Below are 72,089 nucleotides of genomic sequence, written 5' to 3'. Positions count from 1 at the left end.
GCCTGACTTCAAACGCGGTTCCCAGTGTTAAATAACCTGCCTTGACTCTATCCCAGGCCACGTCCGAAAGAAACTCTACCTGTTGATGCATGGTCTCCAGGAGTAGAGAGCCTTCCTGTTCTACCTCAATGTGACATAGATTTCTTGAAAGTGCTGGAGCAAGAATTGAGCTGTGTATGATGCATATCTGGAGTAGCTTAGAGGCACATGTGCTCCTGAGTAGTTCTTTTGAAGGGCAGAATCCACTTTTTTGTTGGTAGGGTCGCTTACTGCCACTTCTTCAGGGTACATAGATGGGTGACACATGAGTCTGGACAGTAAGGAATCTGTTTCCAATGAAAAGGAAAAGCTTGCTCTTCTCCCTGAGGGGATGCAATTTACTCTTAAATATAGGGATGGTGATCATTGTTGCTATTAAGAGATGAAGCACACATCCCCACCAAAGGAAAGGATTTATATACTTAACATGCAGAGCCCAGAGTGTGCGATTACCCAGATTGGCTAATACCTCAGGATCAGGGGGCGTCTACCTAAACCCTGTCTTGATGAAAGCTGGGCATGCTGGAATCACAGGAGAGAGCTTCCTCTGCCCTGCGTCTTTCCCTTCGGAAGCACGCAGGCACATGGATATGCATTGCCTGTCGGCTGGTCTAGCTGGGTCCTTCCAGGGTGAAGCCCATTGGAGACAGGGCTCTGTTCCATCTCAGGGTTCATGTGCCTGCAAATAACCTGGGGTTAACACAGAACATTCTGAGGTCCACCAGCCCTAAAGCCCAAAAGTGGAGGTGACAGCACCCAACCTGGAGATGAAGACAATCCTGGCAGATCCTTAGCTTGGTGAAAAGGTTTCTTATGGGGCAGCAAATAAAACAGGACAGTTGGAGTGCAGGCAGCAATCGTATACCCTTGGGTAAGGAGGGGGAGGCGGTTGAAAGTAGTACATGCAAATGTTCAAGGTTGTGGAACAGTTTGATGGAAGGATGACAGCCTTCATTTAGTTAGGACTGGAACAAGAGGATGTAGGGGTAATGAAGCATTAGCTTAGAGAATAAAGGTGACTCACAAGCCATGATGAAGGCAAGTTGGAGACTAAGGGTCAGATTTTCAAAAATGTGGACATCACAATGAGATCACAATAGTGCAAAGATGCGTTTGTACCACTGCAAATCTTATTGCGCGGCACACCTTCACTAAGAGTGTGCTTGCCACACTGGATCGCAAAACTTTACACAAAATAAGTGCAAATAATGGCACAAAAAAGGCCACACCCACTGGCATGCACCTGTCTGGAGTACATCCAACAGATGTGCTCAAAAGTAGAACAAAGTATTTGACAGTCTGAAAAAAAGTGTGCATCATGTCATTTGCAGATAAAATGAGCTCTGTTCATCACAGACACTGGCCCAAATCAGGAAGAGGGAAGGAAGAAGCCAATTAACACCATCAGGATGACTGAAATACCAGCCACCTCAATCCAAGAAAAAAAACAGCTCTCCAAAATGTCATCCACCAACCTTGAAGGTGACCAAGAAGATGAGAAAGGATGCTGTGAGTCAAACATCACCTAGAAAGAGCTTGGAGTGATGATAACCTATATGGCACACCACGAGGCTGCACTATGCAACCTGCAAGGGCAACAGACAAGCAATGCCATACAAAATGCCCTTTGGACTGAACTCAGAAGCAATATGAATGCCTTGAGAGTGGCACTGAGAACCAAAAAAGATGTCAAGAAAAGATGTGGAGACATGAAGCTGTGAACAAAGGAGAAGCTGGCTGACCAGAATGCATATGCCAGGGGCACAGGCAGTGAACCACCAGCAGACACCACCCTGGCCCCAACAGAAGAGGCAGTGGCAGGCATGATTAGCATACTGGCAGTAGGTGGCATTGATGGACCTGACAAAGCTGCACAAGATCAAGGTGAATAAAGCAATATCATGCCAGTCTGTACTCACTGTTCTATTATGAGGCCAGATAATCCATGCATGCAGACTTACAACCCAGTACCACAGTGCCTACACATGGTCAACCCACTCCACACTGTAACATCACATGCCTTGCCATACAAAAACCTCAAGGTCAGCACCAGTGTAGTAGCTCATGTCAGTGGATTGGCATACTGCGATAGCCAGCTTGGGGAAACAAAATAAGTGACAGGAAGATGAGCAGATAATAAAGCGGGAAATACAGACAATGACCACAGGGAGTGAGGGATGCAGTGGAGAAGGGCAAGGCACTCGGGAAGCCATTGTTAAAATGTGAAACATGCATAGTCAAAACACACACATAATGGGTAAAGCTTGTCTGCCCTCTACCGGGAGCACAGCCTATTGCCTGGCAATACCTTTACATATTCTACCCAGCACCTTATCCTGTAACTAGATATCCTGTCCAAAACGCATGACACAAACTCCTCTTTTTCATAACCATTTTCCGACTAGGACATAAACAACTGGAGGTGAATTTGTGTTAATCAGACCCTGAAATGCCACCACTTGAGGGGGGTCGAAGGAGCTGCACACCACACTTGGGGAAGCTAAGCACAAAAGTGAGAAAACCATGGTCCCAACCAATGCCCGATATGCATTACAGGTACAAACTGAGAACCATAACCATTATACACAGGTTGGAAAACCAGACACACCGACCCCAGAAACAATCACACCATGGTGTGTAATCGGAACATAGAGAACCAACAGGCCCCCTCAAAACCCTGTACACCACCTGATAAGAAGAGATTCCTCAGCATACAGTGTGCAATCAACTAACATCCATTTGCAGCACACTGGGAGAAGGCCTAATTGTATTGACAAGGGAGCTTGCAGACTGAGGCAATTTAATAGCACATGGAACATGGGCTACAATTTTGTTGCATATGATATGCATTTTGTACAGTACCAACCCCCCAAACCCCAAGTGATCCAAGCACCTGAATCTTGATTTGAGAATCACCATGGTACGCTCAATGGGATTTGATCTGGTGGATCATGCCTTATTTGTGGACAGGTTGGAATCTATAGTGGGCTGTTCGAGACTAGCCACACAGTGAGTTGCCTCTTTTCTTGGCCCTCGCAATGTCAGAGTAGCCAGCGACGATGCCAGCTCTAGATCAGCACCTAAAACATGTGGAGTCCTGCAGGGATCCGGCATCTCACCATCCCTGTTCAATATTTATATTATTTCATTCCTGAGACTTCTGGATGGCCTGGGTGTCCTTTATACCAACTATGCTGATGACAACCAGGTCGTCATGAAGCTCTCGGGCCTGTATTCACAGGATTCACTGGATATAAATGCTGTTTATTCTGCCATCCAGATTGCATGGCAGTTAATTATCTGGCTCTTAACACCTACAAAACTAAGTTGTTGACAGTGACCTCTGGCCCTAAACTCCAGAAATTGTCCTCTGAGTACAATAGCTTTAGCATTGCCAACAGCATTATTCCAGTGGCAAAGAAGGTGAAGACACTTTGCGTTATATTTATGTTGGACGCAGAGCTGACAATGAACCAGCATGTTGCTCAGATTCGCTCTTCTTGTGGCCTGATTAACAAATTGCTCTATCAAGTCCGGCCGTTCTTGTTGCATAAAAATTCCTCCTTCCTGACCTCTGCTCTTGAAAACTCCCACCTGGACTATTTTAACAGTCTGCTGAGCGACTCTTCTCAGTCCAATTTAGCTGCACTGCAGGTCGTCCAGAACGGAGCAGTACGTGCTATTTCTGGCCTAGCCAGACACGCCTGTATAGCAGCCTCAAGGCAGGAACTGCATTGGTTTCCTGTGAAACATCATGTTACACATGATTCTCACGCTGGCTCATAAATACATGAACAATACAGCTCCAAAGTACCTAAGGGATCGCCAAAGGGATATGTGCCTTCTCTCAGTCTAAGATCCAAGGATCAACCAAGACTTGTGCAGCCTAGATTCAGGCTTGTGAAATCTGGAGGATCATGCTTTGATGTGCAAGGGCCCACAGCTTGGAATGTTCTTCCCATTGTCCTCAGAACAGTTCAAATGACAACTGAGTTCAATAAGAGGTTGACGACCCACCACTTCAACCTACCCCTTGATTGAGTACTCTTTTGGCGGACCCTGCTGGCTAACGTCTTTGTCTATGTGTCTGGTTTGTTCTGTGTTCACCCTGGGGCCCCTGGGCATGTGGCGCATTGTAAAAGTGAAAATAAATAAATACATTCCAGGTGTATGTGTATGTTACATTGTAGCATTGCTTGGGTCGAGCAGCAGGGTTTCTGTAAATAGTCTGAATGTTTCTTCTCAGAAGATAGCCACTATCACCTGTAGATGGAAGAGGCATCACGTGATGTCCTGATGAATGGTGTGAACGGAGGTGGTCTTTCTGAACTTATCCAGCAAATAGGTCTCTTCGTATTCCCCAGCCTCAAATTGACATGAAATGGAGGAGTGCCGGTAGATGTAGCTATCATGTGTAAACCCAGGATAGTTGGCATTCACTTTCACAATGATGTTTGCAACCTCACAATGTAACCTCACAAACCATATGTACATAAATGGAATTACAGTTTCACAGATTCCTGTATTGGTATTCTGTATCTGCCGGGGTTATGAGTGCCACATGCATACATTCAATGGCACTGCACACACGAGGAGATCCGCTATGTCATAATGTCCTCACTATGGAAGCTCTTGTTCATGCATCATGGTGCATTCTGATGTATTGTTTGGCAGATGTAAAGATCACCTGCATGACCTGGTGTATTGCCCTTGCCTGCAAGGACTATAAGATCCATGAGGTGATGCCACTGGTCCTCTGGTAAGAGCCTGTGGCAAATAAATGCAAGGCTGAGAATAACCTCACTAGTGGAGGTATGGCATGGCCTCGCATTATGGGTGTGGTAAGGGCCCCATCCCATTAACTCACTCTGACAAATTTGATTCTGCTTTGCAGGAGTACAGGGATGAGTAGAAACAAAAATTCCCACTCAGCCAGCACACTTCTACAAACCAAGAGGTATACCTCCTTTGCCATTTGTGATAATGTGGGTGGAGGGAAGGCTATCCAGTTTAGACCCAAACAACACAGTAACAGTCCAAAATAAAGGGAATGTCCAATCAAGGTTCTACCAAAATATATATCCTTGAATCAAGCATATCATCTGCAAGGAAACTAACTAGAAAACTCTGTACAAAACCCACCCATGTGGAAAGGGTATCCGATAATATTACCCCCACACAAATGGTCGCAATACATATAGTCGCCGGGAAAAGGGCATGGCGACATTATGTATGGTGACCATTTGTAAGGGGAGTGGGGCAGTCCCCCGTTACCCTTGGGGAAAAATTAAGAAATTTAAAACAGGGGTTGCGGGGGTGTCCCCGTAGGTACACAGTGATAATGTCTCTGCAAACCACATCCTTTTTGCAGTGACTTTTTTGTCACACAGCCTTTTTGCAGGGACATTATCACATGGAACCGTGGAAAGAACAGAGAAGATGCAGTAGGGAGAAACATGTAGCACTCGTATGGATTCAGGGGAGATGGACTAATTATTAACCACAAAAAGGATATGTCTTTGGATGGAAAAAAGGTGCAAAAGTGACCTAACTAGTTTCTAGTGCCCAGGTGGACCAAGGTGGAAGTTATCGGTCAACAGTACCTAATTTCGTGTCTTTGATGGGTTGGTGGCATTAAGCAGTGATGCGAGCAAATCAAGCTCAGTTTGGGTATGGTGGATCATATGGGCCAAGCAGCAAGTGGCCGTTGAGCAGGTTCAAATGCTATGTGTGACCTGAAGGCAGCTTTTGGAGATGCAGGTCGGGGTGCTTGCCAGTATCTTTTTGTGGTCGAGTTCGATTGTAACTGCCAGAAAGAGTCGATATATGAAGCTCCAGCAGTTCAGGTCTGCGGGCAGCAGTGTTTGAAATGGTGATCCCGTTGCTCCAATAAGAAGTTCAGCAAAGCAGCAGATTTGAGCGGTGAGTCAGGGCGAGTCATGATGAAATCCCTGGATCCAGTAGGCAAGTGACTCTCCAGGGTAATTGCCAGAGGTTTCAGATTAATTCTAAGCCTTCCATCTATCACCGCTTTGTGTCTTTTTGCATTGTTACCCTGAGTGGGGCCTAAAGTTGGATCCTGTGCCTGCTGGGCCTAGAGACCCAAGCTACTCCTCACTGATTACACCCTATGAGGCCAAAATGTGTCTGGGGATGCTTGTGGTCTCTTGCGGAAAAGGGATGTGACCTAGTAGTTTTGCTGGATTGGCGGTTTGGAAGTGGGACCTAGCCGTAATTGCATATGGTCTTTACTGTTTCTGTAATGGCTTGGCAGTGGAAGAACAATGGTCTGGGGGGTCGCCCAGAGCAATTGTCAGGGGTTTAAGATTAATTCTAATTCTTCCAGCCATCACCTCTTTGTTTTGCATTGACACCACAAGCGGGATGGGTGTGCCCAGATGTGTGTCACATGCCTGGTGGTACTAGAAACCGAAGCTACTCCCCACGGATGGCCTCCTATGAGGCTGAAACATGTCTGGGGATGATTGTGGTCTAGTGCAGAAGGGATGTGACCAAGCAGTTTGGACCAAGCCTGATTTGCATATGGTCGTCCCCGTTTCTGTAATGGCTTGGAGGCAAAGAACGATGGTTTAGAGGGTTGCACAGATCAATTGCCAAAGGTTTAAAATGAATTCTAAACCATCCAGTCATCACCTCTTTGTTTGGCAAATGACTCTGCAGCAGTTCGACTAGGGCCCCGGTGTCGAGCAGTCAATTGGAGCCTAGCAGGTGATGGTCAGAGAAGAGGCAGGATGTAGCATTGAGCAGGCTAAATGTGAAGTAATGGTTTGAAGGTACGGAGGAGTACCAAAAAGTATCACCAGCGGTGTCCCTCAGTGTTGATGGCATAGAGCTCAGCTTCAATGGCAGCCTGACCAGTTTTGAGGTGGTGAAATGGTAAGCCTTGGCAGATCTGGTCCTCCAGATGCTGTAAGCCCCAATTCAGGGGCTCAAGTAGGGTAGGTCCTTTCAGGGTCTGCTCTCCCAGCCCTGGGAGATTCTACTGCAGAATTGCAGGTTCTGATCCACAGCAAGTGTGTGCCCTAGGAGCGCGATAGGGGCAGAGTTCTCCTCTGCCTTCGATTGCTCCTTCTTCACCTCGTCAGTTGAGGTCTTTGGAAATTGTAACTCTCCTAAAAGAGGTCCAACCAATCCTTCTCAGGCATTGTTCCAGAGTGAATCAAAGAAGTGGTGGGAGACCCCTTCTTTTAAAGGTAAAAGTCCACAGGTGATTGGACTAAAGCTAGCCTGCCTTAGTGGTCTAATACCTGTTCTTTAAAGAAATGGTCTTTGCCCTTCTTACATCACACCCAAAGTACTTTGGCCTAGAGTAAGTGGTGGGGACAGGAAGGAGAGAGAAACAAGATGCTGGAACTCTTCTTACACTGTACAGAGCCCTCCTGACTACTATAAACTCTGCCCTTCCTTTTTCTAGGACCAAAGGCCTTTAGAAATGCAGCACCCCAGTGTGAGGCTACTCCCTTTCAATCGATGTGCTTCTTGGATATCTGGGTCCCAGCTAGCTGCTTGTGGCTGAAGGTGTTACCTACCCTCATAAAGAGATCAAAGAAGAAGCATGGCCATTCAGGTTCCTGTACTGTTATTTGGCAGGCTCAGCATGTCTGGCCAGAATACACATCCACAGCTTCAGTTTTTACACAGGAGCTGACACATGTATGGTATTAAATTGAGTGTGCCTGCACTGATCATGAGTAGTGTCATGTGCCATGCGTTAGCTCAGGCATAGTTTTATTTTAGAGTTTACCCTGCCACAATCATGGGCTACTTAAGATCATCATAGATTTGATACAGGGTGGCATATCTTAAATGCAGCTGTCAAATGGGCAACTGTGACCTCTGAACCTGCTCTGTGCTGCTGGTACAGCAGATGCTGCCAATCAGGATACTGAGGTAGCAGGACACTGATGCACACTATGCTTATGGCATGGAGTTTATGAAAGGGTAATCTCATCATTAATTAATAAAAGCCAAAAAGTCCACACCTTTCACACCCTTGCCACATGACACTTCCTCACTCTCACCTTTGCCACTATTACATGGGGTGAAAGTGGCACCCCTGTGTGACCTCACAATCAGCCAGTTGGAAGAGAGTGATCCTTCTCCTATAGATCCTCTTCCTTCTCATTCTTCTCATCCTCATCTGTCGGTGCGGCAGCATGTTACTTACTGGATCAGCCATTTTGGGGATTTGTCTCTGTGCTGGGCCTTTATACTGATTTGTTGGTTGTGATTGGTGTGACCTGTGTGCTTCTTTTGTTGGATAGTTACACTCTTTTCTGGGTCATTCCTCCACTTTGAAATGGAGCAAATGCTAAAGTGCATTTTTTGGAGAGAATTCTGTTGTCTGGTTTTGTGAATCAGGATGTTAGTGCATCTTTGCTCACTTTCCCTGGGCACTCCCTCTTTGCATGCTTAATTTTTTGTATTTATAGGCTTTGTTCCCATGTTGTGCATCTTTTGCTTCTATTCTAAAGTGGTTCACCTCTGAGAATCTTTGAATGCTGCACATCTATTTCTGGCACATTTGTGGCGCAGTAGTGCAGCATCACAGATTTGCGTAATGGGCCAGATTTTTATTTCAGCCATTAACAAATATTTTTGATGCCCTATTTATTCAAGCACACATTTAACTCATGTTGCAAGGTTTACAAGGCCTCTATACATGTACATTTTATGTAAAAAGAAATGTGGAACTACTTTTAGGTGCCAAATTAAGTTTTAGGCAGAATTTATAGAACAAATGACCTGTGTCAAAATGCATCATGCTTACAGTGCACCTGCAATCTTGATTTCCATGTTCCTGTAGTGCATGTGTGTGCTGTGCAGGTGATGCGCTTCTGTGAATTCCGGTTTATTTGTGTTCTGATCTTAGGTAATAGAGAACATGGACAGCTGCAACTTCTGTGGCATTTATTGCTAATAAGGGTCTGTTGTGACCGGTAGGTATGCTGTGCACAGCTGTGCAGTTTGTCCACAGGAGTGTGGCCTGTGTTTTCTAGATTTTTGGATATTTGTATATGCATAAATAATTAGTGCCTTATTGAAGCAAATGCAGGATTTAGCTTAGGGAATTAAGGTAAATGACCAGCCACATTACCTCCTTAAAGCCGAGGCATGATGCTGACTGTGATTTCTCTATCGTAGCTCCCACCATATGGAACACACTTTCTCTGCACATCTGCCGCACTGTGGACTACCTTTCCTCCAAAAAAGTCCTCAAAGCCTGGCTATTTTCTGCATTATCCTGAAACCCCTCCCTAAACCTTTCAATGCCTAATCTGAACATAGGAACACTCAGCACCAGGTGGCACTGGCCATATTCGCTGCGGCCTGACCCCTAAGCACCTGGTGCTGCCAGCCATTATCGCGGTGGCCCGGACCACACATACTATCATACACTAATCATGACCCTGGTTTCCCACAAGCACCACTAGCTGAAACACAGCCCTTCATATATGAAATGACACAGGATTGATTAGTCACTGAACCTGGCATGTGCCGGAAAACAGGAAAATCTCACTCAAAGTGGTTGTGATAGAATCACCACCATCGCAATCAGACAGATTGGGATGCACTGCAGGGAATTACGATGGCAGCAATTGTACCAGGCCATGTCTAGTGCCAGAAGGCCAGGCATTGTTTTTTTCATGCATTACTTCAGGAGGGCAATCAAGAACTAGCCCCGGAATCGCACTGGAAGGACTTGAGGGACGGGCAGATGTTGCGCATGCATGAACTATAGGATGGGCCACCCATGGTAAATGTAACAATTGAGAAGGTTCAGTAAGTGCACAATATCTGTGTAGGCTTGCCACACTATCCACGTAGAAGAACCTGGAAGTTAACCCATGCTCCTCTTCTTGCAAATAGTTGGAGCATAAACTGTTGCTAACTGTTTTATCACAGCCGCAAGAAACGCCAGAAGAAGCCAATACCTGATTGGGCACACAAACAACAAATCACCACTGAATCCGCTAGGTATGTACAACACACCGCGCTGGTGGACACTTGCCTTAGGCATGGCTACCAGCACACATCAGAATAAAACAAGGAATATGAAAACATGTGGTCATGCTGTTCACATAATTCTGTGCCTACTTACACCAGACTACGCATCAACACCTCTGACATCAGAATGCAGCGAAGACCTATGACAAATGTGGGCACACAGAACACATAGCGAGTCTATAGCACTCATGCCATCTCCTGACTCCTTCTCAACCTCCATCCACATGCCTGACCACATGGGTTGCTCTTTTCCACAGCCTGGCCAGCCCTGCTAAGCTTTATTTGGTCAAATGCACATATGCATTCTAATCTTACTCCCACTACCACACATTGAGACTATAATAATGGTAAAGGCCGCTATATAAATGTCAAGTGCAATACAAAATACAAGTGTTTTGTGATGCCCCATTTATTAAGGTACTTTTTTTTTTTTGCAGAGGTACCAGGTCTCTCGTTTGAGTTTGTGCCGAGAAGAAGACATGACCATACTTCCTTAAGAGTTACTTAAAGACTGATGCCCATCTAACAAATAAGTATGGGCAGTATGGGGTTGTCTTGCGAACTGTCATTTTGAAAGTGAGAAAAATACTATTTTTTCCAGCGATTCGAGCAGAATCCGTTCCTGGGTTTCTCCTCCTATAAAAAGGCAACTAGCTATAGCGACTGCGAGTAGCCACATATTCCAGATCGTCAAATCTGTCCACAACATTTCCCTTGAGCCGCACACATGTTGAGGACCATAGATGAATGCAGACTGTTGGTGCATATTTTTAATCACGGTGAAGCAGAAATATATGGGCTTTAGCTTAAGGCTACCGGTAGAGGGCACCACATACAAACGCAAAAATACTTCATGAGAGCAGAGATCACAAGGCTCAGCTGGATGTAAACTGAATGCAAGTTCAGGCGTAAAGTGAATTCCTGTGTTATTTGATAGCCAAAATAAAAAACTCCAAATGCGTGCTATTCAACCATGATTCGTATGCACATGCCACATTTGATTTAGGAAAATCCATCTCATTTACTTAATTATTGCAAGCGAACGCCCTGATTGGCATTAGAAGGCCGTAATGCTGCTGTAGTTTGTCCGAGCATATGTTTATATCCGATAAAAGAGAAGCCCTCGCCAGCAATGGATAAGCATATGTCTCGGAATCCCCCTGTTCTTACCAAATACGAGAAATGGGCCCAGTTTCATTATATTTCAAGCTAATATTGCAGCTGATTTCATGAGCCATGCCACTTACCGCATTCATAAAAGACAGGGCAAACATAGAGGAAACAGCATGTCGAAAAACATTACCCTCTGATGATTCGGACAAGTTCGGAAGCATTGGTTTGCCATGCTGATGGGCGTTGACATGTTTCTGAATGCATAAATTACGTACATACATCATCAACTTACTCACACATGAGGTCCTTCTTCTCCACCAAAAACATTTGTAAAACTTAAATTCCCTCCAACCGGTGCCTGAGCCCTTTTCTCAGTGCAATTGTTAAATCAATGTAAGTCCGGGTCTTGTCTACTGGCCCACTGACCTTATGTTAAACTGCATGGAACATCTGTTTACGAAGTAATCGTTGTTTTTCAACATATAGCCCATCTCACTATGACCGCCTAGTGGGGTTATCGCTAGGGCAATTCAGCTGGTGTCCCAATGTGGCCCTCACTGAGTAAGACTCAAGGCAATGGGGTGTGCGGCGCAAGCTGGTGTTCACAGTGCCATCTCAGAATGACTGGGCCAATAATCACCGTACTATCTCTGTGTGGTAGGGCCAATACTTATAGTGCTATCCCAATGTGGCACTTTCTAGATGTGATTTAAAGGCCTTTTTGGCAATTCTCTAATGGTGCGACATAGGCCAATAGTCACAGTGCTATGTGTAGTGCAGGCTAATAATCACAGTACTATCCCAGTGTGGGACAGGGTGATAGTCACTTTGCTATCCTCGAGAGGCACACGCTAATGATCACACTACTATTCTTATTGTGGTCCATTCTAGATGTGATTCAAATTTATATGAACAAATCTCCAAGGGTGCGGCGAAGGAATGCAAGTACCCCGACCGGTGGGAGAAAGTTGAGCATTCTGCACTGCCGGCACAGCTTCCTCAAACAACACAAGGTTTCCAAGTCCTTGATTTTCAACCAAAAAATCTTTGATTTGAGATGAGCCAATTTCAACGATAGGATCTAGGCACCTCTGGAAGAGACCTGAAACAGAGGGAGCACCAGTTAATTAGCTGCTGCTATTTCCAAAAAAAAGGGAAACAAGTTCTCTTCAGCCTCCAAGGAGCAATTCGAATCCATTTTACTCCATCCTACCTCAACTTCCTGAGGTCAAAAGAGATTTCAGCCATTGCATTGCCGTTGTAAGAGTACTTGCAGGTCTGGAGTCCTGCTGCAATAACCTGGTCACCTGAACATTACAATTTGAAGCAAACAGATCATGTTCAATTGTCTCAAAAGTGCTGCAGATCAACTGAAGTGCATTGATAGACAATCACATCTTGACTGAAGAGGTAAAAACTCAATGCTGCTTGGTCGGAGGACCCCTGAATGTGCACCACTGAGGGTGAGGGAAGATTTACTTCTGCCCAGACAATGATCTCCTCTGATATCTTGGACAACAAATGTGCCCTTGGGTCCCCCTCCTGGCCCGATAGTTGATATAAGCTTTAACCACAAACAAAAAAATGGAATGAAACACTGAGATTGAGACACGAGGCGCCTGGGTCTGGGACACACCCCCCAGTGTTCTGTTCCCAGGTATCTCCTAAGGCGCCATGGCAGTGCTATTTAGGTATCTGTTAGTGCGCTGCATGCGCGCTCTCCACTTCGTAATGCAAACCTCACCAGCCAGTGGTACGTAACGAGTCCTACACTCTCAATAGTAGGCTTTCAGCATCAGCGAACAGTCACAATTTGTGATATTTCTTTACCCATGTCCACACATTACAGACTCACTCATGAGGCACGGACTGGAGACTCATAATATTCAGACAGTGCGGTTCATACAGACACGCACGGACGCTGTAAATAAGGAACTCCATTTCATATTTAGAACCAGTCATTGATTCACTTTTTTAGTAAGACTGACACAGATTTGCACTATTTGTTTTTAGGAAATTGAAATGTAGGATTCTAAACACCAGCATGAAACACTATTTTTCGTCTTTATGAGCAGCGGGCTACGAAATAAAGGTACCTCTATGGCATACATGTAACAGACTTCTATTCTATTGGATATTGGTTTGTAGCTACATGAAAGTTAGTTTTTCTCTTTTCTTCCCTTATAATGACACGGCACTGGATACACATTGTGGAATGTACATATTGCTCTTTATTATTCTTTCCTGCTGCATATTTCTTGTCTCACACCATTGATGTTCTTTATGTTGTCTGTTCATTACTGATATATTTCCTGGCTCACATTACTGATACTGGTTATGTTGACTGTTTCACACCATTGGCTATGTGTTTTTGAACATGCTGATTTAACAACATGCTTATTTAACAACGATTATCATTGTAAACTAGAGGGCACAGCCCTGATGAAGGAGTTTATTACTCCGAAATGCGTAGGCATTAGAGCTCTCTTATTGCATTAGGCCACAGCTGGCCTCTCCTTCTGATGAAGAATTACATTATTCGTTTGATCAAGCATTTTGGAGCATTTCTGTTTACTTTCAGCACAAATCTTAGCCTAAGAACGTTGGAGAATACATTATAAGAGTTGATTTCTACCATCACAAAGACTCCAGTAACACCAATTGGGGAACAGCATGAGAGCGACTGTTTAACTGAGTTTTTTTGTTTGTGGTCATTGTTAAATCCAGGTGTCTCTGGACTTCATACAGTCTGCTCCTTGGAATCTATCTACATTATTACAACACAGAACTGTATTTACCCTTTTCTAATTTCAGTTGTGCCCACCCCTTCCTTTTGATATAAGCTTTGGCCATTATGCTGTCTATCTAAACTAATCTCGCCTTGTAATGAAGCTATGGAGCAAACTCCAACAAGGCCTTGTGAATCAGTGTTAACTCCCTCCAGATGGATGACTGCTCCCTCTGTGGCTGGAGTGACATGGCGGTGGCATGAAAGCACCATATAATGTACACTTTGTGTGAGAAAATTATTATATGTGGAATGAAAGTCTTGTTTGTTTATGGACTATCACACCATATATCAGATACCTGAATCACCTGTAAAACATTATATAACTCTGAGTGTTTAATATTTTTCTTTCCTTTATAGCGGACATTAATGGGCTATGGACTTTGGACAAAGCTTGCACCCAACAGCTCTCTGAGGGGCATACGCTGTGGGACTGCTGAGACAGCACTTTAGGAGGCTCTCAGGTGCACTGTGTGAAGGCCTCGCGGCTGATATTTTTTTGAATTGCTCCAGTTCTTAATGACTAGGACAATGTAGCCTTATTCCTCACAGGAAGCGCATCAGGAGGTGGTGGCTCAACGCCCCTGGCCTGAGGAAGTGGAATACGTATGTCGCCATACTGCACGTAAGGAGAACACCACGTGATTCGTTGTGAGGAGCAGAACATGGAGAAAAGACTCAGACGGTATACAAAGATGCCTATTGTTTTATAATTGGGGTGAGGCAGCTCAAACGGAAGTGACCCATTCTCGCGCAGGTCCGACAGTGAGGTTAATAAAGGCCAAGTGAGTTGAAGGCGAGTTGGGTTGGCTCGGGTGATTGGGCATGGTGGAATGCTGTCCGTTTGTTATATTGTATTGTATTGAATTGTTTATTTTATATAGCGCCTATACACATGAAAGTGTTTCAAAGCGCTCAAGGACAGTGGGAACAAGGGGAAAAACCACAGTTGCTCATAGTCCTTGAAGTTCTGAGACGATAATAGCATGTACAAGCAAAGTAAGTGCATACATACAATGAACAAATTGAGACACAGCAAATAGGCCTAACACTGATTCTGCAGTTTTACAAGTGCAATTCAGGGGGAAGACAAGGGAGTACAGACAGACGATCATCGGGCACATTGCATTTGGGTCATGCAAGTGCATAGAGGGTCACAGGGTGGGGGAGGTCCAAGTGCACCCAGTTAGTGGAGACTGATTAAGTGCAGAGAGGGCCATTCTCTAGTGTTATTCTAAGTGCAGTGAAGGTGGGTAGGAGTAGGGCCATGAGGCAAGTGTGAGAGGACTGGAGGGGGTGCCTGGGACCGGTGAGACTCTGAGGTACACCAGGCGGCCAGTCAGTGAGCTGTAAGGAAGAGGAGGGAGGGATGGAGAGAGCAGAGGGCTAGGTAAGCAGGAAATACAAGAAGAGGAAGGTCTTGAGGAGTTTCTGGAATTTAAGAAGCTCAGGCTCAAGACAGAGGGCAGCAGGTAGGATATTCCTCAAAATCTCTGCTTGGAGAACTGGCTCACTCACAGAAGGTTGGAGGTAGATGAGCGGAGGGCTCATGAGGGACAATATTTAGGTAGGCAGTGTTGCAGGTAGGTAGGACGCAGGCCCCAGAAAGCTTTGTGGACAATGCAGAGGGTCTTGAATTTAATCTTTGCAGCCACAGGGAGCCAATGCAAAGATTTCAGCGCCAGAGAGATGTGGTCCCTGGGCTTGAGACCAAGGATCAGTCTTGTGGTTCTGTTGTAGATGACTTGCAAGTCTCAATAAATGGAACCGATTTTGTTAATTTTCTACCTGGCTCCTTAGTCTTGTTTTTTCTTTACTTCTAGAGATGGTGACAATGACCAGGACATTTGCTTCAACGCGGTGAGCCACCGGATCCCTGAAAGATTAAAAGAATATCGAGGCTGAATACCACATAATAGAAATATGCCAGTCACGAGTACTATGGTACAAGTACACTTTACTTTAGCAGAACAGCTGTCTGGCTCTCAACACCCCACATGTGTGCAAGCAGACACTGTGAGATGAGAGAGTGCTGGACATTTCAAAAACATGAGTATTTATACATTTTTCTCACAATCCTGGACACATCGTCCAGACCCTCTTCGTGTAACACATTTACCTAGGGTACATAGCCTTTCCACAAAACTAATACCGGTTAAAACATTCTTGAATAGCTGGTTGTTTTCTGTTAAACACTTCATATGTTTTCCAAACATTGGACACAAAGGTAACAGTCCTTATTTCATTTACTTAAATTTGTCTGCATAATGGCAGATGACCGAAGTTTCTCGTCCCACAAAACCCACCCGCTAATCCCTAGAAATACTATATAGGTGTGGGAGTGCCTGGGGAGCATATTGTCTGCATTATCAGGCACATAGAAGGCTGCCCGTGCTCCTGGACCTTGTTCTCCTCATTAGACGGAGAGCAGCAGGAGTGTCATGCAGCTGGCTACGAGGTGAAGGCCTTGTGTGTGGTCGGCAGCGAGCCCCCAGCACGAGGAAGGTGTGGAAGTGGAGTGACCGAGGCCATGGACCATGGCAGCGGCAACAGAAGCAGCAAGGGAGGAGAGCCCGAAGCAGGGAGCATCGTGAATGGATGCCCGAGGACGCAACATTGGGTCCTGATATGCCATGGAGCTGAGGCAGAGTCAGAGAAGCAGGAAGTCCCTGGAAGGTCCCAGGCTTGCTAATCCATACTCCTTGCACAAGGAGAAGGTGGATGCCACAATGGAACGTTGTAGGGTGGCATGACCCCTTGCATTCCTGGAATCACTTTGGAGGTGGTATTGTTGTGGTGGGTGCACAGTGGAAGGCCGGGGGCCAGGCTGACAGTGAGATGGTGTGGAGAGAGGAGGACAAGCATCAAGAACATAAGCTGATGGGGTGCTCAGGTGGCAACTAGCATGTGCTTGAGGTCTGTGGTTGTGGGAGTACCTGGGCAGTCTCCTGAATACTGTGGGTACATTTATGAGATAGACATGCCTTCCAAAGAAGATGTCTTAAACATCCTTCAAGAAATAAAGTCACTGTGGACTGACATACATAATTCTATGAAGGAGTTAAACGGTAGAGTGGATAAGGTGGAGGAGAGCATGAAATACCTGGGGAACAATTATGTGTCTTCTGATATACTGGAATCAAGGCTCTTTGAAATTTGAAGAGCTGGAAAAGAGGGATAGGGAAACATTTGGAAAGATTTGGAAAACAGGGAGAAGCATGATCATGCCTGTCTTTTGTGACTTCCACAAGCAGATGGAGAATCCCTCGGGATCTCAAACGCAAAGTCAACCTTGTACGGCAAGTACTAGTCAGTGAAGAACAGCAAAAGCCATGGAAGCAGGTATGGTGACAATTGAGGGCACTGAGCTTCATATCTTCCAGGATCTTTTGCATTCAACTTCGGAACGTAGGAGACAGTGCAGACTCATGACAACCTCGCTTATAGAGAAAGGCTGCAGGTACTATTGGCGTTACCCATTTTCCCTATCCTTTGAAATTGGCAGCACTTCATACTCAGTGAGGGATGGGGTGGAAGCTATACAGACCTTAGAGGAGCTCCAAGGAGAGCAACCAGTGAGTGAAGACCCCCAAAATAAAACTAAGCAAGGGCATTTTTTGAAACTTTCTCAGAAGGTGGAGCTCAGAGGAAGATGTCCAGGCCCAGAAATCTCGGAATGTGATCCCAACAACAGGCAGAAAACCGAGATGAATGGGGATGACCCGTGGAGAACTTTTAAATGACTCTACAACACGGCAGGTGGATGTGCCTGGGGTATGGTGGGGGGATATGACTTGGGACACTTGTGTCTCAGTGAGGAACAGAACTCATGATCTTAAGGGGGGACCATTTGAAGAGGTGATTATTATCTAGTTAAAGGACAGGAGTGCTGGGCTGTGGGTAGGCACCCTTTGCTTCCCTGGTGGCCTGGACTATTCCAGGTGTCTCTACTCGGTTTCAGGGGTAGGAGATGAGTATGGGGGGATTGTTGTTATTTTTTTCTGTTGTTGGAGCAGGCATTCTTTAGGTAGTGGGGGAATTGTAGAGGGTTATGGGGTGAGCAGCCTTAAGGAACAGGGGAACGCTGATTTGTGCGAAGACCTTGATGTTGTCATTATAAGGAAGCTGAAAACACACCTGAACATAATGATGTGTGATGGTGGGGATAGGGGATTGATATTTTCATCCCTGAATTAGAGGGGGCTGAATTCACCCTCAAACCTGTCATTAATATCTAGGGAGTTTTTAAGGAGTAAGCTTTCAGCATTATTTCTTCAAGAAACACACTTGAAAAAGGGTGAGGAACGAAGGAGTTGGGGTAAAGGTATCTTGCAAACATACTGGTCCTCTGTGTAGAGTGCAGGGCCATATGTTGACTCTAATGTCGCTTTACGTTCCAATGTGCAGCAGTTGAACTATACTACAGGGGCGCTACAGCATATACAGAACTTGGTAGAGGGTACCATGATTATTTGGGGAGATTGGAATGTTATTATGGAACCACACATGGACAGGCTGGCAGTGGACACAAGCTGGAACAGCAGAGGAATTGGGGGGGTCTCTCATTTTCAAGAATATTTACAGGATTACTTTTGGTTCGATGCATGAAGGGAACTTCATGAAGGCGGAAAGGGGATATATATTTTTCTCTCAGGTACATAAAACTCACACAAGAATTCATTACATCTTTGTGGAGGAAGGAAAGGAACATCTCCTGAGTAATGCTGACCTAGTCCCAGTGTCATGGTCGGACCATGACATGGTGGCAGTTACAATGGAACGCGAGATTAGCAAGTGGGGTAGAGCGAACTGGAGATGTAATGATACGCTATTCCAAGATAAGCTATTTAGGGAAGAACTGATGGCAGAGATACTACTTTTCTTCAAAAAGAATGTCACTGCAGAGGTGTGGTTGGAAATGGTGTTGGAGACTGCTAAGGCTACAGTGAGAAGCTCCTCATAGCGGAAGCATCCAAGAAGAGAAAGGCTAGTGGAGCTCTTATAGCCCAGCTCCAAGGAGAAGTCAGATCTCTAGAAAAGAGGCTCAGGGAGGGAATGGAGGATAAAGTTGGGATCCTGAGGGATCTATGCAAGGAGAGAGAAGTGCTACAAGAACACAGCATGGCTAAGGTATTTCAGGCATTGAAGGCTGTTTAACAACACTTTTTTTTATTGTTGTTTTGATCGTAACAAAAAGTTTGATCTTTCAACAAACACATTTAACAAGAAAGATAAAATTACAAAAATTATTTCAATAAATATATATCATTTCATATAAAAGGAAATAGTAATCATATGGTATACAATTAGAAGAAAACAATAAAAAATACTTAACATGTTAACTTTGTTGTATATCCCATGCTTAAATAGCAACTCCGCTGTGCAGCCAAAGTTAGTATAAAATTTAATAGCTACGGCATGCTAATTTCTTGCATACTATATGCTTACATTTATATCAAGGGATTCTTTAAAGTCAAACTATTTAAAAACTCCATTATTGCATATCTTACACATCTCCTGTTCGTATGGAATAGTTCACACCACAATGTTTCTTCAGTCATATACCTATTATCCATAAAATAACGTTTCAAATAAAAAATTCCCTTTGTCAGAAGCTTAGTACATGCAACCAGTAAATGTTTCAACGTCTCAGGGGATTGATTGCAAAATCGACAATTTAGGGGTTGCATAGGTATTTGATGCCATTTTAACAACATTTCCTTAGTAGGCCAAATGTTCAGTCTGAATCGCAAATAATCTGTCCGTTGTTTTGTGGAAGGTGATCGTTGTAGGTGTGCTTCTACTGGACCATATGATTTTAAACAAAAGGGATTTGTTTGAAATTTCTGAAGTTGCATACACTTAGCTCGCGTCTTGATCCGATCAGTCCTCCATAATTTTTGTTTGGCTTTATCTGGGTTTTGGATTAGCATGTTTTCTGTTATCCCAGTGCCCTGGAGGGACTTGGAGACAACTGTGCGCCAACTCTTTGCAAAAACCTCGTTTCCCTGTATTAGATGCTTAGAAATTATTTTTAACAAACCATTGTCATTCCCCTGAACAATGAATTTCCTGTATAATTGACAAAGCTTCCATTTATACATAGCATACAGAGATACTAAACCCAGTTCATGCCGAATTATAGCCATGGATTCGGATTTTGGAAGTTTTAAAGCTCTTTTCCAAAAGGACCCTTCGAAATGTTGCCAATGTTCGTATGTTTGGCATTTTCTGGTCTCAACACCATATAGCATAATTGGGACACATTTTTGTTTGTAGTATATTATTAATGGGGATATAGAAAATGTGCAATATTTGGCACTTATATGCATTTCAGAAATGGCAGTCTGTTGCTTGGTTTTCATATAAACCTCATATGGCTTATCACTATACCTATTATGAACACATACCCCTAGACATATGTAGGTCTTAACTGATAGCAAGGTGGTGTTTTGTAATTGCCACTGGTATTGTTTATGGTTCACTTTACTGAACTGTATTGTTTCAGATTTGGTAGTGTTAATAATAATGCAGTTTGCTTTGGCGTAATTATCCAGGGCCGATAATAGGCTTCTAAGGCCAGATGGTGTTTTGGATATGAGGATCATATCTTCAGCGTATAAGAGCCAATTTATTGCAAAGCCCTGCAACTTCGGAGGATCTGTTATCAGGTCTTTAATACAATGGCCAATATCAGCTAGAATAAAACTAAACAATGCAGAAGCTAGCAAACAGCCTTGTTTAAGGCCTCTAGATGTTTCAATGGGATTTGACAGCCACCCATCATTCCTCAATCACACTTGGATAGATATAATCCATTTCATTATAAACCATGGACATTTCTGATCACATCATTTCTTAAACAATAATTCCCTGGGTACTAGATCAAAAGCTGAACGAAAATCAATAAAAGCAAGATATAAGGGTTGGTTGCTCTCCCTATGTTGTGATATAATAGCGATTAAAGTTATCAAGTTTATTGCGGTCCTTAGGCCAAGATAAAGCCTGTTTGATATGGATCATGCAATTTTCTTGTATCTAACCATATATTAAATTCATTCAGTACTAGGCGAGCAAATAACTTGCCCTGACAGTCCAGAAGGGCTGTGGGCCTATATGAGGCTGGATTGCTTCGTGAACCCTTTTTAAAGATCAGGAGTATTATTAATGTTTTCCATGAGTCAGGTACAAGGCCTGTTTTCACCACATTTTTTAATATTATTTGTAATATTTCAGCCCACAGACTTGGATTTGTTTTAAGCATATAATTATGAAGCCCATCAGGGCCAGTTGCTCCAGAGTTACTCAAATTGCCTATATGGTGTTGAATGTCTACTGAATCAAATTCCATTTTACAATGGTGCATCGGTGCATTAATTTCAATATTAAGGCAACTGAAGGGTGTTCGAAAAGCATTACCATAATAATTACGCCATGCTTCTTCAGTAATTGGTATAATTTGTATTACAGATTGAGGCTGTTGAGATAAACCATTTAATAACGCCCATATGCCTCCCGTTGTTTTGAGCATAAGCTGTTTCAACATAGACTCACCATTATGTTGATGTTGAATGGCACGTCTGCCTCTTTGCCAATTTGTACAGGCAGTCTTGAGTTTTTTTATCTGGTAAAAACTAATCCCGCCTTTCTAGCGTCCCGTATGTTTTTTCTTAGTTCTCATTTTTTGTCTTTAACCTCGATGTCAAATGCATGTACGTGCTTATTGCTGGTTTGCCGATTCGTCACCTTCTTGGCCTTAAATACATGCATACAATCAACGTAGTTTTTATGACTATTAGTATTATTAGATTGAAATGAGGTATACAACATTTCTCCATATTTAAGTAGCTTTGCATTGTTCCATGAGACTCGGGTTCTGGCATTGTTGACAGTTAATTCAGACATAGAGGGATTAATCAAAGCCTCTTTATGCACTGCTGGCCACTCACACACTACACATAATTGGTTGTGATCACTTTTAGATGGAATTTTAATATTCAATGATCTTACTTTGTCTAGGAACTGATTATTCACATATATATAGTCCAGAATTGAATTCTGCACATTTCTATGCCATGTCATACTAGGTGGAACGTCGCCATGGACTGAGCCATTTAACATGACGAAATTACGTTCGTTCATGGATTTTAGCCATTTGTATTTCGCCATGGTTTTAATGGATGTTACCATGGGCATCAAATGCATGTTTAGATCACCCATAATTAGAGTATGCATAATTGTTTGATCTATTATTAAATTGTCAAGGATAAAATCTAATTCCTTAAAGAAAGCATCTACAGAAAGATGTTTTGTGCCCCAGTAGATATTGACAATAGCAATCATATATGTCCCTCATTGAACTTTTATAGCTTGAAAGCATGGGGTTACGGTAGTTAAATTGACTAACTTGAACTGTTTGTCCTTTTTAAATGCCATAAGCAAACCCACCATCGGACGCCCTTGAGGAGCTTCTATAGCGGGTATTGTATGAATATAATATGAGTCCCAAATAGGGGTAGTAGAGAGCCAAGTCTCCTGGAATACTATGTCAGAGCTATAAAGATCTTCAATTTTGGTATTAATGAAATGTCGATGACCTCTTGCGTTCCAGGAGATGATATTAATCATATTACATGACTGGGGTTGTTACGAATTCATTTCCTGGTTAAGTTTGCCCACACACCAGCTCCACTAAATTGAGTGGCCTGACCTCCTTGATTTTTATTGACACCGTATATGTGAAGACTTGGCTGTACTGGGGTCTTGCACATAGATAAATTATGGGGCGCCTCTTGAGTGATGACAAACCCTAGGTTGTAGAACTCAGTACGCGCTGCCCATAGAGTGTTCCAGACTAGTCCAGATCTTACTTCACCTGAACCTTGCGGTTTTGTAAATTCAACTAGGCTAATATCAGAAGATCTCAAATTTGGCAACATGGGTATTTCAGTACAAATATTCAAGACACTTGTTCGATTTAAATCATATTGCGGAAAGGAGGGGAGAGGCCTGCGTGATATTATTAGACAGTGGTGATGTTTGTAGGGGGCCCATCGCTTATCTGTGAATTTCTCTGAGACCATCTTTATTTGGTGCACATCATTCATACCCAGTTGGTGCACCACAGGTTCCTGTTCATGATTTTTGCCCCCATAGTTGGCCCGATCGTGTATTACCCCCGGACCTCTTAAGAGTCGAGTAACCTCAGGGAATGTATTCAGCATAGGATGTTTACCAATGGTCTCATGTATACTGGTTTGATTAAAACTTTGCTTATCACTATTGTAAGCCGCAAATGAGGCGCATATTTCTTCTCATAAATCATTAATAGAATTTTATAGAGGTTGTAAAAGCACAGGCTGTGATTTATTCAATATGGTGCTTGTCACCAATGTTTCTTTTGGGGCCTCATTGGTGGGCAGGTTCTCTGATTGAGGTGTGCACAAATCTTTGGACGCAAGTCCCAGGTCTATAACTAGCCTAGGTTGTGTTATCAGATTTTTCTCTAAATGAGTCGATGCTGGACAAGATTGACTAGCCATCGATTCGGCCATAAGATCATCCAAAGGTTGATAATTCTTTGGGTGGTCTTTCAGCCGATTTGAAACAGCTATGGCCTTGATCAATCTCCTTTTTCTTGCTGCAAACGCTGCAAGTGTAGATTTCCTTGAAATATTTCTAACTTGGGGTGTAACAACACTTTCCCTATCATTGGGACTTCGGTGGCAAGTTTGGCGGTTAGCCAATTTTTAATATTATTAGTTAAGATGGTCACTGGGGTGGTTGATAAGTCCTGAGTGCTGAATTCTGGTAGTATTGGGTCTTGTCCCAGAATATCAGGCTTGTCGCCAGTGATCAAAAGGGTAGTACCTTTATTTGTCAAGTCATTTTGGGCTTTGGCTGAGGGCAAGAACTAATTTTCTACGGGAGACTCCTCTGTCACCCTGTCATAACCCTTCTTTGAGTCCTTAATTTCTAATTGTATTTGATCCTTGCCAATGCATGGATTATTTACCAGATTAACTAACTCAGAATCATTATTTACAGACTTATTTACAGGCTAATTATTCATTAATGGCATTTGGTCATTCAGTTTTGTCATAATTTGTTGGAGCATGGATGTATGATTATTTATTTTTTCATCCAAGGCTTCATACAATTTAGCCATTGAAAAGAGGGCCGTGTTCATGGCTCCAAGAGTATTATTTAGTGCCGGAGCTTCGGGGAACTAGAACCTGGGCCCAGTGGTCAAGGTAGTTTGTTGGTTTCTAATAAAAAATGGTTCTGTAGGGGCATCAAATTGCGTTCGCCTCGGGTAGGGGCAACAAAAGATAATGATCTACAAGAGTCACTCCTATCTGATTTATCAAACATAATGGGCGACTTTGACAGATCATGCTTCTTTGTAAGCGAAGAAGTTAAGATTGTATTCATCTCTGCCTTGTCCTTACTATTTTCACCTATGGCAGTGAAAACTTGATCAAATTGTATCAAGTCCCCTGTATTGGAACAGATGTATTTTAGCTCGTGGGAAGTTTCATTTTGATCAGTAGAACTATTCATAAAGTCCATGATATCATCGTTAATTTCACCAGCTATAGTTAACCTGTCATACTCTTTTCTCAAATCATGTTCAGCTTGTACTGAGCATATATGCAGATTTTGAGGAGATGAATTACAGTCATGTGGTGTACGCTGAGATTTAACAAGATTCATTTGGGTTACGCATATCTCACCAGGTAATTGGGTTGAACATACTTCCCCTGTCTCACACACACATTCAAGCGTTCTGTCTGTTAATTCAATCCTCAAGGGCAAATCAACATTCTTTACAATCGTACTAAATTTGCTTATGATATTTACCGATTGATTGGGCAAGGCCTCTTGATTAGGCATGTTCTTTGCTACATTTTGATGAGCCACAGGAATGACCGTGCCCTTTGTTCTAGTTGATTCCAACGAACAAAAGGATCGAATGTCAGTGGTTAGTGAAATCGACCGTTGAGCGGTTGCCATTTTCTTTTCCTTACGTTTGAGGGCTATGGTGTTCTTTCTTAGCTGCAATAGGTCCGCTGTAGCAGACCTCTCCGCTAAACTTTGCGGCATACCAGTTTTTAAAGTAAACATATTGAGGCTGTAATAAGAGAATTCATTTCCAAAAGGAAACCACAAACCTTGAGAAGTGCTAGTTCCAGGTAAGGCACTGACTTTCAATCCTACCGCCCCGGGCCGCGCTATCCTGCTAGACAGCAAGACAGCCACACACTTGCAGCCACGCACTTCAGCTCACGCGCACGCTCACGCGCGTGCAAAGTACTTTTGAAGGCGTTTGGCTTTGGCAGGGGGCGGATCCAAAATTTGGGTGAAATTAAACACAAGGGAAGGAGTATTAGGAGCTCTGAATGGAAAAGTCCTCAGCGTTCTCAGTGATTATCAGCCAGATGCTGGCAATAAGTCAGTGCCAGAATGGCTTCTTACCATGCGCTCCAATCAGTGCAGACACAAGCGTTCAAGGCAGAAGTTGTGAAACACACAGGAAGGCAGAAGCAGCGTTCCACGACAGCAAGACAGCCACACACTTGCAGCCACGCACTTCAGCTCACACGCACTCTCACGCAAACTCTCATCTCAGAACAGGTTATCATGCCATGTTCTTTCTGGAGAGGAGCGCCTGCTACCTTCTTTGAAACGTTTGCAAGGAACTTGGGGTTGGTCACCCTGAGTTACCTGGGGGCAACCAGACATGGAATCCCTGCTCACTGTGCTCAGAGAGACAAAGCTTCACCTCACTCATGAGGCCCAACAAGGCTGAAACACCTGTATGGGGTTGTTTTTGGCACTCTTGTTCAGAGAGGAATTGCCATAGCATTTTGGTGCTGGACTGCCCATGTGGGCGGGACAAAGACTGATATGCAAATGGATATTTCCCATCTGTGAAAGGTACAGTGAGCAAAAAGCGTGTGCTGCAAATTCTCATCTCAGAACAGGCTACCTTCTTTGAAGCACGTGCACAGTACTTTTGAAGGCGTTTGGCTTTGGCAGGGGGCGGATCCAAAATCTGGGTGAAATGAAACACAAGGGAAGGAGTATTACGATCTCTGAATGGAAAAGTCCTCAGCGTTCTCAGTGATTATCAGCCAGATGCCGGCAGTAAGTCTGTGCCAGAATGTCTTCTTACCATGCGCTCCAATCAGCGCAGACACACGCATTCGAGGCAGAAGTTGTGAAACACACAGGAAGGCAGAAGCAGTGTTCCACGACAACAAGACAGCCACACATTTGCAGCCACGCACTTCAGCTCACGCTCGTGCAGAGTACTTTTGAAGGCGTTTGGCAGGGGGCGGATCCAGAATCATGCGCTCCAATCAGCGCAGACACAAACGTTCGAGGCAGAAGTTGTGAAACACACAGGAAGGCAGAAGCAGCGTTCCACGACAGCAAGACAGCCACACACTTGCAGCCACGCACTTCAGCTCACTTAACAACATTTTATTAAAAAGGGGATAGGATAGCATTGTTGCTGGCTAATAGACACAAGGCAATTAGATTGGAAAGGAGGGTGCGCAAAACACGAGATGCGGAAGGTAAGGAATTAAGTAGCCCGGAAGAAGTGGCAGAGTGCTTTACCGGTTATTACCAGACTTTCTGTGGTAGGGACTCGAAGTTGGACCCCCTTGAGGCAGGAGAATATCTTGAGAGAACTGTTTTTTTTTTAAATGTAAAGAGGGGCATGCTTTGGTGCTTGACATCACCTAAGCTGAGGTTAGAATAACAATTCACTGGCTCAAGGTGGGGAAAGCGCCTGGGGAAGATGGGTTCATTGCATGTTTTTATGAGATGTATAGTGATGTTTTAGCACTTTTCCTGGTTAAATATTTAGTGAGGTGGGTATGGCTAATGACCCACGACGTTCATTTTTAAAGGCGATTATATTGGTGATACCGAAGGAGGGGAACAATGGGACGTCGTGCTTCTCTTATAGGCCAATTTGGCTGTGCCTCAGATCTTATCCTATGAAGACCAAGTAGGGTTTGTTCAGGAGAAGCTGGGGGCAGACAATTTGCAAAAAGACCCTCAATTTTTTGGTTCTTCCGGGAAAGAGACCTACATGGACTCTTGTTGGTGCCACTGGGTGCTGAAACAGCATTCAATAGGGTCAGTTGGTACTTCCTGAAAAGTGCATTCCAGTGGTTTAGTTTTGGGCTGCATTATATCACGTGGGTTACTATATTTCACCCCCATGGAAAAGGTGTCGGTCAATGGAGTTTGCTTCAATGGCATACCACTGGAGAAGGGTACTTAACAGGGTTGCCTCCTGTCACTGTTGCTATACGCATTGGTAATGGCGCCTTTAACAATAAGGCTTCGACAGGATGTGGTGGTTCAGGAGTTTTACTTTCAGGGGTAGGTGTACAAGAGGGCTTTCTTTATTCACGGTTATGTGTTTCTATACATACAAAAAAACATTGCAATCCCTGCCTCATGTGTTTGACTTATTTACCTTAAACCCTGAGTGTTTCCTGTAGTCCCCAAAAACCACAAAGTCCTCGTACATGCCAATGAGCAAGCTTATACAGAGAACTGAGACCTTCCTGGACATGTAAGGCTTAGTTAAAGCAGACAGGAGTCTCAGGAACTCAGGAATAAACGTGTTTAAGAACCTCAAGGAGATTTCTGGGGAGAGTTATGAGGTGTAAGGGTTTACGATCAAATCAGACATGGAGAGGTGGGTTAAGAAGATCTATCACAGATCGCTTGTCTAAACACGATAACAATTAATATACTCTTGAGGCTTCTTTACCTATTTCAGATGTTGCCGGTGGCTGTGCTGTTGGCTTTACTGCGGGACATAAAAAAGGAAGTACTAGCATTTCTGTAGGAGAAGGCAAAACATAGGATCAGTTATGTGAGTGTACTTCTACCTAAGGAAAAAGGAGGGGTGAACTAACCATACTTTGAGTCATATTATAGTCAGCGCAGTTATGGGTCATAACTGACCACCTGGAACCTAGCCTCCATGAAACAGTGGGTGGAGCTAGAAAATTTGGTATTGCATTTGGTCATGGTTGCGGATTGGATGTGGGTCCCAAGAAGTAAGTTATCAAGGACAATACAAGATCATCCCGTATTGGCTATATTGTGGGATTTGTGGAGGGAAAGGGCAGATATTAGGTGGCTGTCTATGTGGCCTTCCCCACTAAGTTGTATATGGGCACCTCCTCTAAGAGGTGTCATGGGTGGCAGGAAGGGGGACTTGAGAAAGCGGGACAACTATGGTCACAGGCAGTGTTCCTCTAAGCTGTGCGCATGTGCGCCTGCCCAGCTTCCTTCTGGGTGCCGCTCAGAAGATTTTTAGCAGCACACACAGACAATTCTCACCTATTCAAATATATTTAATAAAGCACAAGCCACAGTATTTAATTGAAATGTGCGTTCTCTTAAAATAAGCAACTAGTCTTGATGTTCTGCTAATTTGCCTTACACTGCTATGCAAGGGTGACTGTAAACACCTAAAATCCTTAACAGCAAAATACACACAAGAGGTTAAAAACTAAGATGAAAAACTGGCTCCATGAACTGAAGACTATAACCAAGATATGCCTGCACACATTAACCAAATAATGTACCCTCCCCACCTACGACTCCTAAGCTTGATTCCACCACACTTTGACCGTGTGACTAACTTCTGCACCAGAGCACATTAAGATAGTACCGGACAACCTTGACTCCTCCTCTCTTGGCTCTGCGAAAGGTTAGCAGACGAGTACCTACATCCACTTTTATGATTTTGTAATATGAATGTGAATAATATGAATAACGTTCACGTGCCAGAACTTCTGTTACTTATTGTGCCTTACTAAAAGCGTCACCCACACGATACATTCAAACTACCAGCTAAAATATTGGATACTGACTGTAAGTAAGCAGGCTACCTGGATGTGTATCTTTATCCCATACTTCCTCTTCGTACATTACTTAGTTCGTCAGACAAGTGCTTTGAATCGGCTCCCTTGCAAGTTAACACATTATAAAACTCAAATATTAATTTGCCCTGTAAGGATTTTGAGAAGACAAATGTGATGCTCAGCATCTCCTACTTCAGCATTACTAACATTAAGTAGAGACCAACATTGCCATATCATTTACTTTGCCTACAAGGGATAATGGGTATGGACTATGCCTGGCATTACTTGTCCATAGTATCAGGACACTGGATATTCAGACAGGACAATGCTTTTTACACAATCTGCCTCGTTTTCCAAGTGTTCAGAGTTCCTTCTGGCATAGACCGTCACCCATTATGTGGTAAATCGCTGCTATGCAAAAACAGTTTCACTGACCCCTGTGTAATCCTACACAATGATATAAGGGTGGGGTACGTTGCAAATAATCTTGTATGCACTGCAAAAGCATTGCATACATGCAGAGTCATGACATTCTTAAAATGCACATAATTTATTGAGGCATTAAATATGCCTTGCTTGCAAAGTATTGTGGGTCTGCAAATATTCCAGTGAGTGTTTACTATTACAATCCTTCACTTTTCTTTACAATTCTCTATCAACTAGCATTGGATGCAAGCACAGGGATCGGGGAAGGGTATGGGCAGAAGAGCACCTGTCATCACTCCTTGCGGGTGATGAACAAAGCATCAAATTTTAAAAACCAAGTCAGAGGTTTCGGCAGTACACCAAAGGAAATGTGTTGCTTGTTTGCTAAAGTAAAGGACATTCTAGTACCCGTCTAGACAACAGCACCTTCTTTTTCTTTCCATGCTCAGCTTCTGAGGCCTTTTCAATATAACCAGGTGCTCTGTATCGTCTCTAGCATCTCCCTGCATCTTACTTAACTCATAACAAAGAATTACAGAAGAGGGATCCATAGTTACACACAAAGGGACTCATTCTGTTCTAGCTCTTGAGATCTGATGCCATTAACTTAAAAGGCATATTAATGTGATTTTCTTACATAGTGATCCACAATAAAACTCAGTAAAGCTCTTGTTTAATTTGTCTGGTGCGGAATGGTGGGCAAAACTATAGACTACATTATGTTCCCTGTCATATCACTTTCTATGTCAGGGTTACAAGCAAGGCTCTAATCAGATTTTGCTCCCTACTTGGATTCACATGATTTTTCAGGGGGTAAAAAAGTAATTAGCGTTGCCAATATGGATACTTTCTGCTTATTAAAAGTGGCTCTTTCCCTTCAAATTCCTTTGGAGTTCAGGCATTAATATTATTAGAGTTCCTTCCTATGCCACTGCTCTAATGGTCTTTAATTTGAAAAAATATCAGTGGAGCTTTGTGGGTTGAAGCAACAAAATGTTCATTGTTTTTTGTTGGGCACATTTTCATATCAAGGGAGTACAAATGGATGGTGTTTGTGTCTCCTAGCTGTAAGCTGGTGTTATCACTACCCAAAGGACAACCTAATGTGGATAGTAAGCAGAGGCACAGGAATATTTGATCATCATATTCTGAGGTGCAGTTATTCTGATGCAATTATCATCCTTACACACATAATTAGAAGCATGTTCTCCTGGCCCTTGAATTACTTAATTAAAGTGGCACTTGAATTCCTATCATTATGTTTTTGACACCTTGGGCCTCATTATAAATGTGGTGGTCACAGTGTGAACAGTGCCGGTAAGACACATGCTCAGAAAGTGGCATACATCATTAGTCAGTTGCACACATGGAAAATAATGTGCGCACAACAGCAAACCAGTTCCGCAAATAGAGAAAAATTTTTAGAGGGAACATTGGTCACAGGGGGCCTTCTTTTCTATCGCTCGCTTGAAGGCGTTACTAAATATAGGTCCATTGTCAGTATTTCAATATTTTCAAATTAAAGGGGTGATGCTGGATAGTAAATTGGGAACAGTTTGCAAAGGGATCTAACACCCTTTGAACAAGCCTTGATGATGCTAGGGGGCATAAACGGAGAATCTTGAGGTTGTATGATTTATTGATAACAGCAGTGCCAAAGGAGCCTTTGAAGGTAGAGGAACATTGATAGTTAGATTTGGAACAGGAGATTTATGAAGGGCTTTGGAGGGAAATATGTTGGGGGGGTGACTAAGAGGTCAGTGATGTCCCAATATCAGTTGTACTCATTTAAATCTTTTTTTAATGTATTTATTTGTGTCTATGGTCCATACAAACCTTTACACAATTTAATAAGAAAACACATTATCATCAGGGACGTCATTTGGGGGTCGCCAGAGGTCGTGGGAGCGACCTCTGCTGATTGGCTACCGACCTCTGCCAATCTCTTGCGACCCCTGAGGGGGCGTGGCCAAAGCACAGTGCCGCATGTGGGTTCCTATATTTTTCGGCTCGCCTCGCACAGCAGCAGCACATGTTGTGTGCTTCATTGCTGGTTCTCTCTCGGAAGCAGCTACTGCCGTTTCAAAACTGGAGATGACAACTGACAACAACAAAGCCCACGCTGCTTGCACAGCCCACGCAGGCCGCTCTGCCAATCGGTGAGTGCGCATTTGCATTGGCTGCTGTCAGGGGGGGTCGGTTTTTATTCAAGCCACCCTAGGCCGTTTTTTTTTTGCTGTTGTTCTTGAAAATATTAAAAATGTGCAGCCTGCAGGCAGCATAAAAGCAAGGTAACAACGTGTGTTTTCACGTTGTTACCTTGCTTTGATTGAATTATTTTTCAAATGTCAACATATGCTTCTTCAGCTTCATTCATTCGGGCCGTGGCCACTGTTTGGGGGGGGGCAGCTCCCTGCCGCAGCGCAGGCTCTGCCCCTCGAAAATAATTGCAGGGCATTTGGGGGCCTGGGCCGACGTGGCGCCAGTCAGCCTGGGCCAGGCGGCCGTGCGTGTTAGCGGGCAGTTAGGTAGCACTTTTGTCAATTGTCTCGAGACAATTGACAAAAAGTGTCTACCTTTGCTATCTATGCTTATGCTGCCTGCATTGTAGCTTGCTGCTAAATGCTAATGTTGTGTTGCTAAATGTAACACAGACACCGCCGGGCCGGCCTGGGGCGGGCTGCTGCTGGGTGGCCTGGGGCCGGGGGGGGGGGGTGGGGGGACTGGTTGGGCCGTATTGCTTAACAATTCATCAAAGACTCGTCACTCGAGTCGGAAAGAAGGTTCGGAGGGGGAGGAGGAGGGAGGGGTATGAGGAAATGGAGGGAGAGAAAGGTAGTTTTTGCTTTCAACTTTGCAAGAAGTACAACAAATGTGTTGCACTTGCATGCAAAGTTGAAAGCAACTTGTTACCTGGTCCGGCCCCTGCCGCTGGGTGGGGGTCGGGGTCCGCCTAAGAAGGGAGGGATAACCAATAAAAATAATTATGCAGGCATCAGCGCCCCCCACAGACCCACTCCACAGAGCCAGCCACCAAGAGGTCAGAGCAGGGACATCAATTGGGGGTCGACCTCTGGTATAATTTTGCGACCTCAGGCCTGGAGCCTGGAGCTTGCATTTTTTTATAAATAGTTTGGTGAAAACTATTTATAAAAAAAACGAGCAAGCTCCTGATGCCACTGACCCCAGGCCTGGCCAGAGGAGGCAGAGAGCCGTGCGGCAGGCCTGGATGAGGTTTGGTTGCTAAGCAACCAGCTCGAGTAGTAGACCTGAAGGCACCGGCGCGGCGCGCCAGTGCCTTCAGGTCTATTACTGAAGCTCTGGTTGCTTAGCAACCAAACCTCGTCCGGGCCCGAGGCAGGGAAGCAGAGCAGAAGAGCAGAAAGATGAGTGCAGCAGCAGGCCAGCCAGCCAGCCACACTGAGGACCGTGCGGCTTGCGCAGGCAACGGAGGATATTGCAGCAGGATTGGTGCAGGTAAGGTTTAAACTATACCTGTCATCTCTTGAATCATGCCATGTGATGTAATTGGCAAGTGATTTGAGTTCTTTCAACCCACTCTAAACACACTCACGTGCCCACACAGGCACACGCGATATTAAGAGTGCAGGCAGCACGTGTTGCTCAGGAGTCTAGTCAGTCAGGGTCACAGCGACCTGCCAGTCTTGCGGCCACAAGGACTGTACCCCAAAATAACAGGGGGGCACCTAAACACACAACCACACAGGCAGGCAAGCGTTCTATCCAGAGTCTGCAGGTTGCCTGTTGTGTTACGTGCGTGGGGGACTTTGTATAGCGCCTCTCTCGAACTAGTGACTCTAGACTCTTCCAGAAGACCAAAATGTTTCACTTTTTTGTACAGCGCTTATTGTGTGGCGTGAGCTCATTTCTAAGCGCTTCAAATGTTTGCGGATTGTGGGACTGGGACGGGAAAGTAATGCGATTTGCCGACGATCACAGCCATGGGTGAGTGAGAAGTACAAGCCAATGGCTTCGTGTTCCAATGTAGACCGCGTGAGTTGATTGCCTCTAGGCACCTGTAAGAGGTGTACAGCATCAGAGCAGCCTCTGGCCACGGGGCTCGACAGCCATTCTCATCGCCTTCTCCAAACTATAGTAAAATATTATTGATATGACTCGAAACTCTCCCCAGACCCCAAGCGAGATACAGCAACACGCGCGAGAATTATATACTTTCTAATTTAAGAGCTGCCCTTCTAGTATGAAAATACCACTTCATGTCCAAAATACCCCCAGCTCTTTAATTGTTCGCAGAGAAGTTCAAGCGCAGACAGGCCATTCATGGATTTTGCAGAATGTGCAATTTAAGCCATTACAGTCCCTAAAAACTGTTACACTCCTCCACACACATGCTCCTTCTACCAAGAAGTGCCACGAAGCATTCAGTTCGTGGAATCGAACTATATCAGATAATTAATTCGTACATTCATGTATCCGCCCATCAGCCTAAGAAACATACATGTAAATGAAAATTGAATAACAGCGGAATGGGTAGTTATTATCATAAAGAAAAGTAAACTGTTTTGAGGACCAAATCATACAACATGGTCCCTGCAGTAAGCTAGGAGGGAGTGAAGCTTCCTAGGGGGCTTACCTCTCGATAGGGGCGGGGGGCACCTTTTCTCTCCTCAGTGCGCTATGCGGCCCTGATGAAATGAGCGACTGTGGAACATGCAGTTAATATCTCACCAGGAACCCACGTGCCAGCCTTTTCAGTACAATTGCCACTTTAAGTTTCTTTTACTCAGTGCTTAGTGATGCAGCTTCCTAGTACTGTACATGACAGGTATTACAGTTATACAGTTTAATGGGCTTCACAATATCAATGCCACAAGGATAAAGTATGAGGCAGCCACCCTCGCCTGGATTTGGACATCTGACTGGGATTTCAGCAGCATTTGCTCACACCCACTGAGCTATGTGGCACATGCTTTTTTGTTAATTTGATGTCTTTTTATTGTTTATGCTATTGGTCGTGTTTGCTTCTCCAGCCTGCACAATGGCTCCCTTCAGAGTGCTTGGGGTGAGGAGGGGTACCATGGAATGTGGGGGGTAGTTCTAAGCAGGAGTGGGTCGCACAGGACCTGTAAAAGGGATCATATACCGGGAACAGCAAGCAGTGAATCGGCACCGATGCCTGCATTTGGCGAGTCTTTATCACCTACAGCTTGACCGGGCTTGGCCAGGGCTAACACGGTAGGGTGGAGGTCACCCGCTCTTGCCAGTGGAGTTCAGGAGCTTATTTCTTCCCACCCTCTTCACTTGCCTCCTAAACTGACGGGAAGGAGCAGGCTGTGTAGTCCAGGGGATGGATGCAGTGTGGTGTTGCCCCTGGCTGCCTGTGCCATGGTAGGGTGGTCCACTCACTCTATTAGGAATGTAAGACTCCTTCCATTGACGCTGGGGAACTGGGTTACACGCAGAGTGGTGCTGGCTTCCACTAGCAGCCAATGTAGAGGTTTTAGGGCAGGGGTTTGAGCCCCACCATTAGTTTTACCATTTGCTTCATAGTCAAGGGCAGCGTATTGTATCTCAATATTTTCTGCAGATTTCTTTCATAGCAATCAATTTCAGAAGCACCCTTACCTGATTTTTACTTGTCCCTGTAGGTTACGTGACTGGACTCTGGTTCAACTCAGCCTTTCATCCTGCTTCGGTTGATAAATGAGTACCAACACAGGTTCTGCCATATTGTATGTATAGATGTTCTAAATTAAGTGCTTAACGTTAGGTGCTATATATTAAAACATCATTATCGTTTGGCCTTGCACGTCTGCTTGCATTCACAGTGATTTGGTAATATGGGCCAATACACACTGATATTAATGATACATATGGTGATCCATTCTTGTATGAAATGTACATCAATTTACAGGGTTATCGTGGGTCATCATGACCATATTATTCGTAGTGTACTTAGAAACAATGCTATGGGATGCCCCTTCCTGTGATGTCACATGGGGGCGTGGTCAAATGACATCACTTCCTGTGATGTCACTCATGGGGGCGTTACATTGTGATGTCACTTCCGCGACCCCTGGTATTTTGGTGAAATGACGTCCCTGATGATCATTATTAAATACAATCACAATAAAATATACAAAATCTAGAAATCAATTTGAAATATAATTGAGTGCATTGAGCAAAAAGTCAGTAAATTTGCACATTTGTCACATTCCACCTATCCATGATCAATAAGTCAAGTCGGTGCCCCCAAAAGCACAAGGGAAAGGCAATTTTCTGAAATCAAAACAACCTACACATCTCTTCTAAGAGGAAATACAGGAATGTACCTTCTTCCACACATAATAGGCATCTCCTGAAATGACAATGGATTCTGCCACAATAATGGTAGCCCGCATTGGTTATCTTCAATGTGTACAATATTAGATACAAAATTACAATAGCTATTGGTATATTCCCTCTCCAATTCACTACATTGAGTGGGGACATGCCAGGAGGTTTCAACTTCGGCCCCTCAGAGTCAACATAGCCTTTCTTCCCTGGGAGTCATTGTCCAGAGCCCTGTATGTTCATATGTTGACAATATATTATAGCGAAGATATATTATGTACCTTCTAATATTCCCAGAACATATTTTTGTAAAATATGAGCAGGGCGCCAACTGCCTAAAAGCTTGTGTACTATATTCCACATACATTTTTAGGCTAGACAGGTAGTCAATATTGACACATCGATCATAATCTCTTGCTTTTTTTTAGGATCATCATTCTTTTAGGGTTAAGCAATATTTCATCCAAGTTAACATTTAGCTGCACGATATATCCACTAACAGCTTCTTTCATGGTCGTTTAGAAAGAGTTATTACTATCTTTGCTGTATTGTCCCGCCAAGAGGCTATATATTGAGCTGTCATCCAGCAGGGTCAGCATGATCGTAAAGTATTATGTGCATTCTTGTAGCATACGCAATGATCTAATAGATGGAATACCAAGCTCCATACGGAGGGCCGCCACTGGTACACTTTGTGGTACTCCCAGTATTCATTGCAACATTTTTGCTTCAAGTTTTCAATGCCCTCCAGCTTGCTTTGTGGTACGCCGGCCAAACCATATAAGATACTTGGAGTGAGAATTTTGGTGTAGACCTTTATAAGTCCCTCGATGTTATTGCCCCTCTCTAGTGCATGAAATTTCTAAGAAGTAGACACTTTTTCAAAACCTTTCATCAAAGATTGATACTGTAAAAATCTTTACAAGGAGAGTTTTTTATCGGGATGCCAAAATAATTGTAGGTATCAATCACTTCCAATTTAATGCCGTAAATATACCAAGAGGGTGGCAATTCTTTACTTTTATTGCCCAAATGTAATTACTTTTGTTTTCATACCATTTATTTTTAAATGGCTTTTTAGATCTTACTCAGCAAATGCATGCAAGGATCTCTGTGACCCTATTGGGGTGCAGCCCATAATGATAGTATCATCTACATAACTGACCCATGGAACCACAGTTGTCCCAATAACTGGGGGAAAGTTACGCACTGCTTTTATGGTCTGGTCCATAGCAGATACATACAGATTGTATAGTGTGTGGGCCAGAACACATCCCTACTTTATACCCATGTTGGTGTAGATATCTGGAGTAAGGGAACCTTCTCCATTAACTTTGAACCTAGAAGTTGTATTGCTATATAATGCGATATTGAAATATAGCAAGCTAGCGTCAATCCCCCAATTCCTGAGTTTATCCTTAGTACCATGTAAAAAGCTTTACTGAAATCAATAAAACACACATACAAGCAATCTTATTCTTTTTGCTTACAAGCACTAATGAAATCATTTAATAAGCTAATGTTGGTAAGGGTACCCATGCCTTTGCGGAAACCTGTTTGAAAAGGGGCTAAAATTGCTTTTTCACTAATCCATTTATAAAAAAATGTAAGGAGTAAGGTAGCAAATACCTTTTGGCTGCCATCAATCATCACCAATAATCTGTAATTGGTTCTTTTAGTTTGATCACCATCTTTAAAGATGGGGACCATGATGGATTGCTGCCAACTGCGAGTAATAGTGCCTTCTCTTAGGATTTTTTCAAATAGTTATTCCAGAATTGAAGCCCAGAAGGGTGGGTTATCCTTAAATATTTTATTGAGTATCATGTCTGTGCCAGGAGCTCGGGAATTATGAATAGATCTTATGACCACCATAATGTCACAGACATCAAATCATCCTTCTAAAAAATATTGAACACTACCATTGTCCATCAGGTGACTTAACCCATTACAGTTATGCTGGGACCTATCACAGGCTACTATGCTTTTCTTTTAAGTCCCAGGTTATCTATACATTTTTTAGGGAGGGACCTGTTATGTAATGAGGTGCACTATATATTGCACCCCAGATGTTTTTTTTTTAGTGTAACCTCTAATAATGCAGTAACGCTGAGAGAAGATCAAGAAGGGAAAGATGAAAAGCAAGAGGGACAGTGGTTGGAAGAATTTCATGAACTAATTTATTCTGCACCAGATTGTTTGTGGGCTATCCATGATACCGAGGTGGGATACATACACACTGTTGAACCAGTATAGATAAAGGTAGCTCTGTGTAAGTGGTTGCCCTGCACTCCCCAATACTCTTCAAACCCTGAGGCAGAGGCAGGCATCACCACAGTCATTGAATCTTTGCTGACCCAAGGGATTGTAGTTCCAACCAGTAGACTGTGTAACACTCTTATTTTTGAAGAGGAAAAGCCAGGAGAAAAGGTTTATAATTTTGTTTAAGACTTGAGGGCTGTCAATGCAGTGGTGTTCCCTTCATTCCAAACTGCTTCCATATTGTCCTGCATTCCACCGGAAGCCACACATTTCACAGTGGTTGATCTGAGTTCAGCTTTTTTCTCAGACCCCATACACAAAGACAGTCAATATCTATTCACATTTTCTCGTAGTGGGGCCAATACAAGTGGACTTGGCAGCCCCAGTGGTATAGAGAATCCCCAAACGCCTTTTCACATCAGCTAAAGATCATATAAAGATCATGATAAAGTTGCCATTGAAATCGGTACTGGTACAATATGTTAATTATTTGCTGATTGCCTCACCTCTGTATGAGGCTTGTAAGGAAGACAATAAAGTTCTGTTCAAAGCAATGGCGGAGAAAGGGCACAAGGCATCAAAGAAAAGGGTACCGTTGTGTGCCCACAAGGCACATTATTTGGGCCATGATATTAACTATGGATATTGGCTGAGATCCTCTTCATGGAAAGAAACAGTTTCCAAGATCCCCAAGCCCCAGACAGTGACACAAATGCAAGCTTTTTGAATGGCAGTCAATTACTGCTGGGCAATGGATCACGGCATAGGCAGAAATAGTTAAGCCACTTCAGGCATATATACGTCCGAATACTGTAGAACCATTGCAATGGACTCCAATTGCAATTACCAGAAGTGCCTGCTTTAGAGCTGCCATATTGTTAGAAAGGATTCACTTTGTATTGTCATAACTGAAATGGGTTCCCCCTGGCTGCTCTCATTAAGAGACACAGGATTCATCATAGACCCGTAGCCTATTACAGCAAGGAATTGGATCCTGTTGCAGCTGGGATGCTGCTCTTATTGTGATCAGTAGCAGCTGCTGCAGTGGTGGTGGAAAAGAGTGAGAATATCGTACTGTGTTCTGCCCTGGAGAGGGCTGCTCTACACGCCATAGTATCATTACTATTGAAGACAAAAACAGAGCATATGTCTGTATCAAGAGCAAGTACACATGAGATGCTTCTATTGAACTCGTCAAACATTACTCTGACAAGATGTTCTGTTTTGAATCCAGCATCCCTGTTGCGTTCCCCGTAGGAGGGAGAGCCACATGACTCCAGCCCTCATGAATTTGTGTCAATGACTGGCTGGTGATGCCCCAAACAGATCTTGCTGATATGCTTGCCTGATTAATATCTCAAGTATTTAATGGATGGGTCATGTATTAAAAATCAAGATGGCCAGGTGGTTGCAGGGTATGTGGTACGTACCCGAGGGGAGATGGTGGAAAGTGGAAAATTACACCAAGTGACATCAGCGCAAGTAGTCGAATTAGTGGCCCTCATGAGGGCTTGTCGATTGGCAGCTCACTGGTCAGTTGATATTCATACAGATTTGTGGTATGCATTTGGTATAGCCCACAACACTGACCAGCTCAGGAAGCAGAGAGGCTTAGCGATATCAACTGGCATACCTATAAAAAAGTCATTGTGTGTTAGCTTATTTGGACACTATAATGTTGCCTGAGCAGATTCTGATTGTTAAATGTGCAGCACATCAGGCGTTGGATGACCCTATTGGCTGAGGTAATTATTTTGCTGATAGAACAGCCACGCTGGTGGCTACATTGGAAGAAAGTGATATATATATATATATATATATATATATATATATATATATATATATATATATATATATATATATATTCTACCAGTCAAGACAGTACAGGAAGCAACTCTGTATAAAAATCTGGAAGATATTATGTATTTACAGGAGAATGCCCCACCCAATCCAATAAAAAAGGACAATTTGTTTAAAAAGGGATGCCGGTTGCATGAGGACTCTCTGTGGCAAGATCTGCAGGGTCGGTTAGTGGCTCAGAAAATACTAGTGACACACCTTGTCTAGATGTATTATGGGCAGGCATGTGTAGGAAAAGATCGGATGACCATGTTAGTGGGACATTCATGGTCCCTACATGAATTCACCACTATAGCACAAAAATATTGTTGAAGATGTGTTACTATCTCCAGAATAGTGTGGGGGAAAAGTGTTCCAATCAGACCTAGGGTGTGCCTTCCCCCTTATGGCACATCCATAGGGTTGCAAATAGATTTCCTTCAATTGCCAAAGTATAATCAGTGACGGTTTTTACTTGTGGTGGTGGATGTATTCTTTGGGTGGGTGGGGGCCAGCCCTGTAGGAAAGCAAATGCAGTAACGCTTGCCAAAATATTGATCTGTGAGTTTTTACCTTGGTTTGGAATACCTGTGTGTATTAACAGCGACGAGGGCACTCATTTTGTTAGTAACATCATGAAAACATTGTTATCAACACTGGAAATTCATCTTAATTTACAATTTCGTCACCATCTGCAGTTTGCAGGAGCAGTGGAAAGACAAAATGGGGCCTTAAAGAATAAGCTGGCAAAACAATGTCAGGAACCTGGGTTGAAGTGGCCTGAGACCCTCTCTGTAGTTTAGTTTAATATGAGAAGTACCCTGAACAGGAAAACTGGGCTCAGCCCTTATGAAGGTCTTTATGAATAAGCCAGGAGATTACCTGTATCCTCAACATTGAAAACTGCACCTGCTAATTTGCAGCTGTCGGATTCCTGAATATTAGACCATGTCAAGATGTTAATATCTTCTGTCAGTCTCATTCATAATCAGGTTCAAGCTGCTATGCCATGGGAACCAGGCACTCCAGTTCATTTGTTGCAATGTCCTTATAAAGGTTCATCACAGAAAGATAGCTCTTCCCCTGGGTGAAAGGGGCTGTGCCTGGTGTTGCTCACTTCTAACTCGGCTGTAAAGATTCAGGGGCACCCGACATGGGTGCACGTGAGCTACTGCAAATGGGCGGTAGTGCCCACAGGTAGTTTCTGGGACTTTTTTGATCTGTCTATCTGGACTGCCTTAGACTGATGTAGTTAGGGGAGAACATGACTCTATTGTGCAGACTATTTTAGCTATGAAGAGCTTAAGTAACAATATAACATCTCCCAAAGTCAGAGATTGGCCGTGGTATAAGAAACATTGGCTGGTGCCCTGGCAAGGAGGAACCTGTGACTTGAATAGGGCCTTGGAATGATGGGTGGATCTTTGGTTGGGATTTATACTATGGGCAGCTGAATGTCCAGTCAGGGTAGCACCTTATTCATGTGAGGCACTTCCAAATTGGATGACTCATGAGAATTATCTCAAAATGCTTAACGCCGATTTGGAGGAACCCAACCTAACTTGACAGATAGGGGTTTACTTAATACTACCACTGGATGATTAACTATTGAGTATCCGGAGCCTGCCCACATTTCTGATTTGATTTACTGTTGTTGCTCTGTCCTTTTTAGCAGGAAGAGGAACAAGATAGGATATGATAGGGTATTTATTACGCGCTTAATACCCAGAAGTTTCTAAGCATGGACTCGGGGATCAAACCTGTGTTGCTCTGTGTTGTCTTTCTTCCAAGGCGAGCATGTTGCAGCTGAGCTATCCTCCCGAGACGAGATGATCTCCAAACTGACATACTGATATAAGCAATGGCCAGAACCACAGTGATGAAAGTCCATCGAGGACTTGGTGGCAATGTTAGCATGGTGTCTAGTACAGTGAACTTACCCATGACAGGGTTGTGGTGCCAGGGTATTGTGAATAAGAAGATCCTTGCACTGTTCTAGGCAGAAGTAGGGATAAGCCGATTCATTTGAAATGTTATTTGCTGACTATCCTAGCTGGAATAAATGGTACTACAATAGTGAAAGAGTGTTCAAATTCATCAGAGGTTCAGTGTCAATTTTCAGGGAATTGTCAGCTGTTTAGAAGAGACAGAAAAAGGCAGTAATTGATAAAATGTGGAATGATATGATATGATATGATATGGCATTTGTAACGCGCCTATACACAAGTGTTTCAATTGCTAATACTGCAGGGTCAAATCTAGAAGGTTGAGTCGACTGACTTCAAAAGACCAACAGGCTCATATCTGGGGCAGGGCTTTCCAGTAGTGAGTAACTACATGCCATTCATAGCCTTAGCTAGCTAACTAAAGAAACTCTTCCATGATTGAAGAGCGGTGTGCTAGAAGCAGGCAAGAATCTGGAATGGGATATGGCATGCAAGAAGATGCAAAACTACCTGAAGACGCAGCTGCTATCGATCAGACAACAGCTGGCCCAGACAGTTGAACAACGACTCGGCAGTGCCTGAGCACTTATTACCGTGGAGATATTTCTATTTTTGGAAATACAGTGGCTGGTACTGTGAAGTAAACAAGTGCACATTTACAGCAGAAGGTCCAATCAAATGATGGTGGGTTTTGGCAAGCCAGATGCTGCCCGGTCTGTGGGCAGTATATAACAGGGAATGGGTCACCCACCACGAAGTGTGGGAGATTAAGCCTCTTGATACTTTATCTCCACTACAGAGATGTCCCCTTATTTATGGTTTAGCATTGGCCCAAACTGGAAACTGGGTCTCATTCGGAGTTGGGTGGTCTGGTAGAAAAGTGATGGATATCAGCACTTTACCAGACCGTCTGACTATGGGTTTGCTGGTGGGGCACCTGGGTTACCTCCAGCTAAATGCTGGAGGTAAGCCAGGTACCCTCCCTGGCACGAAAGCCCTCATTACCGCCACTGGCATTGCCGGTGGCAGTAATGATGGACATTAGGACTCCATGAATGGGGATTTACACTGTACCGCCGACACTCAATTTCTGGCGTCAATGCTGCCGGTCTGAGTGCCGGTAAAGGTAAGTACCAAATGCGGGTATCCTGGCGGCTCTACTGCCAGGATACCGGCATACTCCGAATTAGGCCATATGGCCTTTGCAGCCCCCACAGTTGCAATGCTTACATAAACTGGATAAGCACAGATAGTGATGGTAGGAAATACAGTGTGCTGGGAAGGGGAAGGTGCTGGGTACAGTCTGGTGGGAAGATGGCTCTTCAGGTGAAAAGATTGGTTTGTGGAATTGGTAGTTACACCAGAATCAGATATTCATGTCATGATTCATATCCGAGAGATTGATGGTAAATGATGGTAAAGGTGAATGTTAGTTTTTGAAATGGTGGCCTAAGTTGGTGCCACAAAGGTTTGAAGGTTTGTAGGAAGTAGAGAACGTGATTAATAAACTGACTGAAAAATGTACAGGTCCTGGAGAAACATGCATTTGAAGTGTCTCACAGTGCCACTACGATATGAGCTCCAGGAGATGTTTTATGTGCTCTGAATCAAGAAGTGTCTAAACAACCTTATATTACCACTAATGTCCTCACTGCATTTTCTCTTCTTTTGGCAGTGGTAATATGGTGCTGGACACGGTGCTGTCACCGACAAAGACCCATGATAGTTAATAATGGACCCTCCAGCTCATCTCTCCTTAAGTCGGCCCCTGACAAATGTGCATTGTTCGCTCTTCTAGAAATCCAGCAGGAACCACAAAAGTTACAGCAAGCATTGGGGCAATTTCTAGAGCATAATAAAGATGTGTGTTTATAGTATGAAAAATGAAAACTTTAACCACTGAATAAGGTAGAGGTATATGGTTCACCGACAAAATGGAACACTTGCATTGAGCCATAGAGGAGTGACTAGGGGTAGAATTCCCTGTGGAAAGGAAAAACAGGTGAATTGGAATATATAGAGAAAAGAAGGTCAGGAAAGTAAGTGCCAGTTTAGTTGCGCAGTAAGCACAGAAGGGGGTCTGTTAATGTCTGTAAGCCCCCTATGAGGTGGATGGATTAGTGATGTGGTGTTGGGATGGAAAGTCTTGTTCGATACCTGAATCGTCCGCAAAACATTATATATACTCATGTGATTATTATTTTTCTTTCCTTTCTAGCGGGCATTGATAGGGTAATCCCCACCTATGGACTTTGGACAATACTTGCACCCGAGGGTGCTTGGAGGGCCATGGAATGTCAGACTGCTGACGTAGCAATTTAGGAGACTCTTGGGTGCAGTTGGTGAATACCACTCGGCCGTCATTTTTGGATTGCATCAGTTCATTCTGGGTAGGACAATGGAGCCTTATTCCTCACAGGAAGCACATCAGGAGGTGGTGGCTCCATACCCCTCAGCTGAGGAAATGGAAACCAAATGTTGTCATATCGAGGCAGCTGACCCGGAAGCAGAATGCCATGTGATTCATTGTCAGGAGCAGAACATGGACTCAGGCAGGGTACAAAGATGTCTATTGTTTTATAACTGGACCCAACCATAGGTCAATCGGAAGTGACCCATTCTAGAGGAGGTTCGAATGTGAGGGTAATACAGGCCAGGTAAGTTGGAGGCGGATTGGGCTGGCTTGGGTGGTTAGGCATAGTGGGATGCTGTCCTTTTGTTGACTTGCAAGTCTGAATAAATGGAACCCGATTCGTACATTCTCTACCTGGCTCCTTAGTCTTGTTTTGTCTTCACTTTGATAATTGACCATGTGCATGAGGTAATATAGACCCCAGTGTACCAAGGAAATGGGGATGCCTTCAACCACATAACCTCTAGTCCATGTCTTGCTACAACATGGGGCAATCTAGGAGACCCTGACGTCTAAACTGAAGAACTGCAGCCTTTCTAGGTGGACAACACAGACTTTATTTAATTTAACATTTATTAAGAGGACAAAACCCTTGGGCATTAGGGCACTGGTTACAAGCAAGTGTTACATCAAATATACAAAAAGAGGCAGTGTCAGGTGCCTGGTGATACGGGTGTCTTATAGTAGTACTTCTGTGGGTAAGGCATCCTGGATATGTCTGTTATGAGGTTCGCTCCAAGGAATTTCAAGCACTGGACTGGAGTCAATCAAGACTTGTGATTAATGTAATTACTGCAGGGTGCTAATCCTTTGGCAGAGTCTGCTGACATTTGATATTGCCTCTAATCATATGGATCCTAGAATCAACTAGTCATTGAGATAAGGATGAATTCATATTCTCCAGTGATGTAACAGTGCCATGATATAATCAGCTATGTTTGTGAATATTCTTGGTGCTGTTTTCTTGGCAAAAGACAGGAATGTGTTCTGAAAATGGAATTCCAAAATGGTGAACCGGGAAAACAAAAAGTGGCGAAGAGGAGCTAGTAAAGCATGATGATATTTGTCCTAATCCTGTGACACAAGGAACAGGCCTCTGCTCAGCAGCATAAATATCTTCTGAAAGGATTGCATCAAAAAATGAATATCCTGCATCCATATGTTTAGATTATTCATATTCAACACTAGCCAGTACCAGCCCAAGCTCTTTGGAAGAAGAAACACTGCAACCTGTCTCAGTCTATCGAACTGGAGCTATTGCCCTCTTGTGAAGCAGATCTTGGAACTTCTTGTTTATGGATAGTCATTTTGAACGGTCCTTTCGAATATTTGTCTGCATTGTCTTAATCTTATTAGACTGTTATGAGAATTGAATCTTCTAACCTCTTGAGACAATTGAGTGGGCCAATGGATCTGATGCACATTTCCCATTCTGGCCTGAAAGTGCAGAGATGTCCCTAACTGGTACTTTGTCCCTCAGATAGTCAGGATGGCTGTTGTTAAGGAGGATATCTAGTCTATCCATCGAAATTAGTTTCATGAAATTACTATCCAACAAATTTTATTCAATGAAAACCCTTTCCATCAATATGCATTTTCATTGAATACATTTTGTTGGATTTCGATGGATTTTAGTTGTTAACACTAGGGTTAGGGTTATGATTGGGTTAGGGTTAGGGGTGTGCCCTTGGGGGATGAGGGAGGCTTGGGGGGCATCCCTCCAATAAACAATAAACACTAACACGTTACATGAAGCTGGCAAGTGCTGAAATACGCACTGGACAGCTCCATGTAACGTTTTAACGTTAAGCATGTTTCATCGAATTTCATAGAAAAAATGTAAGTTTATTCAACAAAACCCTTTTCGGTGAAAGGGTTTCGATGCATAAACACTTTGCATTGTATGTATGGTAATTCGATGGAACAGTTTTCGTTGAATAGGTTTCGATGCATTCCATATTCGATGGAATGCATTTGATGCAAAGACCATAAATTGTTAAGGAGCAGCTGTAGATGTCTGTAGTTTACCACTTCTGTTGATTCTGGGCTCTACGAAACCCTCTTCTCTGTCTCTGTGGAGGTCTCTTCTCTTGAGTCCTACTTTGAGTGGACTGGGAATAGGTGCAATCCTCATGTGATTTCTTATTTATTGCATCCACCCCCAGGTCAAATTGGATGTTATCCAGAAAAGGCATATACAGCAGTTTTTTTTTGGCTTTAATCAGCCATCCAGTCCCTACGTTTATGATGAGACAGTTGTGTTGCAATGCCAGTTTCAACTATTACACATGGCTCACATGGACGTGCATGCCCCCTTCACCCTCAAAAGGTTCTCCGACCAGTAACTTTGCCAGTATCTGTTTCAATGCGCCTGCACATCTCAACCCCATTTCATTGAGGAATAATGAACACAGAGAAACATCTTATTGGCCAAGGAAGGGAAGGACCATAAAAGGCAGAAGCACTGTTTGGAGAGAATGTATGTCTTAAAAAAGGTTTCTGGCAAGGAGGAAGATCCTTGTGTGTGAGGAAGGTAATGAGGAAGCAGAGCTTGGGGTTATGAGTCTACAGTATACAAATGTTTGTAAAGGGACTTTGAACAGCTTTCATGTGCCTATTTAGTTTTAGGTACACGTTTTACAACAAATACTATACTATATGTCAAGATTCACTGCGCCTGCAGTATGCTTGCAAATTTGATTTTCATGTTCATTTAGTGCATATGGTACCCTTGTATGAATTATTTTGTCCTCATTTGGTCATAGAGAACACTGCAAGCTACAATGTTTTGCATTTCTGATGTTTGGCATGTTTTTTCTAGTTATTGCATATTTTTGAAGGACTTAACTTTTGCAGGTTAGAAAATGACTTTCAGAAAACAGAAGGATGTATTTTTTAACATGGGCTACATGACTAGTGGATGAGGCAAAACTAGTAGCCTCAACTGTTTGGGGCATGAGCACATAACACTCTGTTATGTTTTAGGAATAACCTCTGTGTTAGACCCAATGGCTAAATCAGAAGTGATGGCTTGACACGTCGTGAAACAATATCGTCTTTCTGACAATATACCCCTCAAGAGTACAAAGGGACAGATTGAGGTGAGTATTGCCCGAAAATGAGTTACATCCTGGTACAGAGCTGGCTGCAAAGGAAAGCAAATTATTTAGTATAATGTCAGTGAAACAAATGAAGACTTAAACAAGAATATGACAAAGTACTCACTATAAGGTTGTTAGCTTTGTCTAGTGTTCCCAGCAAGGTTGTGATGGGTAACCCTGGGAAACAGAACAGACTATTACACAGGCAATAGGTCTAATCACACAGGCATGAATGCTGACGTGCACTCTGCTTACCAATAAGAAAGTTATCAAGAGTTGAGGAGTGGCCCACGTAGAAATAGCAGCAGTACAAGAAGAACCAAGTTCCGGGATATTCATAGCCCCCCTATTCCCGCCGGCACGAGGACACCTGTGAAGGTGATCCAAACACAACAGGATCCCTGACACCGCCGGAACGAGGACGACTAAATCAATTACTTTATCCTTGCGCAGATTCGCCAATGTCCTCAAAAGTGTCTGTTGAAAATCCCAACGCCGATGCGTGCAGTCCCAAACACCACTGAAGTGAAGAGGCGGGTGAGTATGAAAGAGGAATCCGAAAGGGAAATCCGAGGAAGTCCAGTATTGCGGTCCGAAGTCAGCAACAGATGAGAGACGAAGTACAGAGGAGAACCGGAGCAGTCCATTAAACGTTCTGAGTCAAATACCATAAACAAACGTAGAGCCAAAACAGGAGATAGGACAGATAATCCAATATTCAGGCCAAGGAATCAAGATACCAGGAGTTCAATCGTAGAGCAGTTCACAGAAACAAATTCAGAAGCAGCGCTGTGCAGGATGGGCGGGGCTTAAATCATGAACAGCTGATAGCACGCACGGCACTTCGCCGTAATCCAGGAGGTATACGTCTGTGCATTGGTAGCCAGCATTTCCATGACAGCCCATAGCGTTTTCTGAAAGAACGAACAAACGCGCGTAGACGAAGCCATAGCATGAGGCTTTTGTATGCACTGTTTAACTCCAAAAGGTCAGGACAGGAAAGCAGACATACTGGAGGCATGGGGTTGTTTGCTTCTTTCTGTGCGCCGAATGTCCAACACGTGGGAAAGGAGATCTGAAGCCATGGTGTGGCACTTGGGACGGAACCCTGACAGTTTCCTCCCCCAAAGACACCTCCCCGGCACGGGAAGCAAGAAACCGGGACAAAAGAACTGGGGCATGTATATTTGACTCAGGCTCCCAGGTACCATCCTCTGGACTGTAACCCTTCCAATCAACAAGGTAATGGCGAACCCCATGCACCATCTTAGTGTCCAAAATGGCCTCGACCTCATACTCCTCAACCCCTTGGACTAGAACAGGAGCTGGATGCGCAGCAAGACGTGTCCCCATAGGGCATAGTTTCAAAAGAGAAATGTGAAAGACCGGATGTACCTACCACTGGGAGGTAAATAAATGTTGTGAGCACACAGGTTTCCTCAATTTTTTGTAAAGGGGGCTGTGGTATATGAGGAGGAATACATCAAACAAGTGAGTACATTAACCACTAGCTACCCACCTCTAACACACCCAAGGGGAAGGCTACTTATCAGAAATTATCCTCACAGTGGAATTTTAATACAATTCTGTCTACCACCACGGTCAAAAAGTTATCTTAAACATATTTTAATCAATATTTACTCCAAACATAACAGTAAAAACAACATAAAAAGCCATATACAGTGTTCATCATTTACGAAAGCCGTAATGGACAAGATGGAGAGAAAACAACACTTCACACTTATGGCTGTAGTTCACATCACAATGTTTACAATCTATCAACGTTGGTTATTTAGCGTGATGTTAGTAATAGTGTGACTGAATCAAATAACTATTATACACAAATATGGTATAATGGCGTCTACAATCTGATGTGTTTCTGGGGCAAAGGGCAGCACTGTTGCAGTCAAAGGCTTGTCAGTAGTGTCCCAGGACCCGTCTTCAGGACGCAGTGAGTTAAGAGGGCGGTTACACTGTCACCATGACGCATATGTAGCAGTGTAGTCACCTTATGGTGATTTCTTTTGGTGTGATGAGTGAGGCGATTGCACTCGTCAATCTTATAATGGTGGTCAACAAGTCCGTCCAAATAGTAACAGCGTTTGGCATGGACCTCTATTAAATTATAAGTTCCCGGACGGCGTGTTGATCGTGAGCATAGGTTATGTAATCATTTGGGCACTACATGTCCCATAATGCATCATGGAATTTGACAAAGAATGTCCCAAACGCTATCTTGCTTTTTTTCTCCTATTTTCGTTATTTTTAAGTGTCAGCTCGCATTGTCAACCAGACCATGGAATCAAGTCCTTATGTGTCAGTTCACGCGGTGAAAAACTACCGCTGCAGGGCACAGCTTCAATAACATGTACCTCTACCACTGGGATAGCAACTCCAAATGAACCACCAAAGGATTGAGTACCTCTTTCACAGGAAATGGCCCCACAAAATGAGGCAACAAACACCTGCGACCTGGAATGCGAAGATTTTTTGACGCCACCCACTCCAGCATCCCAGGTTGATATTCAGGTGCTGAGACACAATGTCGATCTGCGTAGAGCTTGGCTTGCTGTTCAGCCGTCTCCAGGTGCTCACCAATCTGTTCCCTCATGGTAACAAACTCATGTAAGCACCCCTGAACTGCAGGACTATCCACTGCAGGCACCTAATCCAAAGGAAGCATCCTAGGGTGTTGGCCATAAAGAGCAAAGAAAGGAGTGGTGCTTGTGGAGCTGTGGATTGAGTTATTATAAGCAAATTCTGCTGCCCCTAACACTTTCAACTATGATTCTTGATGTTGAGTGATTAGGCAGAGTATATATTGTTCCATAGTGGCATTCGCCCTCTCTGTCTGCCCGTCAGTTTCAGGATGGTAAGCTGTGGAATAGCATCTGTCAATACCCAAAGCAGTGACAAGATGGCGCCAGAAGTACGAGGTGAACCTCGATCTGTAATAATGACTTCTGGTAACCCAAAGCGTCGAAATACATTATACAGGAACAGGTCCGCTAGAACCTGAGCAGTCAAGGAAGACAATGACAGGGATTGAACAGAGCAATTTTAGAAAAGTAATCTATAATGACCCAAATGGTATCGAAACCTCTGATAAGAGGCAATTCTACCACACAATCCATTGGAGTTATTGTCCAAGGTTTTTTCGGGATAGGCATGAGTTACATCAGTCCCATAGGTTTTGAAGTGAAACCTTTACACTGGGCACAAATGGAACATTTGCTGATGTAGTCTGCCACATCCCTACTCATAGAAGGGCAGAAGGACCATTGCTTTAATTGCTCAAGGGTTTTGTGCCTGCCAGGTTGTGCCACCATTAAGGCATCATGACTCCACTGAAGGGCTGTTAATCGATTCTCGGTGGTAGAGAGATAGAGCCACCCTTGCATGTATGGTAAAGAGTGCACTACATCCATATCGTAATCATGAAATTCGGCAGGGTTGGTAGCCACCCATTCTTGAATCTTGATCTTCAGAGATGTATCTAGCGTACACGAACAAACAACATGAGAGGGTTGTAAAACAATCCCTTCCCAGGAATGTGAGAAACTCCCCCCATTCAGTGTGGACAAAGCGTCCGCATTAGAATGCAGAACGCCTGGATGGTAGGTAATCAGAAAATTGCACATGGAAAAGAATTCATGCCAGCGTGCATGACGAGCTGTAGTACAGCGTACAGACTTGAGAGCAAGGAGATTACAATGGTTGGTATATACCTGTACTGGAACTTCAGTTCCCAGAAGATGATGTCTCCAAACCATGAAAGCATCACGTACCGCTAGCAACTCACGTTCCATGATGGTGTCATTCATTTAGAATTTTGTGAGCTTTCTGGAGTGATAGGCCACCGGATGAAGGAAACCCGTATCCACACATAACTGAGATAGAACAGCCCCGATTGCTTGATCGGAAGCATCTGCTTCAACAATGAACGGACGTGCTGGATCTGGATGTTGGAGCACCGGAGCTGACGTAAAAGCGGCGTTTAGGGTGTCAAAAGCAACTTGGGCTTGGTCAGTCCAGATGAACCGACTCTTAGAGCTAGTAAGAGCCATCAATGGGGCTGCTGTAGCCGATAAGGAATGGATAAACCTCCTATAAAAGTTTGCAAACCCTAAAAAGGTTTGAAGAGACTTCACGGACATAGGGACAGGCCAGTCCATTATCGCCCTAACCTTAGTGTTCACACAGACATGAACGCTGGCATGCACTCTGCTTACCAATAAGAAAGTTGTCAAGAGTTGAGGAGTGGCCCACGTAGAAATAGCAGCAGTAGAAGAAGAACCAAGTTCCAGGATATTCGTAGCCCCCCTATTCCCGCTGGCACAAGGACGCCTGTGAAGGAGGTCCAAACACAAAAGGATCCCTGACACCGCCGGAACGAGGACGCCTAAATCAATTACTTTATCCTTGCGCAGATTAGCCAACGTCCTCAAAAGTGTCTGTTGAAAATCACAACACTGATGCGTGCAGTCCCAAACACCACTGAAGTGAAGAGGCGGGTGAGTATGAAAGAGGAATCCGAAAGGGAAATCCGAGGAAGTCCAGTATTGCGGTCCGAAGTCAGCAACAGACGAGAGCAGAAGTACAGAGGAGAACCGGAGCAGTCCAGTAAACGTTCTGAGTCAAATACCATAAACAAACGTAGAGCCAAAACAGGAGATAGGACAGGGAATCCAATATTCAGGCCAAGGAGTCAAGATACCAGGAGTTCAATCGTAGAGCAGTTTACAGAAACAAATTCAGAAGCAGCGCCGTGCAGGATGGGCGGTGCTTAAATCATCAACAGCTGATAGCACGCACGGTGCTTTGCCATAATCCAGGAGGTATACGTCTGTGCATTGGTATCCAGCATTTCCATGACAACCAATAGCGTTTTCTGAAAGAACGAACACGCGTAGACTAAGCCATAGCGTGAGGCTTTTGTATGCGCCGTTTAACTCCAAAAGATCGGGACAGGAAAGCAAAATTACTGGAGGCATGGGGTTGTTTACTTCTGTGCCCTGAATGTCCAACACGTGGGAAAGGAGATCTAAAGGCAGGGTGTGCCACTTGGGACGGAACCCCGACACTCTGAAAACATTCTATGTAAAATAAGTGCTGCTGCAGATGATAAAGGTGGTGAAGGAATGTAAAGCAATGCTAAGACTTCATTGTCCTATACAAAATAAGATCATAGTACAATGCCAGAAGGGCCAAACCAACATACTAATGTGGACTAGTAGGTCAAAGTGGGTCCATTTGATTAGTTACTATACTGTGCAGCTGGTAGTTTTCACAAGCATTACAAACCAAACGTGCTTAAGAAGGTGCTGTCTGCAACACTTCCCATCAAATGCTCACCTTTAGATAGTACTCAGTTTGTCACAAAAGGTACTAGTTGCAGTTTTCAACAATAAGAGTAACACCATTGCAGCAAAAAGGTGGTGGCTCAACACCATACGATAACCAAGAAAGAATGAGCTATTTAGAATGTATTCAACCAAAAAGCTAGTCTGATAGTGGAAGCCTTCAAAACTAGTAGTGTTTGGGAGTGTTCTTTGTCACCGCTGACACCCTCTATTGATTGCAGTTTCATCATAAGTCATCTATTGAGGGAGTGGAAAATTATACTAATGCTCATTAGTAACAGATATGGGGGGTTGCAACCTCTCAGTTAATGAGGAGGCTCGGAACAGGGGCATTCCCAGACGGTAATCCCCCCACTCCGAGACTCCTCACAGCTAGAGGCCGCCATCTTCCCCCACCGGGGAATGAGGTAAGTGGTCCCTCTCTCTCCTGCCCCATTCACAGAATTCCCTCCCTGCCGCACCACCCACACTTACCTTCTTTTCTGTCCATTTCGGGAGCGGGCGGGCTGGGAACACGTCTGTCCCAGTGCGTCCAAATTTACAAAAGCATGCTTTCGGGACCAAGCTGCCGCACCTGCCACAAATTTGGTGAAAATCCGTCTAGCGATTTGGGCTGTAGACGTGAGAACCCTTTGTTTCCTTTGCGCCTATGGGTAAAACCACACATTTTGGGACCCCCCTGCCCGATAACTCCCCGCCTTGCAGGATCAATCTGACAGGGTCATATACTTTTTTTGCAAAGTTTCGTGAGGATTCATTCAGGGGGGATGAATTATAAGCCACCCAAAAAATGCTCTTCCTGTGAGTTGAGCAACCTAACCATAACTAAAGGGCTGCCATGTAACAAAACCTAATGACAGACCCTACTCTAATGTAACAAAATGTTTGTTGGGAAAATGTGTATGCAAAAGGAATAATGTGCAAAACTATAAAGAATCAATGTGGCTGTGTCAGCTCTCCTCCCCACGTTGGACAACATGGGGAAAGTCAGCTCTCGTAGACAGGATGACACACTCTGGCTCAGGTTCTTCAAAATTAAAGGCAGTTCAAAATGTGGATTGAGGACTGTGTGGCCTTCCACACTAAAATCTCCTTCCAGCTTCAATATATACTTCAAGAAAAGTTCACACCAGTCTCCCTCAGTCAGGCTCGGACTGTTTCCAAACACAAAGTTCATGCTGGTCTCCCTCGGTCAGGTTAGGACCTTTCAAAGTACAAAAGTTTACATTGGTCCCCCTCTGTCAGGCTCAGATCATTCACAGCAAAGTACACATAGGTCCCCCTCTGTCGGGCTCAGACCTCTTCAGCACAGAGTTCAACAGAACTTGCAAAGGGGCTTTCAACACTGCAGCCTCTCCTGTACTCTTATGCCCAGCAATCAGATAGTCCTTCTTTCTTCAGGCTTTCCAGGGTTTCTCCAGCTCGAGTTTTCTCCCTCTGGCTTCCTTGCACCATCCATAATCCCCAGCTCGCTCAGAGTGTGCCTGTGTTCTTTGCCTTTTATGGTGACGGTGATGCTTAATAGGTCTCAGGTGAGTGATTGTCAAGGGAGGCTTGACCTTGCCTGTCCTTATTAAGGGGACACTCTGTTGTTAAAAGGGAAGAGTCTGTCTTTTGTGTCTGAGTGTGTTTCTTCTCAGTGATCTTCATTCTCTCAATCCCTCTCTTCTTAGTTTGTGTTTGTATGGAAAAAGTGGGGGGGGGAGTTGGGAAGTCATACTGTTTTCTGGTAATTATGGGAACATTGGGTTTAACATATCGTATGTAGACTGAGGCGCTGTCAGGTAGGTGTGTATGGGAAATGGGGGAATACTGTGTCTCTCCCAAGGGCATTCCTCCCTCAGTCCTCAAGGACTATCTGTCCAGGTGATCCTTCCGCATTGGTCCACCCCCCAGGTTTTCCATGAAGACATAGTGGCTCTTGAAATGTCACTGGAGTTTCGTAAGTGAAAAATAATATACATTGCTTTTGTCAACCCACACATAATGTTTTGTTTTCCTGACATTTTTCTGAGAGCAGTGATATTTTTTTCGACTTTGGCTTTTTAAATCCGTTTTTATTTTCACACACATATGTAGGCCGTTTTTGCTTAAAATGTTTAAAAATCAAGTTTTCTATGTCACAGGGATCTTTGATTCCTCCTTTTGTAAATTAAACCTCTGTTGGTCCATTGGTAATGACAGGTAGGCCCCTTTCCACATGGCTCTTTAACTTTACTTGAAAAACAAAAGCAAAAGCCAGGCCGTTTTTGTTTCAGTTTTTAAAATCTTGCTATTCATGTGAAAGGGACTTCTGTTTGGGGCCTTTAAATGCCCCCCACACGTGTTTTCACCTGTCCAGCCAATTTAGCTGCGTCTAGTTGCCGCATGTGTTTTCACCTCTCCAGCCAAAAGTCGATTTAGCTGTGTCTAGCTGCTGCATGTGTTCTTACCTGTCCAGCCAAAAGTCGAATTTGGCTGTGGCTAGCGGCTGCATCTGCTTTCACCTGTCCAGACAAAAATTGAATTTTGTGAGGGGCATGGCTAGCCAGAGTCGCTGCAAGATGCGACTCTGCTGAGCTCCTGATCGATGGTCCTGTCTGGGAGATTTTAATCCCCCTTCTGGAGGCGTGGGAATCCCAGGAATGCAGGAGTGGGTTCTGCAAGTGAGGGAGACATTGCAGACCGAAATGTGATTATTTTGAATATCGGTGAGGGAGCAGACGGCGAACCAAAGCCCCACAGTGAATCGGAGGAGGCAAGATGGTGGGCGTGACCCCACGGGCAAATGAGGAGCACATCCACTGAGATCGGGACGTAGGCAGGGAAGAAAAAGGTGTGCTGCACTGGCGGCGCCCCTGATGAGGAGCCGCAGAGAAAAGTGTGCTGTGCGAAAAGTATGCAGCCCACCGTCAGGGAATTGCTGGGTCGGAGAGGCCACGGACCCCCAGGCACCGGAATATGAGCCACGGCACTTCGGGAGGAACCCAGAGAGCAACGTCAGACTGCGCATGGCGGGACACCCCAAAGGAACAGTGCGGTGAGGCGGTTGGAGTGCAGCTCTCTCGCTGATGCGGTGGGGAACTTATTAAACTCATTATCATGATGCAAGGCAATGACCCACCCCTAGGCACAGGCATCTTCTATGGAGGCCCACTAAAAACATGACAGTGGGAAGGTTGCGGCGGCGAGGAAGCCCTCACGAACAGAAAAGACCTCAGTAACAGGCCACATTGAAGGGCATATTACCAACTTTTAAGCTAGGGCCGGAACGTGGGAGAGGGAGAGCAGCTGGAGAAGACATGAAAGTGAGGTGAGGTGTGGTGGAAGAGGCCCCCAGGCTCTACCTGAGGAGGGCTGGGGGGTGGTGAAGCCCCCTAACCACTGGAGCACACGACAAGAGCAACTAGAATTAAGAGTCTTACCGGAAGGTGAAACCTGAAGGCGGTAAATGGTGGGGACTCCCTCTCCCTGCCACAGAAAACAAAGGGGGAATAAAAGGGACTGCCCCCCTGCCAACAAGTCCGGGAAGCAGTGAAGGCAAGCGCAATACACAAAAGAAAGGACATGGAGGTGGTGGGGTCAGAGGAGAGACACCCAGGTGACAGGAAAATAGTAGATTGCACCCATCGGGTGTATTCATCATGGAAACTCAGTAGAAACCTCACACTGGATGTCCTGACCAGGGTACACTTTTACCAAGTGAAGGAAGATATCATGAGGGAGGCATGTAAGCAGGAACTGGTGCAGTTCAGAAACACAGCTTTGACTCTGTTTCAGACTTGGCGCAGGCAACGTTGGCCAAACGGAAAAGGCTCAGAGTGGTTATGGACTGGCTTCGCTCCAACAAAGTCTGATACCAATGGAGTTTCCCATGTGCCTTAAGATTTGAATGGCAAGGACACCCATTTGTGATTTCCAAGGAGGAAGAAATGGCCGCTCTCATGGAAGAGGGAGAGATGGGACAGCCATGGGAACCGAACAGAGTTCAGGAGGATGACGAGCGGATTCCACCGTCAGAAAGAAAGGGGAAAAGGGGAAATCGACGCAGTCCGTGCTGAAAGGGAAAAGTAAACAGAAGACAGTCGGGAGGGCAACATGAATACGGTTCGGCAGTTAATATGGCTGAGAATTAGCAAGAGGAGGTTAAAGGACAAAGTAGGTCTGTAAAGTTGGAGTTCAATAATGTTGATTGAGACATACTAGAAGGAAAAGGGGGAGGAGAGAGATGGGACCAAGGGATCGGATAAGCCCTCATCATCCTGGTTGGGGATTTGACCCAGTGGCCGATGATGATATGGTTTTGGAGTTGGGGCTGGGGGAGGGGAAGGGGGAAGGGAGGGAGGGAGGGGGGGAGCTTCTCACAAGTTAGGTGTGGGAGATTCTCACAAGTTAGGGGTGGGAAGGAGGTGGGTACTGGTGGTATACCATGAGCAGATTGGTAATCGAGGGATCGTGGGGAAGGAGGTATTCTTAAAAGGGTTCCGAAAGGGGAGAGGACGACAGCGGATATACATATGATGTCCCTGAACGTCCAAGGACTTAACTCCCCAATCAAAAGGCATTTGATTCTGCGTCGCCTGGTGGAGCTATAGGCCTCAGTGGCCTGGTTACAAGCAACCCACCTACTGGTGAAATGTGAGATACCTCTCGAACACAACATTTTTTCTAATCAATTCTTTGCCGCCAGTGTGGAAAAGAAAAGAGGCGTGGAAATTCTAATAGCAAAAGATGCAGCATTTGTTAAGCGGTGTTTTCATAAAGATCCAGAAGGGAGATACCTAGTGGTGGGGGGATTAATAAGAAACCAATTGGTGACATTGGTGAGCGTCTATGACCCGAATGAGCATCAGGACCAGTTTTTAACTATGGTGTGGAGGAAAACCGCAGGCTGGTGTGTGGGGAAGGTAATAGTGGGAGGGGATTTTAACTGCGTGATGGATCCACACAAGGACAAAACTCTCCCACCAAAACAGGCTGATGGTAGGAATAGATTGGCGCTGGCACAATTCCTCAGGGAATTGCACTTGATAGAAGCTTGGTGTTTTTTGCAACAACAATTCAGGGAATACACTCACTACTCAACGGTTTACAGGGGTTCTCTTGTATAGACATGATTTAGTTTCGGACTCGCTTATTCCCCAGGTAACGGGGGAGGTTCCTTTCAGACCATGCTCTGGTAGTGCTACATCTGGAACCTCTGGGGGACACTCCAGAAGGGCGGAAAGCATGGCGGTTAAACCCCTTTATTCTAAAAGATCTGGGGGTGAGGGCGCATATGGAGGACGCTTTAAGGAATTATTTTAAAGAGAATGACACTGTAGGGGTGGACTGGGGAGTGGTGTGGGACGCAAGAAAGGCAGTTATGAGGGGGGAATTTATAGCACAAATGGTGGCACATGTGAAAGGGAAATAGAGGGTAAGAGTGGCTCTGGAAAATGAGGTTAAGGAGGCGGAGGCTCTACACAAAGAAACAGGATCTAGGAGGGCATGGAGAGCGTCAATGGAAGTCAGGGTTAAACTAGAAGCACATTTGTCGGAAAGATCAGCACAAATACTGATCCGCGCAAAACAAACATATAATACTAATAGGGATAAGGCCAATAGATTCTTAGCAGAGAAACTTAGGAAACGATAGCCAGATAAATTCTAATTTGAAGCCTTAGTGGAGGAGGGTGTCAGGGAGGAGGATCAAAAGACATTTCTGGAAGGCTGTGACATGCCAAAACTGACAGAGAAAGATAGAAGGGCATTGGAGGCTCCTTTTACAGAGGAGGAGGCTGGGAGGGCAATAACTATGCTGGCAGGGAACAAAGCTCAGGGCCCAGATGGGTTTGGTAATGAATATTATAAAACATTTCAATCAATCTTAATAGGCCCATTGACAAGACTTTTCAATCTCATAAGGGAAACTGGGAAGGTATTGGGGGATATGGGGCCTTCTACGATTATCCTTCGATCAAAACCGGACAGGGACCCTACCCTCTTTTCTATTTATCGCCCAATTTCACTACTCAATGGCAACGCCAAAAAATAATCGAAAATGATCGCGCTTAGACAGATGAGGCACCTAGCTAAAATCATAAACCCAGATCAGGCGTGATTTATAGTGGACAGGCACACCCAGAATAACACTCGCTGGACAGTGAACGTGATAGAATGGGGGAGGAGGACTGGGCAGAAATTCTCTGTGGTGGCACTAGACGCCTCACGTGCATTTGATATCATGGATTAGAACTACCTGAAGCTCACCCTGACTCATTTGGGGTGTGGGGAAATTTTTACACGCATGATCCTGGCGAATTTTCCGATCCCGTCCATGAAACTATATATGAACGGGAAGAAATCAGAGTCCATACCTATATGCAGAGGCACGAGACAAGGGTGTCCGCTCTCCCCACTAGTTTTTGCCATTGCTATGGAGCCGCAGGCGCACGCGATAAGATCGGATCCAGCAATAAAGGGAGTGGTAGGGGAAGGGACGAAGCATAAAGTGCCACTATATGCCGATGATGTACTGTTGTTTCTGAGGGACACAGGGGAGACACTGCCGAAGGTGCTGGAGCCCATGGGAAGGTTTACGGAGGCTTCGGGCTTCCGAGTAAACTTCCCAAAATCAAGGGCGCTTAATATTTCAGAAGAGCAGGGGAGGTACCAGGGTGGGAGCCGAGAGAGCCCATTAGTGTGGGAAAAAGAACACTTGGAATATCTGGGAGTAACATTGACCCCAACACAGAAAGGGAACTTTGAGGTCAATATTCCAGGGCTTATGAAAAGCCTTAAGGAGGATTTAAAATACTATCCTGGTTTGCAAGAATAACGGCAGTCAAGATGATGCTCCTCCCTAGATTCTTATATGTGATAAGTGTGCTTCCATTCAGGATTCCCCCAAAACTTATAGTAAGGCTCCAGAAGGAGATATCACAATTCATCTGGGGGGAGGTAGGAGACCACGGGGGGCCAGAAAGATTATTCTTAGAAACCCGGGAATGGGTTGGCTAGGGATCCCAGAGATATCCCATTACCTCGCTGCAGCCCAGCTGGCGCCTATGTTTCATTGGTCCTCGCAGGGTTCGGAGAGAGAGGGAAGTGAGCTGGAACAACAGGCTACGAGTATTCCACTGTGGTATCTGGGGAAGTCTGCTCACGTCCACAAGAAACACACTACGGTATTGAGACAAAGCACTGGGAGTAAGGAAGATTAGCCCTGGGAAAGGTCCCCTCACCTCAATGAGTCACAAAAGCGAGTTCTCCCCGGGTTACTGGGCGAATTGGGAGGGGGAAACTACCTTAACACTAAGGGATTTTTTCAAGATGGGGCCCCCATGCAGTTTGTGGCATGTGCAGCGAAAGTGAAAGATTCCATTACGTGCAAATTAGACACTGGATCACCTATAAAGAATGCTGCGAGGCGGCTAGTAGAGAACCGTGGGTTTGGAACTCACAGTGAAGGAGGGTGCTCCAAGAAAGGGTATCTCGAGACTATATCACTTATTGGACAAGGCGGTAATGGATGATAAACTATCGTTCATGAGAAGTTGGGAACAAGACCTGGGCATGTCTATATCAGAGGTTGAATGGGAGAAAATTTGGGGGATGGCTCAGGAAAGCTTGAGGTGCGCCACAATTAAAGAATTAGCATGCACAATATATATGAGATGGTATATGACTCCACTGAGGCTACATAGGCTAACCCGGATTACCCTAGAGAGTGCTGCAGGTCATGCAAGCAAGAGGGGGACATGGGACACATGTGGTGGACCTGCCCTAAAGCCCAAAGGTTTTGGAAAGAAATATTAGAGCGCATTAAAGAAATTGTGGGTGTACAGTTACCAATGTGCCCAAATGTTTTGCTCTTAGGGGCGACAGTGGAAGGTCTATATGGGGCAACGGGAGCGAGAGCAATGTTGACCACTCATATGTTATGTGCAGCGTGAATCACGTTGGCACATAATTGGAATTCGGGAACAAGGACCAATACTGGCAATGTGGTGGGTTCGAATGTGGAACATGACGGCAATGGAAAAAGTGTGTGCGTTAGCAATGAACAAATATCAGAACTATGTGAAGGTGTAGCTTCCATTTCACAAATTTATAGCGGAAAGAGACAACCAATTCCATAAAACAGCCATCCTCAAGAACGTTTCGGTGCTGTAATTCTGTAGGGAGTGGACCTTGGGTGACGGATGGGACACACAGAGCTCTTATTCACTAAGTTTGACCCTGAATCCCGAACTATATTATTGGGTATTTTTGGAGAGTTAAAACTGGGCACCTGAAGATATCACCAAGGTTAAGTTATGGGAGTTGGGTGGGGGTAGCGGGGAAAAAGGGGGACGAGTTGGGGAGATAAGTTGTCATCAAGTATTTACGGCCTGTTTTGCTCTATTAAATGTCTGTACTGGTTGATGCTGAAAAATAATCAAATAAAGATTGATTAAAAAAAAGAATTGAATTTTGCAGTGTCTGGCTGCCGCTTGTTTTTCACCGTGTCCTGCCAACATTTAATTTAGCTTTGTCACCTCAGCTTCTACTTCCCAACCCCTGTTTTTCCTCCTCCCCTCCCCACCCTACCCATCCCTCTCTGCTAGCACTCTCCTCCTCTTTCTCTTCTATCCTCCTTGTATTGTCAGTGTATTCTTCCCCCTTCAGTTCTCAACCCCCACCCCATCCTCTTCTCCCCTCCACCCAACTTGCCCATTCCCTTATACCTTAAAACTGCATAACTACTCAGAGCATTCTAATGCCCACTAGTCTACCTTTCCTACTATACTCTTCCCACGCTCTCACCCACCCCCTCATTGTATTTGTCACGCTGCTATATAATTGTATGATCCACTTAAACATAGCATTTTATAGTAGCCTCTCTCATCTGCCCTGCCCCCCACCTACCGTTACCCTATTTTGCGTAAGGCACTTTGAAAAACTAAGGATTGTTGTCAGACATGAAAGAGTTATCTTCACTGTTATATGTATTGTACGCACTTATTCCTGCACTTGCCTGATCTGTGCAGGCCGGTATCATTCCGAAAGTCAAGGGCTTTGAATAACTGTTGTTTTTTCCCACTGATCCCCCCCATCACCCTCCATGAGTGCTTTGAAACACTACTGTGTATAGGCACGAATACAAATAAACAATAAATAAAATAGAGAAAACATTTTTTCTAGAGGAAAATTATTTGTATCTATTTATGGGATTTGCCCCATTCCCAAAACCGCCATTAAATCTAATTCCTGTTTGTGTTATTCTTAGCTTAATTAAACGTTTCTTGGCTTTAATTTGTCTGTTGATCTCCCGTCTGTGACAATACCTACAGTGCAAAATGAGCTGCCAAGCAGCCAATTAGTGATGGTACTAAGAATTTTGAAGATAATGTGTGTACATCTGTGCTACTTTCCCTAAAAATATGTATGGGTTCCGTTTTAGTTGCTGATTGTATGACCTGTCAACACACTGCAACATGATGAATGATCATTATTACATTGTTGGAAACAATTTTGGAGTATGAGACAATAAGCAAGTTCAAAATACTAGTGCATATTGTTTTGCTGTTGTTACTGTGTTCCATATAATTGGCCACATGGGTTTCACTCACGCCTTTGTACTTCTCCAATTAATCTTATTTGACAGAAATCAGTTGTATCTGGCAGCTTGTAGCCAAAGGTTTAGTAAAGGTTCCCTTTGCAACAGCGATTTTGGCTATGTTACTGTGTCAAAGAGAGCAGGATGTTCCCGGAACCCCGAAAGGGCCTTGCTTCCTGAAATGGATGACGGCACAAACAAAACTCAAATTTGAGAGGTCGTGAGTCCAAAGGGGGAGCATGAGGAGTGGCCTGAGTAGAACAGTTGGAACATCCGGATTGGAGAAAGTTGTGCTTTTTTAGTGAGAGGTCAAGAAGAGGAAGTAGCAAAGTAATTCACGGTAAAGCTTAGGGTTGGATGGTGCTGTGCGAATTATTGTTTATTAACCCTTCTTTTAGACATTATTTTGTGCATTTGGATATAGCTTCCAATAAAAACAGAAGTCTATTATTTTGAATTACATACCCACATCTTTTCATCACAGGGCCCTGGGGAAATGGAGGCTGCTCTGCTGTTGGGAACGTCTAATGTCGAGCCATCAGAAGCATTTTATAATGGTGCAATCCCACTGGAAAACGCTCTGTAAATCAGGCTCTAAGACTTCACAGTCGTATGATGGGCCAGCCAGGAACAAGTCGACTTGGAGTGCTCACATTTTGGGTGAAAGTTTAATGGTAGTCCCCGGCATATGGTAGTTTCATTGACTGGATAGGCAACAGCTTAGTTTTGTATAATTGGAATGTTTAAAATATAGACAGTATAATTGATAAAGGTCTAAAGGGATGTATGGGTAAGTGTATTATTTAGAAATGGAATATATATTTCATTATAGTGACAACATATGTTTAAATTTGGGGTTGGATTTGGTAGGTCTGTTCTAAAATGGGATCTGGTTTGGCCAACTTGAGGAATATGAGAAAAAATAGACGGTCAGAAGGAAAAGGTGACAGAGAGCCATAATGGGAAAACCTTATGTTCGAGATCAGCGGGGGCCATAAATCAATTAGGGTGGGCTGATTTAATTAGGGTTGAAGAAGGTACAGGAATAATGATGAATATTTTCACTGTTTAGCAACACTTTTAATGCATGTCACAATATGACCAAGAACAATTATGTGGCACTGTGCGTTCAGATCTGCATTTGAATAAAAATACTCCTTTTTTCAACTTAAATATTGACTCAGCTGTTCTTTTTGTCGCTGCTGAATCAGAAGGCAAGTTATCAACTGACATGACATTGTTACACACTGTGCTAACACTCTAATGTGTTGGTACACACACACACACACACTGATATAAGAGTATTGTATGATAAATGGAACAAGGTGTGTAGATGTGAAAGTCTTTACTGGCTGTTTATGAACATCTATATTAGGTTCAATCCACTGTTTGTTTCACTTACTGAATAACTGTGTATTTAAATGTAATTGGAACAAGTGATATAACTGATTCAATTGCTATAATTGACATCACTGTGTCAGTAATTAATGTGTTCAAGCAATTTAGTAATGCAGCATGTATTTCCTGTTTATAATCAGCTTTCTATCCTATTAAGGAGTCATCAACAGTCACTGAGTCTAATATGTGCCTCTATTAAATCCTGTAAGGGGCACACACTCCTTTAAATTAATGCATCCTGGAGATTTGGGCCATTGCCAAAAGGCAAAAAAGAGAATTTAACTACCGGTAATTTGCAGATGCATGATTTTACCATGACTAAAAATGTTATATGGCAGTTAAAATAAATGGTGATTGGTCATAGAGGGAAAATGCAACCTATGAATATGATACAAGGCTAATATAAAAGAACTAAACTCACCAATGATAAGAGGCCAAATACGGTACTGGTGGTTAGTACAAGTTTGGCCTGCATAGGTTATCAAAGTACATTAGAATTGGAAATGTGTTTCAAAGTGTTTATAGATGATGAACAATTGAATGCCATTCACAGCAAAACCTATGTGATGCAGGACAGGGGTGCTTTCTTGCCCTTTTCAATACTTTTCCACTTGCTTATTCTTCTTCCTTCTGCCCTGAACTCAGATGTCAGCTGGGGCTAAAGTGGTGGCAACGGAGAGCCCCCTCTGACTACCACAGCTGGTTGTTATGTTTTATTTTGGCCATAATGGGGTGGTAACTACCTGAGTTCATAGGCCTTAGAGAAGCAAGGGGCTTTAATGGGGACCCGGCCTGTTACCACCCAGTATGGCCCAGATAACTCCTCATTATAGCCATTCCTGGGGTGCTAATAGGCCTTTATTTCTTTGAAAGACGGGTCAAGATGAGCGTGCAACCCATTCTTTCAAATGAGTAGTTTCTAGCATGGCCGCCCTGGAAATAGAAGTGAGGCTCCAATTGGGAGTCCCTCTTCCATTTCCATGGCAGCCAGCGGACATAAGAGGATCAGCACCACAGCGCTACAGCGCTGCTCCTCTAATGTCCAACCTATTTAGGTAAGTGGGAAGGGGGAGTGGGGGTGAGAAGTGGAGATGCTGGGGAAGGGAGGGAAAATGGAGGTGGGGGCCCAGCAGCTCCTAGGTTGCTCAGATTGCAGGCTTATGCCGTGGGGTTCAGCATGTACTCCAAGCAGCCTAATTGGCTAAGGCTCCTGACCGGGTTGTTAATGATTGAATATTGCTGTAGTTGCATGGTGTGTTAAGCAAGAACCTCTTGCATGGAACTTTGAGAGGAATGTAAACGAATTTTTTGAAATTACTGTTGATAGAGCTGGGGGAAATGGTGGCTCATCCATAATGGGCGGGGGGCACCAACATACTACCCATCAGAGCCGAGCCATAAATAATGTTGACAGTCCAATGAAAAGTCTTAGGCTGCAGCGAGCATCTGAGTATGCACTGCTGAGCTAAAGTAGTGAAAAGAGATTTCCATGTGGCTATGCAGCACCCCAGAGATATATAATGGGTAATGCAAGGTTGCAGGTGTTTTGCTTCCCCAGCCTGGTATGAACCATTGGGGATATATGCTGGGGAACTGTAGGCCCAAATGTGTGCATTGAAATGTTGCCCAAATGTGCCTCTCTTTGTATTGAGAGGGCTTGAGCCGGCAAATTGCGGTGCTCCTGCTCCACTGTGCATGTCAGGATCAAGGAAAAGAGACACGTTTGATTGACATCTCCCCTGTTTCCTGGTTCCAGTGTGTGGGTTGTGTGGGAGATGGAGAGCTATCTGGAGCAGCATGTGTTGCCATCCCGGCGGTGGCAAAGGTGTGTTTCGCCTGGTTAAATTAAATTTTTCTCCCAAATTTTATTTTTGTGTGTGTTTCGGATGACAAAAAAGTTTACGCCACACAAAAAATGCCAGAAATTTGGCAGAAAAGGAGGAAAATTGCCCAGCAGGCAGAATGGAATTGTTGGCTAATTAAACCAATTCTGTTTCGCCAGTTGGATTTTCACCCATCTTTAGGACCTCATCACAAGTCTGGTGGTAACCTTTAAAAGTGCTGGTAATGGAATTAGCGCTGCCAATCCCGCTCTCTCGGATCATGAGCCGGCACGAATACCGCCGACTGGAAAATCAGCCGGCACTATTACAGCCGGTGCTATTAAAGCTGGTGGTAACTGAGCAGGCCACACGAAACACAAACACAGCAGCATCACAAGTCCATGTACGGCGGTATCAGCACTGAAAACTGGCACTAATACTGCCCAAAACACTGCGCAGTTACCTCTAACTTCTGGCTGGAGGTAAATGATATGATATGATAGTTTATTTATATAGCGCCTATACATAATGTGTTTCAAAGCGCTTCAAGGCAAGAGAGGGAGCAAGGGAAAATACAATGACATTCTTACAGACCATGAACAGTAAGGATGTGAAATTAACTATCATACTCAGCCTGACGACATTTCAGATAGTGGAAGAGCTAAAACATAGATGAGGAAGGGAGCGGGAGAGTGGGAAGGAAATGGAAACAGGCAGGCAACTACCGTACTTGGCCTGACAACATTTCTGGTAGACCCAGAGAAACACAAAAGGTGAGAGAGAGGGGTGCAGAAAGGGATGGGAGGAACAAAACAAGCAACTATCATACTAGGCCTGATGACATTTCAGATAGTGCCGGGGGGGGGGGGGGCAAGTAAGGGGAAGGGGAGGAGACAGACAAGGTTGCTGTCATACTAGGTCCAGGGAGAATTCTGATAGAGTAAGTGCATAGAAGAAAGTAAGGGGAGGAGGGGAGGAGATAGGAAAAGGGAGAAAGGGAGAGGAGGAGAGAACAGAGAGCATGCAGCCAAAAAGAGTGGAGAAGTAAGAGGGGAGACCGAATACAATTGCAGATGTCAGTAATAACACATAATATTGCAAGCCAGCATACAAGAGAAAGATGGGAACAGAATGATTCAGGGCCACCATGAGTACAAGATGCAAAGGAAGTCCAGCATGACAGTTGAGAAAGGTTGACGCACCGTGCATCAATGAAGTCCATAAAAGTCAAATCCAGCATTGTCCACAAGACGGTGGTGGTGAAACCAGAATGTATCAGAACAGACTCCTGCAGAAGTAGGCTGGAGGGGGGTGCGAGAGCAGGGTAGAAGAATCAAGTAAAACAGGCAACACCTGTGTGCGAGAAGGGAGGAGGCACAAGGGAACATCACAGGGGGACTAGAAGGGGTGGGGATATCCTGTGGGGACAGAGGCAGTAAACACATGTTGGTGCATGCTTACCTGCTGTGTCAGCAGGGGGTCGGGCCTTGGGTCCTCCTGGTCCAAACAGGAATTGCCCTTTTCTTCGTCAGCCCTTTGCTTCGGACGCCAGGGCGAGAAACATCCTTGATCTAAGAGTCAAGAGCAGGAAGGAAGAGGCAGGGCTAAGAAGGTGGGTGGGGCTTAGGCCAGGTGGCATAGATCCACTTGCACCTGCTCCCCATCTACAAAAGAAAAGAGGCTGGAGGGCTCCTTAAGTAGGGAAAAAGAGTGGCAACCAAGAAAGCGCCAGGTGGATGGGGCTTGCTAAGTGGGGAAAAAGAGTGACAACCTGGAAGGCACCAAGTGGGTGGGGCTATGAACACAGGTGTCAGAAATGAAGCCACAGGCGAACCCAATGCACTCCAGAGGGATACATAAGGCACACCACTACCCCAAACACTGTTTCTAATACCATGCTGCCACTAGCCACTATGAGCTGGGACAGGAAGCTGCTCATGCTGCACCTGCAAGTCGCGATGCAGTACAACCAGGCCAGAGCACAGGGAGTACAGGGTGGCATTTGGGGGAGAAGGCAGCCCAGGCAACACGTGCAACGATCCTCAGGGTTAGGCCCTCACCCTGGACCTTCACTGACAGCCAGTTGGTTACCCTGCACCGCATCAACAAGGAGACCATAAATGAGCTGCTCACCACAATAAAGGATGACATAGGGAGCAGGATCAACATCTGGACAGCTCTGCCCCCATTGCTGAAGCTAGTGTCGGTCCTATAATTCCATGGAACTGGCACCTTTCAGAACTCAGTGGCCATGATGCACGGCATGGCACAGCCCACGTTCTGTGCAGTGTGCTTGAAGCCCTCCTGCGGCAAGTGTAATGCCACATCTCACTGCCTACCACCCCAGCCCAGGTCAGTGACATTAAGGCACAGTTATATGCCATTGCCCAAATGCCAAATGTGATTGCTGCCCTGGACTGTACCCATGTTACACTGGTGGCCCCCCAGGCCCACAAAACAGTAGAACGTAACTGCCGCACTACCACTCCCTGAATGTGCAATGACGTGCGACCCCAACCTGTACTTCACCCACTGCTGTGCCCGCTACTCTGGTTCCACCCACACTGCCAGGATACATGGAGAGGCACAGAGGACAACGGACCTGGATAGTGAAGGAGTAGAAAAGCCAGCACACATGTGCTGTGAAGCACATGCCCAAATGGGAGCCAGGAGTCTAGGGGTGCGAACAACTACACAAACATGACAAGTGAATGCGAAATCCGTACTTAAGCACCTCCTGCACCCACGCCACAGTATAGGTCAAGGAGCATCCAGATGTCAGACTTACCTGCATGGAGAAGCGGATGTACACAGACAGTAGCAACTATAAACCCCAACATGACTAGAGGTACCACAATGCAACATGCGCTTACCAAAGCAATGCTGACAAATGGCCACATCACGTCACACAACAACAACCCTACCAGTACCAGAGCCATGCACCCATGTGCGTCCAACCCACAATGGTGATCCAGTGGCCCCAGATGCTCAGAGAGGGCTCATGGGGAACCCAGAATGCCACATGCACATTTGAAATACACTGCCACATGACAGCCACCATGTCAGATGCACTTGTCACAGACATACACCTTCTCCAGCATGGGGTCTGGCATGGATTCACATGCTCATGAATATTCCCCGTCGTCAGGCTGGGAATCCTCGGTAAAGAAAAAACCAGTATCAGTTTCGTTTCTGATCTGTCTTTCGTAGTAATAACCAATCACTGGTCTCTGCGTCATACTGACCACAGCCAATGACTGCCCTCTACCTAAGCCCCGCCTCTGGCAGCCATCTTCAGATTTTTACCGCACGTTCATTTGTTGGGATCCTCGTGCTATTGCTCTCGAGCGTTAGTGCTATTTTTTTCACGTTTTTTCTCAAAAACTTCATTTTTTTCGGTCAAAAGAGCCTCAAGCTCCACCGACTCTCCATCCGATCAACGGGGACCCGTGTCGGATTCGTCTGCGCCCCTCAAGGGTGAAGATTTCGTCGAGCTACGCTTTTGGAGGACTCCAGAAGTTTTCTCGGGCCCGTCCCGGACATGGCCCAGGAGAAGGGAAGCTCGACGCCCGGAAAGCTGTTCAGGGTCTGCCCTGGATGCCAGCTGCAGAACGTCTTTAAGGAGGACGAACACTCCTTTTGTCTTTACTGCTTACATGAGGACAAGACGCACGTGGAGAAGGACTGTGCGTTTTGCGGCAACATGTCGGAGCGGACCATGAAGGACCGCCATCAACGTCTCGCCAACTGGCTGGAAGGGAAGAGCCCGTCCGGCGAGAAGAAGAGGAAGAAATCCGAGCGGTCTTCTAAGACCTTTGAGGACGCCCCGGCGACGGGGGTCCAACACAAGGCCAAGCACCGCGAGTCCGCTGGCACCGGGAGCGCCGAACGGTCGGGCTCTACGGGCGCCAGGCAGGGCGCACCCTCCCCGGTACCATCAACCACGAGCCAATGCTCTGGGTCGGGTAAGAGGAAGGCCGAGCACCCGGCGAAGCTCCTGGAGAGGCCCCGGTCGAGCTCGAAGGCCCCATCGGAGGGGGAGCGAGGCAGTGTCCCCCCCCTCAAGGATAAGGCGGTGAGCGCACCTAAGGTGGTGAAGGCCTTAATCCATCCGGCCAAGGCCTGTATCGAGACTGTCGCGGCGGCCCTGGCTCAGACTGTGGAGGCTACGCCAGTGGTGGCGACCTCGGGGCTCAGAGTCTCCCTGCCACCTCGGAGGGAGTCCTCTTTTATGCCCATCGATAGGACCCCCGTGAAATCTCCGGCGGAGAAGAAAAAGGGGGGGCAGGGTGTCGTCGTAGAATGGGCTTCGACCTCGGAGGAAGAGCTGATCGAGGTCTTAAGCCACGGCCTCGGCGTGGAAGAAGACCGGCCCGTCGGGATGGATCCCGACGCGGGTGACGACGACATCGCTGAGGGCGCCGACGGGGCCCCTGATCGCCCGTCGGATTCCCCTCTGCCAGCGCAGCAAGACAACTCGGCGGCCATTTTGTTGGCTATACAGTCCGTATGCACGGAGATAAGGAGGAGACTACCGTTGCCAGCGGAGGAGCCACTCCCGTCGGGGGACCCAGAACCGGGACCTTCTGACGTTCCTCCTCCCAAGAAAAGAAGGATTCACCCTCCACCTCCTTTTCAGCCGTCGCGCCCCGTCCAGCCCTCCTCCCCGCCCACGACTCGAGGGGATGATACGGGGACTGACACGGCCGCGACGGGTACGGACGACGAGGTCTACGACGAGGATCTTCCGTCCTCACCTCCCACCAGGGCTTCTCCGCCCGACGAGATTGGATCGTTCCACTCCATGATCGCCAGGGCATCCGATCTTTTCCAACTCTGCCCTGAGGAGAAGAAAAAGGAAGGATTCCTTTATCAACGGCGCGAGGCCAAGAGGAAGACGGTCCTCGCGGTGCCTCTACTGGACGACATTTGGGATGAGGGCCTCGCCCTCCTCAAGAACCCTTCCACGACGCCAGCGAGAAGAGACCGGTACGAAAAGAAGTACCGGGTCCCGGACGCGGCCTCCCTGTGCCTCCGGGCGCAGACTACCCCGGACTCCGTCGTCTCCGCGGCGGCCAGGCGAAAGTGGGGGGGGGGGGTGCGGCCTCCACATCGACTTCCCCGCCGGACGGCGAGGGAAAGAAATTGGACTCTATGGGACGCAGGGTCATCTCGTCTGCAGCGACGACGATTAAGGCGGCCAACGCCTTGGCTATCGTGGCCCGCTACGACAGGGAGCTATGGTACAAACTGGCTTCTCTGCTGGACTTCCTACGAGATCCTACAGGAAGGTGAGGTGGCGTCGGACCACGCCATCACTATTGCGACGGACATCGCCGATACGGGATTTGGCGGCGTGGATGGCGCAAGGCTACGGACTTCCGTCAAGACGTACAGACCAGAGTCCTGGACATGCCGTTCGATGGGAACAACCTGTTTGGGAAAACAGTGGACGATTCCCTTCAGGCCATTAAAGCGGACACAGAGACGGCCCGGGCCCTTGGGGTTCTGCAACAATGACGGCCGCCCTTTCGGAGCAGCGGAGGCAAGGGCGCCTCCAAAGGTTCCGGCGGCGGTTTCTCCACCTATCGTCAAGCGGCCCGCTCGTCGTCTCAGGAGGCCTATAAGGGACGAGGCAAGTCGGGCCGACCCCGCCGTCGTCGCCAAGGAGGTCAAGGCGGCAAAGCCTCGTCGAAACAGGATTGAACCGGCCGTGGGGTCAGGCCCCCACCGAACCACCCCGGTGGGAGGCCGGCTGGCGAGCTTCGTCAGCGTGTGGGAGTCCATCTCCACCGACCGTTGGGTGTTGGACGCCTTAGCCCGGGGCCACGCGCTCGAGTTTCAAAGAAGGTGCCCGCGCGTCCCCCCCCCGTGGCCAGGAAAGAGCTTCACGTCCCGCAGCTTCTCCTGGAGGTAAAGGCGATGCTCAGGAAGGGCACCATCGAACTCGTCCCAAAGAGGCTTCGGGGCTCCGGAGTCTACTCGAGATACTTCCTCGTGAAGAAGACGGGAGGATGGCGCCCCATCCTAGACCTGCGACGTCTGAACAAGTTCATCAAGGCTCAGAAGTTCCGGATGGTCACCCTCCAGCACGTCCTGGGTCAGCTGGAGGAAGGAGACTTCCTGTCGTCGTTGGATTTGGAGGATGCCTACTTCCATATTCCCATCCTAAGGGGGCACCGAAAATTTCTCAGGTTTGTGGTCCAAGGGCGTCACTACCAGTTCAAAGCCCTCCCCTTCGGACTACGGTCGGCACCCAGGGTTTTCACCAAGTGCCTTGCACCGGTGGTGGCGCAGCTGCGCCGAGAGGGGATCCACGTCTACCCCTACCTGGACGACTGGCTCATCCGAGCCAAGACGAGGGAGCTCGCCGAGGACCACACGGCAAGGACCGTCCAGCTTCTCACGGACCTGGGATTCTCCGTGAACTACGCCAAATCCCACCTGGTACCCGCGCAAGACGCACTGTTTCTGGGAGCGAGGCTCGACACAGTGTCCCTTCTGGCCTCCCTGTTGGAGGAGAGGACCAGGGCCATCCTGGGCAAGGTACAACGGATGTTGGTGGCCGACGCGGCCAAGGTGAGGTCCATCAAGTCCCTCCTCGGAATGATGTCTTCCTGCATCTACCTCATTCCCCTGTGCAGGCTCCGGATGCGCCCCTTGCAAGAGTTCCTGGACGCGCGCTGGATCCAAACGACGGGCAGCTTCGAGGAAAGGATCACACTCGACGAGAGTTTCCGACGAGCGATCCGGTGGTGGGGCACCC

The sequence above is a fragment of the Ambystoma mexicanum genome, chromosome 7p (assembly GCF_040938575.1).
Source record: "Ambystoma mexicanum isolate Mex_15411 chromosome 7p, UKY_AmexF1_1, whole genome shotgun sequence".
NCBI lineage: Eukaryota > Metazoa > Chordata > Amphibia > Caudata > Ambystomatidae > Ambystoma > Ambystoma mexicanum.
This window is presented reverse-complemented; position numbering follows the sequence as displayed.